The sequence below is a fragment of the Chiloscyllium plagiosum genome, chromosome 14 (assembly GCF_004010195.1).
Source record: "Chiloscyllium plagiosum isolate BGI_BamShark_2017 chromosome 14, ASM401019v2, whole genome shotgun sequence".
Lineage (NCBI taxonomy): Eukaryota > Metazoa > Chordata > Chondrichthyes > Orectolobiformes > Hemiscylliidae > Chiloscyllium > Chiloscyllium plagiosum.
This window is the reverse complement of record NC_057723.1, coordinates 29,583,067-29,655,155: the sequence shown is the minus strand read 5'-3', so window position 1 is coordinate 29,655,155 and position 72,089 is coordinate 29,583,067. Positions and strand designations below refer to the sequence as shown.

Below are 72,089 nucleotides of genomic sequence, written 5' to 3'. Positions count from 1 at the left end.
ACCAAAAGAAATTAGAGGATTGACCTTCCTAGAAATGTTAGAAAGAAAAGAGATTTCCACAATAAGTGGGTTAACACACACCACCACTTGCCAAACTATTTCACAAAAATAACATGCCTGCTCCAAGAAATTATTGGAGATCCTCAAAGAGAAACAGCTCATTTTTAGATGTTATTTTTTGTTCAAAGAAACTTCGTGAAACATAATTAAAAATCACACAACACCAGGTTATAGTCCAACAGGTTTAATTGGAAGCACACTAGCTTTTGGAGCACCGCTCCTTCATCAGGTGATTGTCACAATGACCTGATGAAGGAGCGGTGCTCCGAAAGCTCGTGTGCTTCCAATTAAACCTGTTGGACTATAACCTGGTGTTGTGTGATTTTTAACTTTCCACACCACAGTCCAACACCAGCATCTCCAAATCATGACTATTAGTGAAACATGGAAGGTTAATTGTATTACCTGAAAAAAAAAAGTATATTGTAACTGGTTGTATAATGAGACCCAGAGCATTGGTTTTGTTCAAGGATTGTTTTTAGATATTTTCTAATTAACCTGTTCAGACATGTTATTACGTGTAGGTTGGGCTGGAACACAGCCCTCCTATCCCAGAGGTAGGGACACTGCCACCATATCACAAAAGCACATGCTGTTCAGTCTTACACCTCCATCCACACCTCAAGATAGTAGCAGAGTTTGAAAAGAAAACAGAAAAAATGAAAAAGAGTGGCTGAGCAGAGGACCTCTGGCTGGAGCTTCTTACTGTGCCTCCATCTTGGAAATTTGACATGTGACAATAAAGGCTAATTCAATTCAGTCCCACTTAATCCCCTTTATATCTACCATTCAATTAGTGAATGAACTCCAACAACTTACTTAATGACTTTGCCATATTGTCAGATTCCCTTCTGCAAATAAAAACTTTTGAAGACATACAAACAATCCTTGCTTGCATGTGTGTGGCTGTTGTGGTTTGAAAATATCTAAAAGCCATCGGTAGTGGATAAGTTGTTGGAGGGAATCCTGAGGGACAGGATTTACACATATTTGGAAAGGCAAGGACTGATTAGGGATAGGCAACATGGCTTTGTGCATGGGAAATCACATCTCACGAACTTGATTGAGTTTTTTGCAAAAGTAACAAAGAGGATTGATGAGGGCAGAGCGGTGGACGTGATCTATATGGACTACAGTAAGACATTTGACAGGGTTCCCCATGGGAGACTGGTTAGCAAGGTTAGCTCTCATGGACTACAGGAAGAACTAGACATTTGGATACAGGACTGACTCAAAGATAGAAGACAGAGGGAGGTAGTGGAGGATGGTTTTCAGATTGGAGGCCTGTGAGCAGTTGAGTGCCACGAAGATCAGTGCTGGGTCCACTACTTTTTGTCATTTATATAAATGATTTGGATATGAACAGAGGAGATATGGTTAGTAAATTTGCAGATGACACCAAATTGGAGGTGCAGTGGACAGCAAAGAAGGTTACATCAGATTACAATGGGATTTTGATCTGATGGGCCAATGGGCTGAGGAGTAGCAGATGGATTTATTTTAGATAAATGTGAGGTGCTGCATTTTGGGAGAGCAAATTTTAGCTGGCTTTATACACTTAAACAAAGAGACCTTGGAGTGCAGGTTCATAGCTCCTTGGAAGTAGAGTCACAGGTAGACAGGATAGTGAAGAAGGCATTTAGTATGCTTTCCTTTATTGGTCAGAGCATTGAGTACAGGAGTTAGGAGGTCATGTTGCAGCTGTACAGGACATTGGTTAGGCCACTATTGGAATATTGCGTACAATTCTGGTTTCCTTCCTATCGGAAGGATGTTGTGAAACTAGAAAGGGTTCAGAAAAGATTTACAAAATGTTGTCAGCATTGGAGGATTTGAGCTATAGGGGGAGAGTGAATAGGCTGGGGCTGTTTTTCACTGGAGAATCAGAGGCTGAGGGGTGACCTTATAGAGGTTTATAAAATCATAAGGGGCATGGATAGGATAAATAGACAAAGTCTTTCCCTGGGGTGGGGAGTCCAGAACTCGATGGCATAGGTCTAGGGTGAGAGGGGAAAAATATAAAAGGGATCTAAGGGGCAACTTTTTCACACAGAGGGTGGTACGTTTATGGAATGTCTTGCCAGAGGACGTGGTGGAGACTGGTACAATTGCAACATTTAAAAGGCATCTGGATGAGTATATGAATAGGAAGGGTTTAGAGGGATATGGGCCAAGTGCTGGCAAATGGGACCTGATTAAGTTGGGATATCTAGTTGGCATGGACGAGTTGGACCAAAGGGTCAGTTTCCGAACTGCACATCTCTGTGACTCTATGACTCCATAAGAGATTCAAGATGCTGGCGATCTGTTAGGTCTGCTGTGCTCGGGCTCCACATCAGACCCCAAGTAAGGTAGATTTTGATCCCCCCCCCATACTAGTCATACAAAAGAAAAGTCTGTTAAAATAACATAAGAGATGCCTAGAACCCTTTAAATTTGGAAGATGAAGTCTAATAAAGGAAAAGGAACCAAAGAATCACAGCCGGCAGGGCACACTCCTACAGTGCGGGAGGCCCAGGCTCCCCACGGTGGCACCTTTGAACCTGTTGGATAAAAAGAATTTAACAAACTTCGAGAAAGAATCGACTCGGTGCTGGAACCTATCTCTGCCATTGCTAAAAAGACATGAGCAGGTGATCCAACCGTTGGATCAATGCATCGAGGCAGTCGAACAAAAGACCGCAGTAGCAGAGATCATGGCGGAGAATTCAGAGGGATGTATATGACCACTGGAAGACCAGGTTTGGACCCTGTTGGATCAGGTTGGCAACCTCAGGAATTGAGGTCGGAGGAAAAACTTGCAAATTGTTGGGCTCCCGGAGCGCGAGGAAGCTGAGAACCAGGTTAATTTCCTGGAACAGTGGCTCCCTCAGCTCCTGGGGCTGAAGGTCGAATCGGGCCAGGTGTGTGTAAAACAGGCCCACTGGATCACAATGCACTGGTCTGGGTTGGAGCAGCACCCCTGCCCAATCCAAGGACAACTCCAGGACTATAAAGAGAAGCATCTGATAATGGAAACCTCCAGAAGACTGGGAAGAGATTCACAGGCCCTGGTGTACAAAGGGCCGAAAATTATGTTTTTTCAGGACTTTTCTGGAGCCATAATCAAGAAGAGTCAAGATTAGAGTGGTGCGAGAAAAGCACAGCAGGTCAGGCAGCATTCGAGAAGCATGAAAATCGACATTTCGGGCAAACACCCTTCATCAAGAATGAGGCTGGGAGCCTCGGGGGTGGAGAGATAAATGGGAGGGAGCGAAACTGGGCAGAAGATAGCTGAGAGTGAATTAGGTGGATGGAGGCGGGGGTGAAGGTGTAGGTTGGAGAGGAGGGTGGACTGGATAGTTGTGAAGGAAGATTGACAGGTGGGACAGGTCATGAGGAAGGTGCTGAGCTGGAAGGTTGGAACTGGGGTAAGGTGGGGGGAGGGGAAATGAGGAAACTGGTGAAGTCCATATTGATGCCCTGGATTTGAAGGGTCCCGAGGCAGAAGATGAGGCATTCTTCCTCGAGGCGTCGGGTGGTGAGGGAGTGGCAGTGGAGGAGGAGGAGGCAATCCTTTGATGCGGTCAAGAAGAAGTAGAGACACTTGAATATCCAATATTCTTTGAGGTACCCGGCAGTTCTGCGCATTAATCATGGAGGGTCTGTTTATAATTTTGACTCAGCAGAAAAAGCATAGAACCTTTTGGACTGTTTGAAATAAGTGATCAGATCAGGGAAAGAAACAAAGACAATTATGGACAATGGTGAGAGGTAGTTATTTCTTTTATGGAAGATGAATGACGTCAATATATGGAGGAAATGGGGTGGGCACCCACTGTTAACTCCAATGTGTATAAATAATAAGTTTTCTTTGCACTAGTATTGCTTGGGTCTGGGGCGAGGCCTTAGCTGGAAGGAACCAGGATGGTTGTAAGGTTTGGGTTGAATGCCCCTGTGGGCGAGGGTGTGAGGGGGTGCGGTGGTAAGACCTCAGCAGTTTGTTGTTTTGTGTTTGTTTGATTAAGTTAGGTGGAGTGGTTAGTTTTTTAGTTCTAGTAATATTTGTAGGGATAGTTTTTAGAGCTTATAAATTCTGTGATTTTTCCAATTGGCGCGCGATGAATAAGCTTCTTCTTCTTGGGGGATGGGGGGCTGCTGTGGGTGGTCATGGCAAGAGGTTTGTTTAGATGGTGCACCTGGAATATAAAAGGGAGCCACTGTTCGATTAAAAGAAAGAAGGTGCTCTCAAATCTCAGAAGGGAAAGGGTTGACATCGCTCTGTTTCAAGGAACACACTTAACTGACAGGGAACATGTGAAGTTTCAGCAGGGAGGATTTGGTAGGGTATTCTTCTTCTCTTTCAACTCCGAAAGTACAGGCATGGCCATACTAATACAAAGGAATCTCCCATTCCAGATGGTAAAACAAATCAAGGATGAATAAGGGTGGTTCGTCATTCTCAAGGCCTTAATACATGGGGAAAATTATGGCATCCATAAATCTATTATTCCCCGGTGCACCTCCTTAAATTCTTAATTGATGCAATTTATAAATTAAAGGCTCTTGGGGTGCGACGTACGATCATAGGAGGAGACTTTAACCATCTCATGGACCCCAAGGTAGACAGGATGCCAAGGGATCTCATGGGTATCTCCATGCAACCTAAACAGCAAGTGGACTTGTGTGGAGAGTTGGGGGTGGTGGATGTGTGGTAATGTCTCCACCCTAATGGTAGAGTGGGTGGAGACATTTTACTCCAACCCGCACAAATGCCACATGAGAATTGATATGTTCTTTGCTCCACTGGCCTGTTTGGATTCAGTGTTGTCCTGCAGGATTGGGAGCATAGCTGTCTCGGACCATGTGACAATGTACTTGGATGTCAAGATTAAGCATAATGGAATAGATCGCGACACCAGCACATAGCCCCATTTCTTTTGAAGGATAGTAAATTTATAGAGTACCTCAAAAAGGAGTTTGGGGTCTTCTGGGACATCAATTTGCATACGGCTAGTAATTCATTTGAGTTTTGAGAGACCTCCTAAGCATACTAAAGGGGGTTTGATTATCTAATATTCAGCAACCAAGAAAAGGCAGCGAGGGGAGCAGCAACGGATGCTCAAGGCCTGGCCAAAAGCAACCGAGTCGGCATATTAGGACAGACCATCTGTGGTCAAGCCACAGCTTTCAGCAAAGACTGTTCCCTCTGCGACTACCTGGTCAGGTCCATGCCCCCTTACAGCCCACCCTCCCCACCTGGCACCTTCCCGTGCCACCACAGGAATTTCAAAACCTGCACCCAAACGCCCCTCACCTCCATACAAGGCCCCAAAGGAGCCTCCCAAGTCCATCAAAGTTTCAGCTGCACTTCCACGCGTCATTTACTGTATCCGTTGTTCCCGATGCGGTCTCCTCTACATTGGGGAGACTGGACGCCTACTCGCAGAGTGCTTCAGAGAACATCTCTGGGACACCCGCACCAATCAACCTCACCGCCCCATGGCTGAACATTTCAACTCCCCCTCCCACTCTGCCAAGGACGTGCAGGTCCTGGGCCTTGTCCATTGCCACTCCCTTATCATCCGATGCCTGGAGGAAGAACGCCTCATTTTCCACCTCGGGACCCTTCAACCCCAAGGCATCAATGTGGACTTCACCAGTTTCCTCATTTCCCCTCCCCCACCTTAACACAGTTCCAACCTTCCAGCTCAGTACTGTACTCATGACCTGTCCCATCTGTCAATCTTCCTTTTCACCCATCCACTCCACCCTTCTCTCCAACCTATCACCTTCACCCCCACCTCCATCCAGGAATCGCATTGTCAGCTACCTTCCCCCCAGCCTCACACCCCTCCCATTTATTTCTCCACTCCTGTGGCTCCCAGCCTCATTCCTGACAAAGGGCTTTTGCCCGAAATGTTGATTTTCCTGCTTCTCGGATGCTGCCTGACCTGCTGTGCTTTCAAGCGCCACACTTGATCTTCACTCTAATCTCCAGCATCTGCAATCGTCACTTTCTCCCTGCAGAGAGACACAGCTCTTCAGGCTGCTGTGAATTCAATGTTTATGCAGGTGGCGAAGAGAGAGGTCTCCTTTGCGAAGTAAAGGTTATTTGAATACGGAGAGAAGCCAGGTAGATATCTGGCTCATCTGACCAGGAAGAAAAATGCTTTGAAGTCCATTATGTCTATTAGAGAGAGAACTGTTACTATCACTCATGATTCAAAAAAGTGATGTCATATTTCAGAACTTTTATGTGGAGTTATACCAATCAGAGCACTGGGAGGATGGAGTGGCAAGAATGGAATACTTTTTCAAGAACCTGGACCTCCCTGGCATAACGGCAGAGCAAGCCTCCCTTTTAAATGCACCCCTAACAACACAGGAGGTGCAAGAGGTGGTAAGACAACTCCAAAATGGCAAAGCACCCAGCCCAGAAGAGTTCCCGAGTGAGGTCAACAAGAAGTTCATAAACATGTTGGCTGAGCCAATCTGGGAATGTATAATCACTCATATAACATAGAATTAAGGAGAATCCAAAGGATTTTTATAAATACATTAAGGACAAAGGGATAACGAGGGAGAGAATAGGGCCCCTCAAAGATCAGCAAGGCGGCCTTTGTGTGGAGCCGCAGGAGATGGGGGAAATACTAAGCAAGTATTTTGCATCAGTGTTTACTGTAGAAAAGGATATGGAAGATATAGAAAGTAGCAAAATAGATGATGACACCTTGCAAAATGTCCATATTACAGAGGAGGAAGTGCTGGATGTCTTGAAATGCATAAAGGTGGGTAAATCCCCAGGACCTGATCAGGTGTACCCGAGAACTCTATGGGAAGTTAGAGAAGTGATTGCTGGGCCTCTTGCTGAGATTTTTGTATCATTGATAGTCACAGGTGAGGTGCCGGAAGACTGGAGGTTGGCAAACGTGGTGCCACTGTTTAAGAAGGGCAGTAAAGACAAGCCAGGGAACTATAGACCGGTGAGCCTGACCTCGGTGGTGGGCAAGTTGTTGGAGGGAATCCTGAGGGACAGGATGTACATGTATTTGGAAAGGCAAGGACTGATCAGGGATAGTCAACATGTCTTTGTGCATGGGAAATCATGTCTCACAAACTTGAAGTAACAAAGAGGATTGATGAGGGCAGAGTGGTAGATGTGATCTTTATGGACTTCAGTAAGACATTCGACAAGGTTCCCCATGGGAGCCTGGTTAGCAAGGTTAGGTCTCATGGAATAAAGGGAGAACTAGCCATTTGGCTACAGAACTGGCTCAAAGGTAGAAGACAGAGGGAGATGGTGGGGGGTTGTTTTTCAGACTGGAGCCTGTGACCAGTGGAGTGCCACAAGGATCAGTGCTGGGTCCTCTACTTTTGTCATTTACATAAATGATTTGTATTGGAGCATAAGAGGTACAGTTAGTAAGTTTGCAGATGACACCAAAATTGGAGGTGTAGTGGACAGTGACGACGGTTACCTCAGATTACAACAGGATCTGGACTAGATCGGCCAATGGGCTGAGAAGCGGCAGATGGAGTCTAATTCAGATAAATGCGAGGTGCTGCATTTTGGGAAAACAAGTCTTAGTAGGACTTGTACTCTTAATGGTAAGGTCCTAGGGAGTGTTGCTGAACAAAGAGACCTTAGAGTGCACGTTCATAGCTCCTTGAAAGTGGAGTCGCAGGTAGATGGGATAATGAAGAAGGCGTTTGGTATGCTTTCCTTTATTGGTCAGAGTATTGAGAACAGGAGTTGGGAGGTCATGTTGCGGCTTTACAGGACATTGGTTAGGCCACTATTGGAATATTGCGTGCAATTCTGGTCTCCTTCCTATCGGAAAGATGTTGTGAAACTTGAAAGGGTTCAGAAAAGATTTACAAGGATGTTGCCAGGGTTGGAGGATTTGAGCTACAGGGAGAGGCTGAACAGGCTGGTGCTGTTTTCCCTGAGCGTCGGAGGTGGAGGGATGACCTTATAGAGGTTTACAAAATTATGAGGGGCATACATAGGATAAATAGACAAAGTCTTTTCCATGGGGTCGGGGAGTCCAGAACTAGAGGGCATAGGTTTAGGGTGAGAGGGGAAAGATATAAAAGAGGCCTAAGGGGCAACCTTTTCACGCAGAGGGTGGTACGTGTATGGAATGAGCTGCCAGAGGATGTGGTGGAGGCTGGTACAATTGCAACATTTAAGGGGCATTTGGATGGGTATATGAATAGGAAGAGTTTGGAGGGATATGGGCGGGGTGCTGGCAGGTGAGACTAAATTGGGTTGGGATATCTGGTCGGCATGGACAGATTAGACTGAAGAGTCTGTTTCCATGCTGTACGTCTCTATGACTCTATAAGATGTACAGTTAGTAAGTTTGCAGATGACACCAAAATTGGAGGTGTAGTGGACAGCGAAGAAGGTTACCTCAGATTACAACAGGATCTTGACCAGATGGGCCACTGGGCTGAGGAGTGGCAGATGGAGTTTAATTCAGATCAATGCGAGGTGCTGCATTTTGGGAAAGCAAATCTTAGCAGGACTTAGACACTTAATGGTAAGGTCTTAGAGAGTACATCTCTATGACTGCTTTCCATCCTCTCTTAGGGAGGCCAATACCTTCCTCATTTTAAAGAAAGGAAAAGACTCTGAGGACTGTGCCTTGTATCATCTCTTTCATTTCTGAATGTAGATTTTTCAATCCTGTCAAAATGCTGGCCCTGAGATTGGAAATGGGAGTACCCATTATTAAAAAAAAGATGAGACTGGTGTCATTAAAGGTCGTAGCTCTTCCAATAACATTAGGAGGGTGTTGAATATATGGTATGTCAGCAGTGGCTAATTTCGGGTTTGGTGGTTTCATTGGATGCGGAAAAGGCATTTGATTGGGTAGAGTGACCATATCTTTTTGGTGTCCTCGATCGCTTTGATCTTAGGTTGGGGCTTTCACTGGGTGGGTGCAAGTGCTATATAGTGAACCCAAGGTGACAATTCTTACGAGCAGCATTAAGTTGGACAATTTTAGCGTTGGGAGAAGCAGCCGAAAAGGGTGTCCTCTCTCGCCGCTGTTATTTACCTTAATAATTGAACTGTTGGCAGAGGCCATTCGGAAGGACCCTTGTTATGAAGATGTGGGTGAACTATACATTTTAAGAGAGTAAAAGCTAGCAGTGACAGCACCAAGCGTTCTCAATAAGACACAATATAACATGTGCTCCAGCTACTGGAGTAGCTGGTTGCCTGGAAATGACAAAAAAAAAGATTCAAATTAGGCCAATCGGGTTAAATTATACCCTGAAAAATACCAAATTCCAATTCAAAATCTTAAAAGCCAATGACACAATCCAATGCTTTGGTGATATAAGACTGGGGAAAATTGAACAGTGAAAGGAAAACTGCCAAGCCCTAGCATGTAAATAGGCTACTTAAAAAATATCTCTCTTATAAGGTACCTTTTTTGATCAGTAACCCGTGAAGCAGAATTCCTAAGAAGAAGAAAAGAAAACATAGGAAGATCCAAATAGAAGAACCAAAAGCTGCCTGGTTTTGAGATAAGAAGTTTTGTTTTGTAAGTCTTAAGTGAGCGTTTTATCAGTTTAGTATTATAGAAGGGAAGGTAACAGACAGTTTAGTGTAAGGAATTGTAAATATTTGTTAGCTAATTATTCTCTGCTATACTTTAAGAAATAAAGTTGTTAATTTTTACTTTAAAATGTTCTTGGCCACTTGGATTTTACAGATTACTGCATGGGATAAATCTTTTCTGCGTTGCTCGTTTTAAATTAAGCAGGAGGGTTTAGCCTGTGTTTTAACACCCTGAAGTAGTGGCTCCAAAAGTAAGAATGGAGGAGCACAAAATTACTCTCAACGCTGATGATGTTCCCCTATTTTTGGCTAGACTGGAAAAGTCTGTACCCCAATCAATACAAAAAATTAAACTATTCAACATCTTCTCAGGATATAGAATGAACTTTACAAAGTCAGAAGCTATGCCCATGGAGGGCTTGGTGGGAATGCCTCACCTGGAGGATGAAACACAGTTTCCTTTTCGATGGTCACAAAAAGGTTTTCTTGAACTGGATATTTTTATTACCCACCGTTTTCCATTAGATGTACAGAGCTAACTTTGTGCAATTGTTTGATAGGATAAGACAGGTTCTGCAGCAGTGGGGTGGGTTACCAATATCTTGGTTAGGCTGAATTGCCTTGATTAAAATGAATGTTCTTCCTCGGCCACTAAATCCTATGAGAATGCTCCTGCTATTGCTGCCCAGACAGATGCTGCGGGGGCTAAATGGCTGGCTCGGGTCCTTCATCTGGTGTCATAAATGCACTCTCATTAAATTTACTACATTGCAGCTCCCACAGGGTATGGGGGATATGGATCTCTCACTACATCAAATAGGTGCCCTATTGTCGTATGTGGGTGACTGGGTGTGCAAGGATCAAAGGTTGCTATGGCTTGACATCGAGGCTTCTCAGGTAAGGTGTCCCCTCATTAATTTTTTGTTTATGGATAGGATGAAATCCATGGCTGAGCATTGTAAAAGCCTGATTATTTTATACTTGGTCAAAGCGTGGAGAATAATACGGCATCAGACCTCATTGTTCACCCCTTTAATTGGAGCCCTAGGATTTAGGCCGGGGTCAATGGACTCTGGCTTTAAGGCATGGGAAGTCACGGGAATCTCCTGTTTGGGAGATTTATTTGTGGGAGAGGTCCTGATATCTTGTGACCAATTAAGTCACAAATGTGGGCTACCTGGTAGGGATCTTTTCTGTTATTCCCAGATTAGGGACTACATACAGAGAAAGACCACACTATTGGCTCAGCTATATATGTCTGATATAAAGAGAAGAGTGCTCCGGTGTGCGGGTACTCTCGTTCAATACTCTATACCACTTACAGAGAGGGGTGCCCTGGAAGATATGGAAAGACTCTATGGAGTCTGGAGTCAGGAATTAGGAGAAGAAATTTCGTTTGAGACCTGGGAGCACATATGGGAGAATGTGGGGCAAATTTTGATATGCAATAAAGGGCAGGCTATACAGTTGAAGATTCTTCACAGGGCCCATATGGCTCCAGAACAGTTACCAATTTGAAGAAAGAAGCATCTCCAGGATGCCCTGAATATAGTCTTACGCATTGTTGATCTCGTGTTACAGGATCTGTGAATATTGGGGTGCCATAGTTAGTGAGTTGGAGGGGATTCTGGGAATCGAGGTTCAGGTGGATCTGGCATTCCTTCTTTTGGGATTGCTGAATTTGCCCTCATTGGATGAACACAGAAATTCTCACACACTGTGCAAGGAAGAACATTCTAATGAACTGGATCTCAGAAAAACCCATGGGGTGGTGTAAATTGATGATGGAGCATGTCCCCAGAAAACAGAACCATTCCATAAGATGTGACGACCATTTTTAAATTACATCGATACGGACATATCGGCAATACGGACCAGGGCCTTTATTTGGGGGCCAGATTTGGCAGTCTGGGGGCCCCGGGGGGAGGACTCTTGATAAATATGGGTTTTATAACTGATGCTGCTGTGGATCAGTGAGGGCGTGACGAGTGGTGGTATTGAATTGAATTCAACTGAATTGAATTTAATTTAGTCTAGTTTAATTTTTAGTTAATTTGAGATAAATTAAGCTCATTCAAGACAATTTTGTCTAATCTGATTTATTCCACGTTGGATTAGGTTGATCTAGTGCATTCTGGGTCAACCTAATCTAATTCACTAAGTACAGTTACTTATTGAATCTCAATGTGGAGAGATTGTTTTGTCATTTTTCTTTTCTCTTTTTTTTGTGATAGTTTTGGTGTGTTCTATCGAGTAGTAGATAGTTTTTTGTTAATGTTTTTGTAATATAAGATTGTTATATTGTTTTTCTTTTTGTATTTTTATAATTTTGTAAAAGTATAAAAACTCCTTCTAATAAAAAGAAATATATACAAAAAAAGAAAATATCTAAGATTGACACGTATCCAGAAAGAAAGGTGTCTCAGTGAATGCCTTGAAATGGAATTGATAGCCTATGTCATGGCCTCTAATGCTTCTTTATTCTCTGTATGAGACACTTGTCTGATAGGACTCTGCCCTACCCAAATGCCTATGGCCATAATCAGCATCAATGGTACAGAGGGTTAAAAGAAGAGTATACATTTCCAGAGGAACATATAATCACTGTACTTGAATAGACTATTTGGCTGAACAAGTCTGCACTACTATTTATGCTCTACATGAACTTCCAACTCACTCATCTAAACTTACCCACATACCTCCTTCTTTCTATTTTTCTCTGGAGCATTTATACAGCTTCCCCTGAAAGGCATCTACATTATTTGACTCTAATATACTGTCGTGGTAAATAATCCAAATTCCAACCACTTTCTGGATGAAGAATTTCCATCCTAACTCCATATTTGATTTATAAGTAGATATTTTATATTTAAGGCTTTTGTTTACTTCATTCTTGGGACATATATGCTGATTGCTAGGCCATCATTTAGCATCCATCTCTAATTGTGCTTAAGAGGATGACAATGAGCTACCATCTTAAACCACAGCAAGTCCAGGTGTTGTAAGTACAATCACAGCACTTGTTGGGAAAGAGTTCCAAGATTTTGACCAAGGAACAGTGAAAGCATGCCAATTATAATTAGGACAGTGTATTACTTTGAACTTGCAGGTAAGAATATTCCCATACACCTGCGACACTTGTTCTGGTAGGTGGTAGAGATTGGGCTGTGGTTTTGCAAGCTGTTATCAGAGGAGATTTGGTGAGTTGCTGCAGTGTGGTTTGTTTGGCATAGATGAGAGGATGAATTTTGAGTCTCTTGGATGTTTACAGATTACAGATTACATTAGATTACAGATTACATTACAGTGTGGAAACAGGCCCTTCAGCCCAACAAGTCCACACCGACCCGCCGAAGTGAACCCACCCATACCCCTACATTTACCCCTTACCGAACACTACGGGCAATTTAGTATGGCCAATTCACCTGACCCTGCACATCTTTGGACTGTGGGAGGAAACCGGAGCACCCGGAGGAAACCCACGCAGACACGGGGAGAACGTGCAAACTCCACACAGTCAGTCGCCTGAGGTGGGAATTGAACCCGGGTCTCTGGCGCTGTGAGGCAACAGTGCTAACCACTGTGCCACCGTGCCACCCACCGTTGCTGGGACTGCACTCATCTAGCCGAGCAGAGAGTATTCCATCAGATTGCTGATTAGTGCCATGCTAGAATGTGGGTTCTGTAGTACAGAATACTCAGCCTTTGACTTGCTCTTGCATCCACGATATTTATATGGCTAGTCCAGTTTAGTTTCTAGTTAACATCAACCTCCAGGATGATGATGGTTGGGGAATCCATGATGATCACACCATTGAATATCATGGGAGGTGGATTGTTTCTGTCTTATTGGAAATGGTTATGGTCAGGCAGTTGTGTAGTGCAAATGTTACATCCACATTGGACTGGATGTTGTCCAGGCCTTGATGTATACAGAGGAATTCGATTATTCAAATGTTGGATTATCCGAACAAGGTCTCGATGCTTGGCTAAACTGTTATCCTGCATTCAATTATCCAAACATTCAATTATCTCAACAAAGTACTCCCCGCCTAAGTCATTCGGATAATCGAGGTTCCTCTGTATAGGTATAGGCTGTTTTGGTATCTGAGGAGTTATAAACTACACTAAACATTGCAATCATCAGCTAAATCCCCATTTCTGCCCTTATGATGGAGGGACGATTATTCATCTTCCTTCCATCATAAGGGCAAATGGGGATTTTGCTGATGATTGCAATGTTTAGTGTAATTTGTAACTGGTAGTTATGTCTAACATCTATGAGGAATTGCAATTTTATAATGGCTTTCAATATCTACAATGTTTTTCTTGTGTTGGGTATGATTCTAACCATTGGGAAGTGTTAGCTCAATTCCTATTTGCTTCAATTTTGTTCAGCTTCCTTGTTCTAATACTGCTTGATGTCAAGAGAAGTCACTCTCTCATCAATTCTTGCTTTTACTTGCTTTATCGAGGTTTGAATATGGATCAGTCTTGTAATTGTAATACACCAAGGAGTAAATCATAAATTGAAATCTATAATGTATGGGTTCACAGTTCTGTTAAATCTAACCTTACAAAGAACAATAAAATTAACAATTTTGAAGAAATTACATTGTTGTTGGTGACTATGTTTAGTTTTGAGTTATTATTCTGTGTTAATAGTTCATATGAACAATTATATCACTTTTTTCATTTTTCATTTCATTTAATTCTGCTTACTAATGAAAATAGATTACAGCTAAATTTGATCTGACATTATATCTGGCTAAATATGGAATTATGGATGAGTGGAATGAGTAATGGGGCTGTACTGTACACCTGGAGGGGGTTCAGGTGACATCATTGGCAATGAAAGCACAGTTCAAGAGGCTTATGGATGTCATATTAACCCGAAGATTAAATTACAGCCGTGTATTCATGCTGCCTTTTTTTAAATATTAACTGATCTTCAATATCATTCTGCACAGAATGGATCTACATTTTATCCCATGTACATTACTTCATTTTATAATGATTGAATAAATGTAATTTGTTTTTAAATTACATAGAATTGAGAATATTTTTCTGATATTACTGACATTGAGTGTCATGATTGTTTCATATAGATATGACATCTACAAATCATTTGCTTTCTTATTGTTGATATGTCTATATAAATGTGTTCATTTTTGTGTATTTTTTTGAAAGGCCATAATACTGAATAAGATCACCGGGGCACAATGATGTCTGGACAATAACATTATTAAGTTTTTAAAGTCTTTATTTAAGATTAAGAAGATACGGGTGGTGATTATTAATTGTCTGTTACCTTGGTGTGGAATGAAAAGGGTAAAACTGAGGAAGTCTGTAAGCTCTCTCTGCAACAGAAAAGATGTGTGTCTTGGTTTCAATCTCCCCAGATAGCTTAGCTTACATTAACAGAGCATATGTAAAGGGTTGTATTGGGAAGTGATTCTGGAATCTGGGGAACTGGAACAGGAATGATTACATCTGGCAGGATCTGAGGGATATATGGATGCTTTAGTTGCTTGGAAGTGGAATGGTGAGAGGGAATTTCAGAATTTGGATATTGGAGAGTGGCAGTGGTGGGATGGGACATCAATGATTTAGATAGAATTTGTTGTGTATCAAGTGTTATTTATATACTACTGAATGGGAAATATTGGAATTCGTTTATAAGATTATGTTTTTATTGTAAATCAACCTGAACAGATGTTTCTTTTTGTTAAATGGTGTGAAACCAAATAAGATAATTTTTAAAAATCATTTGTTGATGTGTGGAATCTCACAGATTATACTATTCATTAGACTTTCCTTGCATCCAGCAATTAGAGGGTAATGGTGCAGGTCAATAATTGCATAAGAAGGTCAAAAGACATGGGTTTCTGCTTGATCAGTGGATGCAATAAGGTCCTTCACTGATAAAGTTTAGGATTCAGAAATAAACAGAAGAATGACTTTGCTAGAAGGTCAATAATAACCAAATCAGGAACAAAGCAAAATAAAAGTGCCAGAAAGATAGGATAAAAAATTAAGTACTTGTATTCTGATAGCACCATCCATGACCTTATTACATTTCAAAATGCTTCACGGACAATGCAGAGCTGTTTAAGGGTAATCACTGATATAATGTAGAAAACGCAGCATCCAACAGAGAGGGTGGGTTTGGGGGAATGATAGTGCTTGATCATCTCAATTTACAGTTGTCTTGAGTGTGGTGTAGAATGATATTAACAGCACAGGTTCAATCCCCATATGGACTTTGGTAGTGCAAAGAGCTTGCCTTCTGTCTTGCCCTATGGTTGATGTAGAGTGGTGTGCAAAAGCTATATAAACACTTAATTCTCCCTCAAGTTGACTGAAGCAAATAGTTCCTCATGGACGTTGACTAATTACCTATGAAATTATTACGGCAGCTAATTTATGCATAACAAAGTCACACAAAAACCAATGTAATGATAACCACATACACTGATTTGGGTTGAAGGATAAATGTTGGCCAGGACACTGGAGAGAACCTCACTACACTTCTTTGAATAGGGCCATTGGATCATTAAAGTCCATCTGAAAGGGTAGATTGGGCATTGGTTTAAAGTTCCATCCAAAAATTGGTATGGCCAACAGTGTGCCAGAGCCTCAATGCAGCATTGGGTTGTCAGCCTGAATTTGGTGCTCAAGTCTGTGACTGCAGTATGAATATGCAATCAGTTGAAAGGAGAACAGAAAATACAGCAACTACTAGGTAGGTCAGGCAGTCTCTGGAGCAACCAAGTTAACATTTCAGGTAAATGATCCTTCAGCAGAATTGGAAAAAGTTAGCACTGTAATAGGTTTTACAGTATATTAAACTCAGAGACAGGGACAATGCAGAAGAAGGAAAGAAAAATGGGAAGACTTAAGATAGAGTGGAAGACAGGCAGGGTTAAGTGACAAAGGGAGTAATTGTGCAAAGTGGACAAGTCAAGAAACAAAGGCACAAAGTATTGCCATGACAGAGTGTTGCCACCATGGTGAAAATCTTTGAAGAAAACAAGATGTTCAAATATCAAAGAATTCCTACAGTGCAGATAAGGCCATTTGACCCATCAAGTCTACATTAACATTCCAAACAGCATCCTACCCTATCTCTGTAATCACACAATTACCATGGCTAATCCACCTAGCCTACACGTCCCTGGACACTAAGAAACAATTTAGTATGGCCAATTCACCTAACCTGCACATCTTTGGAATGTGGGAGGAAATTGGAACAACTAGAGGAAACCCTCGCAGCCAAGGGGAGACATGCAAACAGACAGTCACCAAGGCTGGAATCAAACCTGGGTCCCTGGTGCTGTGAGGCAGCAGTGCTAATCATTGTGTCACCGTACCTCATTTCGCCTCACATCTGAAGTTCAGCTTTTTTGAACTTGTTTGAATCAAGGCCGTAATGGAGCTGAGTAGCCCTAGCAGGCCCAAACTGAATTTCAGTGAACAGGTTACTGATGAGCAAATGCTGCTTGGTAACACTGTTAACAAGATCCCTGCTAATGGCTGAGATGACAATTGGATTACGGCAACTGTTGAAGAACTGTCCAAAACCATGTGTGGGGTTCACTAAAAGTGCGAGGTGTATCAGCAATAGGATTTCTAGTGCATGACAGATTTTTCCAAACTAGCGTTTCACAATTTTATAATTTCACAATATTACTGAGATTTTGATGGACTGCTCAAATCTTATTGAATTGAATTGTTTGTTTATGTGCAGGATTAGTTGATGGAATTTAAATATATTTAATGTTTTTTAATCAGTGTATTTCTTTATCAATAGTAAAATCATAAAAAGCTCCATTTTCTATATGTTTGTCATGTGAACTATGTCCATGGTACAGAGTGAGTTGGCATGGAGAGGGAAGGGCAAAAGTTGACAGCTTGAGTTAGCACTGAGCAAGAAGGAAACATGGGGATGATTGGTACATGGGTGAAGAGGGGGTCATGGGGTTTTGACAGATGGGCATAGGGATATATGAGCGACCAGATGCTAAAAGTCAAAATGAAAAAATGGTTTTGTGATTTAAAGTAAAAATTATCTGCAAAGATAATTGTTGCCTGTCTCTGAGAGATAACAGTACATATATAGACGAAGATACTGTGGAGACAGTTAAAGTTCTATAAAATGCAATTAATTTATGAAGTACTTAAACAAATAACACACACTTTTAATTACCAGAGATATGTCAATCACTGTCTTTCACTACCCTGACTTCTGTAACGACACCCAAAACTCAAACCCAGGAGAGTTGGCAGCTGGCCTCCTGATATAGGGTACCTTCTTCTAATGTGAATCTTCGAAGTGTTGTCAAACAAAAGGATTTCTTCAGGCTCTTTATACACAGGTCTCTGTGCCAAATGTGTGCCTTATTTGGAATTATTCGTGCACGTGACCAATCTTGAATGTTTTGACCAAATGTATGCCTTATTTAGTAGAGGCAGAAGTTCATGATTTCTTGCAGTTTTAACTTGCAACAGACCTGCATGACTCAGTGTAATTCCAATCATGCAACAGCTCATTGTAAAGCCTCTTATCAGTTCCTGTTATCTTCAGTCTTATCCTACAAAATGTTCAGTCATAGTGTTTAAGCTTCTTGTTCAGTGAACATTTTAAAATATGAAATCTTATTATGTAATCCTGTCAGTTATTAACTGGATGTTAGCTTTTCAAATTAAATTTGATCAGTCTCTGAGGGGATAATGTAATTCAGTTGTGCAATTAATTACTCAACTTCATTTTCTGAGGAAAATTTTAACGAGTAAATAATGTTCATGTTCTTTAGCTGTGAGATTAAGAGAGAAATCCAGTTGTCACCAAATTAATGGTGGAGGGGTACATGGCGTTGTTTAGCAGTTTATGGAAATTCTTAAGGTGGCAATGCCATCCTTCAATGTTGTAAAGAACACATCCAACAATCTTTCAACCATAAATGTACAGTAGGAATTGATGCTCACTAAGCAATTACTAGTACCGTGTGGTAGAATTTTTGTGTGAACAATCATTGATGGGAAAGCTGCAGCAAGCAATCAAAAGGATGATAAAGCACAAAGCCTGTAGCTCTGATGGTATTCCAATTGAAATCTTCAAAGTGGCTCATTGCTCACATCAAGACTCTGCAGACACTTACCAACAGGAAGAATTCCCCATGACTTCAGCTACACAACACTCTGTAGCTAGCTTTAAGAAAGGAGACTATATTGTGTTGTGGAAACTATCTAAGTGTTTCCCTGTTGTTCAGAGCAGTGAAAATCTTGTCATGCATTCTCCTGAATCACCTGCTTCCTGTTGCTGAGAATATTTTCTCAGAGATACAGTGTGGCTTTATATCCTTTAAGTAGTGGTTTAGGTAGATAAAGTGTTTAAGGAAAAATATACAACACTTGCCTTTTATTAGCTGGAAGCAGCATAGAGTTGAAGGGCAAGGAGGTGATGCTGTAACTGGTTAAAAGGTTGGTTAGGCCACAGCTAGAATATTGTGTGCGGTTGTGGAATCCACATCATAGGATGGATGTGACTGCATCAGGGAGGATATTTACCAAGATTTTGCCTGGGCGAGAGAATTTTAGTTATGAAGAGAGATTGGATAGTTTGGGTTTTCTTTGGAACATGGAAATCAAGCAAAAGGAGCCTGATAGAGATATATAGAATTGAGGGGAACAGATAGGGTCGACGTAAAAGGAACATTTTCCCCTTGGTGGAGGGATCAATGACCCGGGACATAGAATTAAGCCAAGGAGCAGGAGGTTTAGTGAGAATGTGAGGAAAAATATTTTTTCCACCCAGAGGTTGGTGGGAATCCAGAATCCCTTGACTGTAAGGATGGTAAGGCAGAAACCCTCATAGCATTTAAGAAGTATTTAGATGTCCAATTGTAACGTCAAGGCATACAGAGAAAGTGCTACAAAATCGGGTTAGATGGTTGTTTTTGACCAATGCAGACTTAATGGTGGAAGAGCCTTTCTCTTTGCTGTAAACCTATGACTCTATGATAGCTTCCAGAGGAACATCTGACATGGCCTTTGTTGCTAGACAGATTGAAAATAAATTTGAAAACAACACCAGGAATTCTTCTTTACATTTGTTAACCTGACCAAAGTATTTGATTCAGTAAATCACACAGTTCTGCAAATTGTTCTTCAGAGATTTGGATATCCAAGAAACTTCACTGTAATCCAGTTACTATTTCATAATGCTTTCTGCAACTATCTTGTGTGAGAGATCTGAAATAGAGGCTTTTAAAATCTGAACTGATGTTAAATAGGTCAGTAATGGCTCCTATACAATCAACTCCTCCTTATTTTGAGTATTAAGTACTTCCAGGATGGAAAACGCTTTAACCTCAGTCACCCAGTGCAAAAAATGAACTGACCACCATGGACTTACATGATCTACAGGAGGCAGATGAATACATATCTTTGCTCACATAGCACCAGATTTGCAAGCTGTTCTCGATCTCTTCAATCCTGTATTTAAAAGACTCAGCCTGTCTTTAAATTTTTCCAAAACAAATTGTAGGTCACCACAGATTCAGTCAGTCAAATATTCCATGTCCCAGATATGTTAAAGAAAAGACGGTGGAATATGTTGAGCACTTCCTGTAGTGATTGTATTGAGGTCAGCCAGGTGGAACGCATCAAATATGAGTTCCATGATTGGGGCTGTTAATCTGATCCAATCAGGGAGCCCTGTAAACATGGGTGAAACCTTCTCCTCTGTTTTTGGCTGCATTTCAGTCCCACGCTCCTGATCTTTGGGCACCCGGTACGGAGGAAGGAGGGCAGGTCTGAAGACCTCCTCGTGGGTCTGCTCCTGGTCCTGGCCAAACTGGCCATCAACAGGTCAAGGCAGCGGGCCATGGAGGGGGTCGTTAGGGCCGACTGCCTGCCCCTCTTCCGCGGTTACGTTAGAGCCCGGGTGTCCTTGGAGAAGGAGCACGCGGTGTCGACTAACACCCTGGACTTGTTCAGGGAGAGGTGGGCGCCGCAGGGAGTGGAGTGCATCATTTCTTCCTCCAACTGTATTTTGATTTAGTCCCTACCCTCCCCCTCACTGTTTTGATCACACAGCACTGTCCTTTGATGTGAAGGGCAGTGTTTGTCACTGGCCACCCGGGTGTTTTCCTGTCTTCCTGGTGGTGGAAATTGAATAAAGATTCATGCACTTTGTGTCTTTCACTGTGTCTCACACCTGCATACACACACCATGGGTGCTGGGGAAAAAATAAGCACTACCGCACTTAGGTGGTAGTGTGGGGGTTAAATTTTCAAAAAAAAAAATAATCAGGAGATCCAGGGAGTGGAGTGCATCATTTCTCCCTCCAACTCTAAAAAAAAAGTAAACATGGGTGTCGGGATTTGAGGTTTGTCCTCATTTCACTGAAAACTGGTTGAACGGTAGGGTTTGGGGCCTAGCGTTGCCATTCCGCTCCCTTGTAAAATTATTGTTTCTCTGTATGCAGCTGTAAATGTTAATTGTTTTGTAAACTGTGAATTGTTTAATAAAATATTATAAACATGGGTGTCAGAAGTTCTGTTCACTCTGAGAGCTGGCTCTGAGGAAGCCGGATTAGTGTCAAGGACTCTCCATGTGTAAATAAAGGGTGACTTAGTGATGGGATACCAGTCCCTGTGGAGTTAATTCACATCCCATCCTTTGGCAGCCAATTGTCTCAAAAGGCAATTATTGTTGAGGGCTCTAACATTGGATCATCTGTCCTAGCTTAGCCTTTTATAAACTATGGCAGATGAGCGTTTGACAATAAAAGCCTCCATAATAAAGCAACAAATGTCCCAGTGTACAGAAAATATTGCTTCATCACACTCTGTTATACAGTCATAACATCTGAACTGGTGATAAATAAGAGTGCTGGAGAAATTTCAATTTTGCTGGACTCCCTCAATAGAGTAAAGCCTCTGCCATAACTTTAAAGGAGATGTGAGAGGCAGGTTTTTTACAGATGGGCTACGTGTCTGGAATGCGCTGCCAGAGGAGGTGGTGAAATTGGATATAATAGCAACATTTCAGAGGCATTTTGACAGGTATATGAAACAGCAACGTAGAAAATAGGTGCAGGAGTAGGCCATTTGATCTTTCAAGCCTCCTGAAGAAGGGCTTATGCCCGAAATGTCGATTCTCCTGTTCCCTGGATGCTGCCTGACCTGCTGCGTTTTTCCAGCAACACATTTTCAGCTCTGATCTCCAGCATCTGCAGATCTCACTTTCTCCTGCACTACTATTCAAAACAATCATAGCTGAACATGCAATCTCAGTATCCCTTTCCTGCCCTCTCCCCATACTTCTTGATCGCTTTATCCACAAGGGCCACATCCAGCTCCCTCATGAATACATCTAGTGAACTGTCCCCAACAGCTTCCTATTGGAGAGAATTCCACAAGTTCATAACTGTGAGTGAAGAAATTCTTCCGCATCTCAGTCCTCAAAGGCTTACCCCTTATTCTTAGATTGTGATCCCTCATTCTGGACTTCCCCAACATTGGGAATATTCTTCCTGCATCTATCCTGTCCAGTCCCATAAGGATTTTATATGTTTCTATGCGATACCCGCCTCATTCTTCTAAATTCCAGTGAATACATGCCAATTGATCCAGTCCATCCTCATATATCAGTCCTGTCATCCCAGGAATCAGTCTGGTGAACCTTTGCTGGACTCCCTCAATAGCAAGAGTGTCCTTCCTCAGACGAGGAGATCAAAACTGCACACAGTACTCAAGGTGTGGCCTCACCAAGGCCCTGTATAACTGCAGTACAACATCCTTACTCTGATATTCAAATCCTCTCACTTTGAAAACCAGCATGCCATTAACTTCCCTAACTGCCTGTTGCACCTGCATGCCAAACTTCAGTGACTTTTCCACCATGGCACCCAGGTCTTGTTGCACCTCACCTTTTCCTAAACTGCCACCATTCAGATAATAATCTGCCTTCTGTTTTTGCGACCAAAGTAGGTAACCTCACATTTATCCACATTATCTTGCATTTGCCAAGTATTTGCCCACTCAGCCAGCCTGTCTAAGTCACCCTGCAGCCTCTTAACATCCTCCTCACAGCATACACTACCACCCAGCTTAGTGTCATCTGCAAATTAAGAGATATTGCATTCAATTCCTTTATCCAAATTGTTAATGTATATTGTGAACAGCTGGGGTCTCAGCATTGAACCCTGTGGTACCTTACCTGTCACTGTCTGCCACTCTGAAAAGGGCCCATTTATTTCAAATCTCTGCTTCCTGTCTGCCAACTAGTTCTCTATCCATGTCAATACATTGGCTCTGATACCATGAGCTATAATTTTTCTTACTAATCTCTTGTGTGGACCCTTGTCAAAAGCCTGTTGAAAGTCCAGATACACAGCATCTACTGATTCACCCTTGTCCAGTCTACTGGTCACAAGCATGATTTTCCTTTAGTGAATTCATGCTGACTAGGACCAGTTCTGTGACCGCTTTCCAAATGATCAGTAATTGCATCTTTAATGATTGACTCCAGCATTTTTCCCCATCACCGATGTCAGGCTAACCAGCCCATGATTCCCCATTCTCTCTCTCCCTCCTTTTTTTGAAGAGTGGGGTTACATTAGCTACGCTCCAGTCCATTGGAATTCTTCCAGAGTCAGATAGACAGGGAATAGAGGAATACGCACAATGTAGAGGCAAAAGGTTTTCAGTCTAGAAAGGCATCATATGTCAGTGCTGAGGTGGAAGTGGTCAAAAGCTTCAAGTTCCTGGGAGTAAATGTCACCAAAAATCTGTCCTGGTCCATCCACCGTCAAGAAAGCACTCCAGTACCTCTACTTCCTCAGAAGGCTAAGGAAATTCAGCATGTCCACAATTTTTACCAATTTTTATCGATGCACCATAGAAAGCATCTATCCGGATACATCATAGTTTGGTATGGCAACTGCTTTACTCAAGACTGCAAGAAATTACAGAGAGTTGTGAATGCAGTCCAGTCCATCATGCAAACCAGCCTTCCATCCATTGACTCTGTCTACACTTCCCACTGCCTCAGGAAAGCAGCTGGCATAATCAGGACCCCTCCCATCCTGGTTATACACTCTTCTACCTTCTTCCATCGGGCAGAAGATACAAAAGTTTGAAAACACGTATCAACTGTTTTAAGAACAGCTTATTTCCTGCTGTTATCAGATTTATGAACAGACGTCTCCGAGATTGATCTTTCTCTGCACCTTCTCTGTAGTTGTTACACTATATTCTGTGTTCTGTTCTATTACCCTCTGATGTATTTAGTATAAGGTATGATTTGTCTGGATGGCACGCAAAACAATGTGTTTCACTGTATCTCAGCATGTGACAATAACAAATCAAATAAAATTGAATTTAAAAATTGGTGAAAGCAGAGTTGAAATTGTAAGCAAAATTGATAAATCATTCCAATTCCGAAAGAGAGAGGAAGCAGCACCAATTATATAATCGAGGTACGGGACAAAGAGCTGTGGGGAGGGACCCAAGTGAGACTGGAACAAGGAATCTTCCACATACCCCATACAGGGACAGGCTCAACTCAAACCTGTGCGAGTACCCATGGCTACACCTTTGACCTGCAGAGACTGAGAGGAGTTAAAGGAGAAGTTGTTCCAAGTGAGTATGAGCTTGGCCAGGTGGAGGAGGGTGATGGTAAATGGGGACAGTTCAGGTCTTCCTTTCAGGAAGAAGGGGAGATGCCTGACCCCATCTGATGGGGGATGAACATGTAAAGGGATTGTATTTCCATGGGTGAAGTAGAAATGGTTGGTGCCCATGAACAGTAAATTTTGACTTAAAAGTCAGAAGACTCATGGTGGTAAGTGGAAAAGGTCTGGACGAAGGGAGAAAACATTGAATCAACATAGGAAGAAATAAATTTCACAGGACAATAACAGTCAGAAACAATGGATCTGCCTTGGCCATCCAGTTTGTGAATTTTAGGGAGAAGGTAGAACCGAGCTGTATGAGTTTGAGGGAGAATGAGCTGGGAGACTGTTGGGAGAGATCTCCAGATGAGGTGTGGTTGGTGACAGTTATAGACACAAAGGCCTGATGCTCGATGAGGGTTTCATTGTCCAGGGAAGGATACAAAGAGGTGTCCAAGAGTTGGCACTGAGCCTTCACAATGTAGAGGTTAGTACGCCAGCTATCAACAGCATCACACTTGTCAGGTTTAGAGAAGATGTTGGTTAAAGTCACAACTGTTTTCCATCAAAATTGCTAATTGAATTCTGCTATATAAAATACTGTAAAGTTTATTGAAGTAATTGGGGATATTGGTTTTGTCTAAGGAAAACAGGTTTTGACTAAACCTTCCGTACTGCCTGAATCATTGTTAACAGTATTTATGGTGAGGATTGGTATATCTGCTTTTACAAAGTACAGTAATTCTTTCCACCATGCTTCGGTTTTCAAACAATCCTGTTGTCATTTCAGTCCACAATCAAAAATACAAAAACAAGTTTTAAAATAGTCTTTACATTGAATTTTGTGCTGTTGTTTTAATGAGTAATAAAGACCTCAAGAGATTCCAAACTATTTTACAGCTAAATACATCTGAAGTATTCTCAAACTTGCAAGGTACAGAAATACAGATGCCAATTTACACATGTCACAGAACCAAAAACAGCAATGAGATATTGTCCAGCTCTATCAAGTCCAATTTAGTCTACTTTTATTCACTGCTCACAATACAGTACCCTCTACATTGGTGAGACAAAATGCAGACTGGCTGGCTGCTTTGAGAACACCTCTGCTCTTCCATGAGAATGAACCCAATTTTCTAGTCTCTTAACAATTTCAAAACACCATCTTGCTCTTATGCCAAACTTTCTGTCCTTGACCTGTTCCTGTGTTCCAGCAAAGCTCAAATCAAGCAGGAGGAACACCACGTTATGTTTCCCTTAGACATTTCAATGCCTTCTGGACTCAATATTGAGTCCAAATAGCTTCAAGCCATGAACTCCTCCAATTTGATTACCTCTTCCCTCTACCCTCACCTTCACCAGTGTCTTGTTTGTTTATGTTTACTCTCAATACTACTGACCTATTTTCTGCTATCAACACGTAACAATAGCACCTACTCTTCATCTATATTACCTCTCTGCTACCTTTTGCCTTTTTATAGAGGATACCTTCACCATCTCGCTTCCATTCTATCCTAAGCATCACGATTTCCTATGGCAACTGCGCTGCCCAGGACCGTATGCAAGCCAATCTTCCATCCATTGACTCCATCTACACTTTTCACTGCCTAACATAATCAAAGACTCTTTACACCCAGGTTATAATCTCTTCTAACCTCTTCTAACCTCTTCCATCAGATAGAAGATACAAAAACTTAAACATACGTACCAACAGATTCAAGAGCAGCTTCTTCTTCATTGTTATTAGACTTCTGAATGGACCTCTCAAATTTTAAATTCAATGTTCATCTTGCTCCCTATACACCTTCTCTGAAGCCATAACATTGTATTCTTTGCTCTGTTCTATTACCCCCATACTTTGTATGGTTTGATCTGCCTGTACTGCATGCAAAACAAAACTTTTCACTGTATCTAGGTATACGTGACAATAATAAATCAAATCAAATAAAACACTTGCTCCTTCTCCTCCTCTTGTACAGCATGAAGCCGATCACTTTTCCATCACCCCCCCCCCCCCTTTAATTCTGAAGAACAGTCATATTGGAGTTGAAACATTAACTCTGCTTCTTTTTCTCTTGATATGGAGGTGCTGGTGTTGGTCTAGGGTGGACAAAGTTAAAAATCACACAACAGCAGGTTATCATCTAACAAATTTATTTGGAAGTATAAGCTTTTGGAATGCTGCTCCTTTGTCAGATAGCTATGATCCTGCTCCACTAGTTTCCTGATGAAGGAGTAGTGCTCCGAAAGCTTGTATTTCCAAATAAACCTGTTGGACTATAACCTGGCGTTGTGTGATTTCTAACTATCTCTTTCTCTCCACGGTTGGCTCCAGATCTGATTTTCTCCAGCACTTCCTAATTTTATTTTTCTGGCATCTACAGCACTTAGCTTTTGTTCTATTGTCCACATTCACTATTTTAGTGATAATTAAAGGTTGGATCATTCAAAGAGCTCCTCTGTTCTACCTTCAATTGTGCCATGGGATCAATTGCATCAAGCTGGTGCACTTGCTTAATGCCTCATCGAAAAATTGACATCTGCAATAGCCCTCCCTCAGTCTTGCACTCAAAGGACAGTCTAGATTATAGGCTGATGATAATGAAATGTCAATGTGAACCCAGGATATTTTTTACTGAGAGGTGATGATAATAAAAGCATTACTAAATTTTAAAATCATTAAGACTACTATTTCTTCAATAAATATCGTTGGAAAGAGGTGGATTTGGTAACATTCAGACTAGTTGTTGAAGCATAACTAAATTGAAATTCCAATTCTCCTGTCAGAATTCTATGTATATTACAGGAATGTAGAGTCCAATTACTAACATTACTAATTAAAATATTTGGAAAGCAGAAGTCACAATGTTCCCTGTATGTAATAATTAGGTACAGTTTGCTGTGAAGTGCGCAGGGTTCTGAGGGAAGCCTTGGAGCACACTGCCAACGTCAACCTCTGAGAGTGTGATCAAAGCTCCTTCCCTCACACCAAGTATTTCAAAATAAATGTTGCTGAACAGTGCAAACGAGTGCAGTACTAACTTTAAGAAATTAGTTAAGTAAGCAATAAAATCTCTTCAATTGGTTAATAAAGTGTGGCATTCAGATGGAAAGAAACAAACAATGCTGCACATTGATAAATGTCCCCAAAAGTCTAAATGATGAACATAAACTGAGTGAATGAGGAGATGAAAGAGACCTTGGAGTACAGGCTCATAGTTCTTTGAAAGTGGAGTCTTAAATAAATAGGATAGCGACGAACGTGTTTATTATGCTTTCCTTTATTGGTCAGAGCACTGAGTATAGGAGTTGGGAGATCATGTTGTGGCTGGACAAGACATTGGTTAGAAAAATTTTGAATATTGTGTGCAATTCTGGTCTCCCTCCCATTGGAAGGATGTTGTGAAACTTGAAAGGGTTCAAGGGTTGGAGGATTTGAGCTACAGGGAGAGGCTGAATAGGCTAGGGCTGTTTTCCCTGGAATGTTGAAGGCTGAGGGATGGCATTATAGAATCATGAGGGACATGGAAAGGGTAAATAGACAAGACCTTTTCCCTGCTTTGGAATAATCCAGAACTAGAAGGCATAGGCTTAGGGTGAGAGGAGAAAAAGTTAAAAGGGACCTAAGGGGCAACATTTTCACGCAGAGTGGTGCATATATGAAATGAGTTGCCAGAGGAAGTGGTGGAGACTGATAGAATTACAACATTTAAAAGCATCCAAATGGGTATATGAATCAGAAGGGTTTAGAGGGATATGGGTTAAGTGCTGGCAAATGGGACTAGATTAATTTAGGATATCTGGTCTGCATGGCCAAGTTGTAGCCAAGGGTGTGTATGCGTGCTGTACATCTCTTTGACTCTATGATGCCCAGGCATAAAGAAATTTGCATTTACTAAATAAACAGACATCGTAAACTAAAAATGCACAACAGTCATCTTAGTGTTACATTAGTTGGATACGGGGAGAAATGGGTTGAGTGACTATGGACAGTGATGTTGGACAGCGGCTATAGACATAAGACCATAAGAAGTAGGAGCTGAAGCCTGCCATTCAATGCATTGAGTCTACACGCTGCCGTACAATGAGATTCTGGCTGGTCTGATAATCCTCAACTCTGCTTTCCTACCTTTTCCCTTTTGCCCTTGATTCCCTTACTGATTAAAAATCTGCCTACCACATCCTTAACATACTTAACAACCCAGTCTCCACAGCACTCTGCAGTAGAGAATTCACAAATTCACTCCTGTCTCAAGAGAAATTCTTCCTTGTGCCTGTGTTAAATGGACAAGCCCTTATTCTGAGATTATGGGTTCTGGTTCTAGTCTCTCCCACAAGAGGAAATAAACATTTTGCATCTACCCTGTCAAGCCCCTTAAGATTCTTATATGTTTCAATGGCATTGCCTCTAGTTCTTGTAAACTTTAATGATGACAAGACCAACTAATTCCACCTCCCCTCACAAGACAGTCTCTTCGTAGAAACACAGAGGAAAGGAGCAGACCAAGCCATTTGGCTCTTGCAGCCTGCTCCACCATTCAATATGACTATGGTTGATCATCCAACTCAAGACCCAGTTCTCACAACCTCCCCATATCCTTTGATCCCTTTAGGCCGAAGAACTACATTTAACTCCTTCTTAAGAACATTTTATGTTTTGACACCAACCATTTTCTGAGGCAGAGAAACCACAGGCTCGCCACACTCTGAGAAGAAATATTTTCTCATCTCAGTCCTAAAATGCTTACCCTGTAACCCAATACCTTCTCTGGAATCTCTCCAATGTCAGTATTTCTTTCCTTAGATAAGTAGCCAAACCTGTTCACTTTGTTCCAGCTGTGGTCTGATGAGTGCTTCTCCTGCTGCTCGGATGCTGCTTGACCTGCTGTGCTTTTCCAGTGCTACACTTTTTGGCTTGTATACTTTTAGCAAGATTTTTCTAGGTTTAGACACCATACCATTTGAAATAAATGCCAACATTCCAATTGCTATATACTGAACTTGTATGCTGGCATTTCGTGATTTATGGATGAAGGCTCCCAAATCCCTGTGTCCTCTAGTTATCTGTAGACTTTCTCCATTTAAGTAATATTCAACTCCTCTAATTTTGTACCACAGTACATAGACTCACATTTTCCTGCATTATATTCCATCTGCCAAGTTTTTGCCTATGTAATTAATCTGTTTATTTCCCTCTGCAGACTCTTCGCGTCATCCTCATCACTTGCCTTCTGATCTTTTTTTTATGATGTGCAAACTTGGCAACAGTACAATCACAGTGGTACTCTATCAGTTACAGGTTGCCATTCTGAAACTATCACTCCCCCCACCCCAACTCTGTCTTCAATTACTTAAGGTTAAAAGTCACACAACACCAGGTTATAGCCCAATAGGTTTATTTGAAATCACAAGTTTTCAAAGCACTGCTCCTTCATTGGTTGGAGCGAAGAGAAGCACACAGGCACATAATGTATAGGCGAAAAGATTAAAAGATTGTACAAATGGTGTGAGTGAAGTGTTGACAGGCTGCATAATAAGTCTCTGCGGGTGATCAAAAGTGTCAGATGGTGTAAATAAAGTGTCAACTGTTGAATAGCAAGCAATGGCAGAGAGATAATTGCAAAAAAAATAAAATTAAGGTGGTGCTGGAAACAAACTAAATGGCTGGAATAACATGATAGGAGTAAAAGTCGCATGCCAAGGGTCTAACCAAAGTAACAAGTCATCAAAAACTATACAAACTAATTAAGGTGGAGAGATCGTAACAAGTTATCATAGTGATGGTGTCAAAACAGGATAGTAAGGAAGATATTACAAATACAGAATAATATGTTGGGGTTACATGTAGCGCAACAATGAACCTATGATCACAGTTGAGGATGTCTTCATGGGTATGGAACGTGGCTATCAGTTTCTGCTTGGTGATTCTGGTTGTGTATCTCGAAGACGTCCTTGGAGGATGCTTACCAGAAGATTGGGGGTCGAATGTCCTTAACCGTTGAAATGTTTCCTGACTGGGAGGGAACATTGCAGCCTTCCATTATAGCCTTCCAAGGCAGCCTTTGAGATACACAACAGTGCAGAATCACTGAGCAGAAACTGACAGCCAAGTTCTGTACCCATGAAGACAGCCTCACCCATGATAACCTGGCGTCATGTGACTTCAACACCAGCACCTCCACATCAGTTCTATTAGTAAGCCAATCTTCTATCTATGCTAATATACCACATCCAAAACCATTGATTTTGTCTTATTTATTTGCCCAATTTATTTATTTGTCTACTGAAAATCCAAATATATTACATCCACTACTTACCCTTTATCTATCCTGCTTGTTGCTTCCTCAAAGAATTCTAATAAATTTGTTGGTCATAGTTTCCCTTTCTGAACTAATGCTGACTTTGTTTGATAACGTTATGGTTTTATAAATGCTTGACTATTACATTCTTGATAATAAACACTAACATTTTCACAATAACAGATATGGAGCTAACTGGATCTCCCTTTTTAAATAAAGATATTGCATTAGCAATTTTCCAATTCTCTGGGATTTTTCCAGAATCTAAGGAATCTTGGAAGATTATGACAAGTGCATCCACTAGCTCTGCAACTACTTCCTTTAAAATTCTGGGATGCATCCCATCCTTGGGACGAATTGATACTTAACTCCATTAGATTCCGTGGCAGCTTTTCTCTAGTGATAGATATTGTACTTATTTCCTTTCCTCCTTTTGCCCCTTGCTTATTTAGTAATTATAGAATGCTATTAGTGATTTCTACTATGAAGGCTGATAAAAAAATTCATTGACAACACTCAAACTAGGAGTAGGACTAGTTAATTTTGACCCTCGAGCCTGCTCCACCATTTATTATGGTTGTGGTTGATCTGGTCTCGCTTCAACTCAAATTTCCTTCCTGCTCTCCATAACCCTTCAACTCATTGCTAATTAAGAATCTGTCTCTCTCCTTAAATTTATTTAGTGGCCATGCATACACTGCACTATGGTGTAGGAAATTTCACAGATTCACAAATCTTTGAGAGAAGTTATTCCTCCTCATTGTACTAAACTGTGACCTCTCGTTCCAGATTGCCTCATGTGAGGAAACATCTTTTCTGTGTCTACTTTTTCAATCCCCTGCAGCATCTTCTCCACTTGAATTAGATCTCCTCTCTTCTAAACTTTAGAGAGTATGGGCCGACACTGTTCAATCTCTCTTCATGACACAAGCTGCTCATCTCTGGAATCAATCTAGTGAACGTCCTCTGAACTGCCTCCAAAGCAACTACATTTCTCTGCAGGGGAACTAAAACTGAGTGCAATACTCCAGGTGCAGCCTCACTATACCTTTCACAGTTTCCACAATATCTCCCTACCTTTATACCCTACTCCTTTATCAATAAATGCCAAAATTCCATTTACCTGTTATACCTACATACTAATGGTCTGCAATTCATCCATGTGAACACCCAGATCTCTCTGTTCTGAAGCACTCTGAAGTTTCTTTCTGTTTAGTTAATAAGTTGCTTTTGTATTATTCTGACCAAAATGCACATCTCACACTGATCCATGTTAAAATTAATTTGCCTAATTTTAGCCCATTCACCTAACTTCAGCAGTATTTCTGTGTTCTTATATTTTAACCCTCTTGAAATGAATGTTAACATTGCATTTGTCTTTCCAACTGCCAGTTGAATCTGCAAGTTAACCTTAAAAGAATCTTGAACTAGAACTCTTAAGAATTCTGAAGCCTTTCCCTGTTTAGAAAATAGTATGTGGCTCTGTTCTTCCTACCAAAGTGCATAACCTCACACTTTCCCAAACTGTGTTCCATTTGCCATGTCTTATCCCACTGTCCTAGCCTCTCCAAGGCCTTCCACAGCTTCCCACTTCCTCAACTCTACCTGTCCTCCACTTATCTTCGTGTCATCTGCAAACTTAGCAACATTGCCCTCAGTTCCTTCATCCCGATTGTCAATATATAACAGGAATAGTCATAGCTACAAACTGAACTTTGTGGAACTCTACTAGTCACCAAAAGCAATCCTGAAAAAGACCCCTTCAACTATATTCTCTGCCTTCTGACAGTCAGCCATTCCTCTTTCCAGTGATTCTTGAAAGTCCGCCAGCAATGCCTCCATAATTTCCTCAGCCATCTCCTTGAGAAGTCTATGGTGTAAACCATTTGGTCTGGAAGTTTTATGCCCTTGTATTCCACCTTTCAAACTTTCAGCTTCCCCAGCAATTTCTCCTTAATGATGGCTACTCCACTCAACTCTGTCCCGACTGTCTTGAAGTTTGGGTATGTTACTGGTGTCATCCACTGTGAAGACTGATGCAAAGTATTATTTATTCAGTTTCTCCACCATTTTTTTGTTTCTCTTTACGACTTCTCCAGCCTCATTTTCCAGAAGTCCAATGCCCCTTTCCTCTCTCTTACCTTTTTATATAACTAAAAAACCTTCTGCAAAATTATATATTACTAGCTAGCTTATCCTTATCTTTCTTCTTCTTTCCCCTTTTTTGCTTTCTTAGTTGTCTTCTGCTGGTTTTGAAAGGCTTCTCAACCCTCATGCTTCCCACTAATCTTAACCACATTGATTGCTTTTTCTTTTGCTTTTCTGCTGTCTCTGACTTCCCTTGTCACCCTTGGTTGCCCTGCCCTCCTCCTTAGTATGGTTCTTCTTCCTTAGGCTGAATTTCTGTTATGACTCCTGAATTACTCTCAGAAACGCCTGTCATTGCCGCTCCACTGTCTTCCCTGCTAGGCTCCTCTTCCAATCAACTCTGGCCAGCTCTTCTGTCATGTCTTTGTAGTTACCTTTCTTCGATTGTAATACCATTATATCTGATTCAAGCTTCTCTCTCTCAAACTGCAGGGTGAATTCTATCATATTATGGTCACTGCCCTCTAGGGGGTTCATTAGCTTGTTAATCAAGTCTGTCTCATTACACATCATCAAATCCAGAACTAGCTGGTGGGTCCAACACAAGCTGCTCCAAAAGTAAACATATCTTGACATTCATGAATTCCTTCTGATGGGATCCACCACCAACCTGATATTCTCATTCCTCCTGCTTATTGAAGTCCCACATGATTATTGTAATAGCCCCATTCTTACATGACTTTTCCAACTCCTGTTTATTTTCTGCCCCACATCATGACTATTGCTAGGAGGCCTGCACATCAGTGTCTTTCCTTCTTTGCAATTCCTCAACTCTACCCACACAGATTCTACACCTTTCTGACTCTATCACATAGAGTCATAGAGTTATAGAATTGTACAGCACTGAAACCGACTCTTCAGTCCAACTTGTCCATGCTGACCAGATATCCTAAATTAATCTAGTCCCACTTGGCAGCATTTGGTCCATTTCCCTCTAAACCCTTCCTATTCATGTGCCCATCCAGATGCCTTTTAAATGTTGTAATTGTACCAGTCTCGACCACTTCTTCTGGCAACTCATTCCATGCACACACCATCCTCTGCTTGAAAACTTTGCCCCCTATGTCCCTTTTAAATCTTTCCCCTCTCACCTTAAATCTATGCCCACTAATTATGAACTCCTCTACCCTGAGAAAATGACCTTGGTTATTCACTCTATCCATGTTCCTCACGATTATATAAACCTCTGTAAGGTCACCCCTCAGCCTTCAACTCTTCAGGGAAAATAGCCCAAACCTATTCAGCGTTGTCCTATAGCTCAAAACCTCCAACCCTGGCAACATCTTTGTAAATCTTTTCTGAACCTTTCAAGTTTTGGGGTAGAAGTGACCTGTACAAGAAGGACGGATTGCACCTAAATTGGAAGGGGACTAATATACTGGCAGGGAAATTTGCTAGAACTGGTTGGGAGGATTTAAACTAGTAAGGTGGGGGTGGGGGTGAGATCCAAGGAGATAGTGAGGAAAGAGATCAATCTGAGACGGGTACAGCTGAGAACAGAAGTGAGTCAAACAATCAGGGCAGGCAGGGACAAGGTAGGACTAATAAATTAAACTGCATTTATTTCAATGCAAGGGGCCTTACAGGGAAGGCAGATGAACTCAAGGCATGGTTAGGAACATGGGACTGGAATATCATAGCAATTACAGAAACATAGCTCAGGGATGGGCAGGACTGGCAGCTTAATGTTCCAGGATACAAATGCTACAGGAAGGATAGAAAGGGAGGCAAGAGAGGAGAGGGAGTGGCATTTTTAATAAGGGATAGCATTTCAGCAGTGCTGAGGAAGGATATTCCCAGAAATACATCCAGGGAAGTTATTTGGGTGGAACTGAGAAATAAGAAAGGGATGATCACCTTATTGGGATTGTATTATAGACCCCCTAATAGTCAGCGGGAAATTGGGAAACAAACTTGTAAGGAGATCTCAGCTATCAGTAAGAACAACAGGGTAGTTATGGTAGGGGATTTTAACTTTCCAAATGTCGACTGGGACTGCCATAGTGTTAAGGGTTTAGATGGAGAGGAATTTCTTAAGTGTGTACAAGACAACTTCTGATTCAGTATGTGGATGTACCTATTAGAGAAAGTGCAAAACCTGACCTACTCTTGGGAAATAAGGCAGGGCAGGAAACTGAGGTGTCAGTGGGGGAGCACTTTGGGGCCAGCGACTATAATTCTATTCATTTTAAAATAGTGATGGAAAAGGATAGACCAGATATAAAAGTTTAAGTTCTAAACTGGAGCAAGGGCAATTTTGACGGTATTAGGCAAGAACTTTCGAAAGCTGATTGGAGGCAGATGTCCGCAGGTAAAGGGACGGCTGGAAAATGGAAGCCTTCAGAAATGAGATAACAAGAATCCAGAGAAAGTATATTTCTGTCAGGGTGAAAGCGAAGGTTGGTAATAATAGGGAATGCTGGATGACTAAAGAAATTGAGGGTTTGGTTAAGAAAAAGAAGGAAGCATATGTCAGGTATAGACAGGATAGATTGAGTGAATTCTTAGAAGAGTATAAAGGAAGTAGGAGTATACTTAAGAGAGAAATCAGGAGGGCAAAACAGGGACATGAGATAGCTTTGGCAAATAGAATTAAGGAGAATCCAAAGGGTTTTTACAAATATATTAAGGACAAAAGGGTATCTCGGGAGATCAGCAAGGCGGCCTTTGTGTGGAGCCACAGAAAATGGAGGAGATACTAAATTAATATTTTGCATCAGTATTTACTATGGAAAAGGATGTGGAAGATATAGACTGTAGGGAAATAGATGGTGACATCTTGCAAAATGTCTATATTACAGATGAGGAAGTGCTGGATGTCTTGAAATGGTTAAAGGTGGATAAATCCCCAGGACCTGTGATCAGGTGTACCCAAGAACTCTGTGGGAAGCTAGAGAAGTGATTGCTGGGCCTCTTGCTGAGTAATTTGTATCATTGATTGTCACAGATGAGGTGCCGGAAGACTGGAGGTTGGCAAACGTGGTGCCACTGTTTAAGAAGGCGGTAAAGACAAGCCAAGGAACTATAGACCGGTGAGCCTGACCTCAGTGGTGGGCAAGTTGTTGGAGGGAGTCCTGAGGAACAGGATGTTCATGTATTTGGAAAGGCAATGACTGATTAGGCATAGTCAACATGGCTTTCTGTGTGGGAAATCATGTCTCACAAATTTGATTGAGTTTTTTGAAGAGATAACAAAGAAGATTGATGAGGGCAGAGCAGTAGATATGATCTATATAGACTTCAGTAAGGCATTCGACAAGGTTTCCCATGGGAAACTGATTAGCAAGGTTAGATATTATGGAATACAGGAAGAACTAGCCATTTGGATACAGAACTGGCTCAAAGGTAGAAGACAGAGGGTGGTGGTGGAGGGTTGTTTTTCAGACTGGAGGCCTGTGACCAGTGGAGCGCCACAAGGATTGGTGCTGGGTCCCCTACTTACATAAATGATTTAGATGCGAGCATAAGAGGTACACTTAGTAAGTTTGCAGATGACACCAAAATTGGAGGTGTAGTGGACAGCGAAGAGGGTTACCTCAGATTACAACAGGATCTGGACCAGATGGGCCAATGGGCTGAGAAGCGGCAGATGGAGTTTAATTCAGATAAATGCGAGGTGCTGCATTTTGGGAAAGCAGATCTTAGCAGGACTTAGACACTTAATAGTTAGGTCCAAGGGAGTGTTGCTGAACAAAGAGACCTTGGAATGCAGGTTCATAGCTCCTTGAAAGTGGAGTTGCAGGTAGATAGGATAGTGAAGAAGGCATTTGGTATGCTTTCCTTTATTGGTCAGAGTATTGAGTACAGGAGTTGGGTGGTCATGTTGCGGCTTTACACGACATTGGTTAGGCCACTGTTTGAATATTGCGTGCAATTCTGGTCTCCTTTCTACTGGAAAGAGGTTGTGAAACTTGAAAGGGTTCAGAAAAGATTTACAAGGATGTTGCCAGGGTTGGAGAATCTGAGCTATAGGGAGAGGCTGAACAGGCTGGGGCTGTTTTCCCTGGAGCATCAGAGGCTGAGGGGTGACCTTATAGAGGTTTACAAAATTATGAAGGACATGGATAGGATAAATAGACAAAGTCTTTTCCCTGGGGTCAGGGAGTCCAGAATTAGAGGGCATAGGTTTATGGTGAGAGGGGAAAGATATAAAAGAGACCTTAGGGGCAACGTTTCATGCAGAGGGTGGTGTGTATAAGAAATGAGCTGCCAGAGGATGTGGTGGAGGCTGGTACAATTGCAACATTTAAGATGCATTTGGATGAGTATATGAATAGGAAGGGTTTGGAGGGATATGGGCCAGGTGCTGGCAGGTGGGACTAGATTGGGTTGGGATATCTGGTCGGCATGGACAGGTTGGACCGAAGGGTCTGTTTCCATGCTGTACATCTCTATGAATCTATAGCACCTTTCCTATAGCAAGGAGACCAGAACTGAATGCAGTATTGAAGAAGTGGCCTCACTAATGTCCTGTACAGCCACAACATGACATCCTAACTCCTATATTCAAAGACTTTTTATGATCAATTTAATTTCAATTCTTATGAACAGGGCAACCCCACACCCTCTGTCAATCTGCCTGGCCTTTCATTAGAATGTACACCCTTGGATATTTAGTTCCCAGCTCTTTACCCCTTGCAGCCATGCATCTCTGATACTAACATCATATCCAACAATTTCCTTCTGCATTACAAACTCATTTACCTTGTTTCATGTACTGCATGCATTTAAATATAACATCCTCAGTCCTGCATCGACTGCCCACTTTCTCATAATTATCCCCTTGTCTGCAGTGCCTGAAGTTAGATTTCTGACCCTTTCCATACTGTCCTTTTACTTGGTTCTGGAAACTTTAGTAGCTTCTGTAACTTTAATGAACCCCATCTCTTAACATTTTCCATAAATTTCCCTGAAACTAAACCCACTCCCCCCCCCCCCCCCCCAATGTGTTACTTTGATCATTTCTGAGCTGGTTTCAGGAAACTGCATATCTGATCCAAGCATATAATCACATTACTATTCACTCATATTTTATATTGTGCTCTGATACACTAACTCTCTTTTGTTTAGCACCATTTTATACTCCTTCAGTAGATCAGTTTACTTCAAATGATTTTATACTGTATTCGATTGTAATGGGCAAAATTCTTTTTGGACCATATAGTGATGAATGACATGTTGGTCTATACATAACAATGGACAGTGATGTTGGACTCTACAGTGACTGCAGACAATGATGTTATACCATATAGTGATCATTGATATGTTGGTCTATATAGAAACAATAGACAGTGATGTTGGACCATACAGTAACTGTAGATGGTGATACCAGACCATACAGTAACCTAGACAGAGATAATGGACAATACAGTGACCACAGACAATGCTGTTGCAACATCCAGTGACCATTCAGAGTGATTTTGGACTGTACATAGACATGAGATTGGACCACTCAGTGACCATGGACATGTTGGTCTGTGCAGTGACCATGAATATTGCCACTGGACTATACAGTGATCAAGGACAGTGACAGTGAACTGTACAGTGATCATAGACAGTGACACTGGACCATAACAGTGACCAAGGTCAATGACACGGAATTGTACAGTGACAGTGTACTCATGGACAGTGACACCGGACCATACCGTGACCATGGACAGTGACAGTCAACTGTACAGTGACCATGGACAGTGACACTGGATCGCACATTGATACTCTGTCACGCTGAGCAGAGATGTTGCCGTCTGCGCGCATGCGCTGTGCTTCACGCTCCTCTTTCCCCTGAAGGGGGCGGTGGTATTCACGCGCATGCGCAAAACTGATTGCAGCGGGGTGGCGGCCATTTTGTGGGACAGGGATCGAGAGCCGGAGGGAGGCGAGGGTTGTGATCAGCTCCCTACGGCACACTGCCGCACCGGCTCATTCAACAACGTCTTTCTCCTGTTCGACAGTTTTCTTTGAAAAAAATAACAAAAAGAAACGTGCACACAGTTTCCAAATACAGGGTGGTAAAACTGCTCCTTTGACATAAGATCCGTCCTGTTGCTCCAGCGGGTACTTGGCTAAAAGGGAGCGATGGATGAGAAGGCGTTTACCAAGGAGCTGGACCAGTGGATCGAGCAGCTCAACGACTGTAAACAGCTGACCGAGAGCCAAGTGAAGACGCTATGTGAAAAGGTGAGGCCGCGAAACCGGGGGCTTTATCTCGACCTTGTTTGGCGAGTGGCTCGGTGACTGGTCACCGTCCCCAGTGGGCGGCCTATAGTGCCCGAGCCTCGGCGGAAAATGTCGGCCGCCTCTGATTGGAGCTTAACGCGGCTTCCTCACCGGGGAGTTCCTTAACCTCGGCTCTGGGAAGTAAAAAAAAGGAATGCTCCACCGAAGGCTTGAGAAACGTGGGTTTATTTGCCGAGGTTCTGAGGGTAGGGGGGAGCCGGCTTGTATTTGCTGCGGAAAGTCGGCTTTTACGGCAGAGGAACCTAAAATGGCGCCTTCCGGGGCTGCGCTTCCAGTGGCTGGAGCCCAGCAAAATAAATCCATTATTGTTAGAGATAATAACATCAAATACAGCTCACACTCTGTCTCCACCTCATCCCCAAATAGAACATTAACCATTTTCCATATTTCACACCTCAGAGTAGGACATTTCGAAATTTGGTGTTTTATCTCTTCATTTTTAAGTTCTGTGTGATCTTGAAAATTGTAATATATGTTAGAATAGTTCGTAAATTCGATATTGGAGGCTGTCACTCTGAGTACTTAATCCTTTTGTGTATAATGTTATGGAAAATGTACGGTTATTTGAATACGTAACAGGGGAGAGCAGGAAGAAGCGTCTTGAATAGATTGAACTAGTAACAGGAAAGAAAATGGTTTTATGTACTGTAAATTGCAGTGTAGCACAGTATTGAAGTATCACTGCTGATGCCAGGTGTTGCCTTGAGAGATTTCAGTCATTTTGGTATGATTAATGTCTTTGTAAATCAACTGTGTTCATAACGCTCGCTGGAATTTGGGAGTAAATAATTCTTTTAACATCGAATGCTTTTCCTTGATTTGTCAATGGTGTGTCATAGCCTTTATTAATTACACCATTGAGCAACAGTGGTTGGTATACAGGAAGGTGTGTGCTTTAAAAACAAATTGACGTCATTGAATGGAATGCACATGCCTACATTTTTTGTTAAAAATCACACAACACCAGGTTATAGTCCAACAGGCTTAATTGGAAGCGCACTAGCTTTCGGAGCGTCGCTCCTTCAGGTGATAGTGGAGGGCTCAATCCTAACAAACAGAATTTATAGCAAAAAGTTTAGTTTGGTGTAACTGAAATTATACGTTGAAAAATTGATTAAGTCTTTCATCTGTTTGAATACCATGATAGTTTCATTTCTTTCATGTGTAAATCACAAAACCTTTTTTTAAGAAATTGCATTCTCAGGTTAACTGTTAACAATGGGTGATAGCTACACAATATGTTGACGGTGTTAGCCCCCTGTGTTCTCTGTCTATGCCATGATGTTTAGATTGATTCTAATCTAAACAGTGAGATAACGGAGTTTTACGTGAATGCATGCAGTTTCTGAGCTCAGAGTTTTACATGAATGCATGCTCAAAAACTGCATGCATTCACGTAAAACTCTGTTATCTCACTTTTTAGATTAGAATTAATCTAAACGTCATGGCATAGACAGAGAACACAGGGGGCGAACACCTTCAACATATTGTCTAGCTATCACCCACTGTTAGCAGTTAACCTGAGAATGCAACTTCTTAAAAAAAGGTTTTGTGATTTACACATGAAAGAAGTGAAACTATCATGGTATTCAAACAGATGAAAGACTTGACAATCAATTTTTCAATGTATAATTTCAGTTACATCACACTAAACTTTTGCTATAAATTCTGTTTGTTAGGATTGAGCCCTCCACTATCACTTGATGAAGGAGCGACACTCAAAGCTAGTGTGCTTCCAATTAAATCTGTTGGACAATAACCTGGTGTTGTGATTTTTAACTTTGTACACCCCAGTCCAACACCGGCATCACCAAATCATTACATTTTTAGTGCTTTGTTGATTTCATTGGTTTTCAAAGTTACTAAGAAAACAGCTTTTTTGACATTGCTGACATGCTGCAATATGTGTTGTACTTTTGAAAGAAAAAGCCCTTTGCCTTTTTATTTTATAAATCAAATGACAGATATTTCCTAACATTGAACCTAAAAATATTATCAAATTTCTGCCACCAACCCCTGTTTGTGTTGAATTCCAAATTCAGAATGTGATTGGCAGCCTTAAGAATTCAAATATTGATCATATGAATTGTTGGATTGTATCATGATTTTTGTTGGATCATTATATATAACTGATCATTTTATTTGATTGGCTGATAATGCCTTGTGGAGTGGCTTTGCCATTTTGACTTGGAGATTTTTTTCTGTGTACCTGTAAATGGCAGTGCATTCAAAAATTGTGCTTGAATTACTTGCCTATTTAACTTTGGCAATCAAGGCCAGAAGTTTGACCATTTAATGTTAACCAGTTATTTTTTCCCTACAAGTGTGTTTTTAAGTCTTTTGGATTGGCACATAGTTACTGTTATGGTAAAATGTCTGTTAGTTGCTTAGCTGGCAGAAAATGTCATTACTAATAACTTCAAATCTGAACTTCCTCAGTGACCAAAATGGTGAAATTCCTAATCTTTTTGTTGTTTAACCACGAAAACAGGCCCAAACAAAAACAAATTGCTGGAAAAGTTCAGCAGGCCTAGCACCATCTGTGCACAGACTCAGAGTTAAAGTTTTGGATCGAGTGACCCTTCCTCAGAACGGAGACAGACCCTTTGGTCCAACTCATCCATGCCGACCAAGTTTCCCGAACTAAACTAAACTAAATTTTCCTACTTTCCTTCATTTGGCCCATGTCCCTCTAAATCTTCCCTATTCATTTACCTGTCCAAATGCCTTTTAAATGTTTTAACTGTACCTGCATCTACCACCTCTGGTAGTTCATTCCACATACATCCCTCTGTGAAAAGCATGCTTCTCGGGTCCCTTTCCAGTCTTTTTCCTCTCACCTTAAAAATATGTCCCCTAGTTTGAACTCCCCACCCTAGGGTAAAGACCTCTGAAAAAGGCATCAAGATGGGTATAGGAGTAGGAAGACATTAGAGGGATTTGGGCCAAATGTTGTCAGACAGGGCTAGGTTAGATTGGTGTGTCTGGTGAACACTGACAAGTTGGACTGAAGGGTCTGTTTCCTTGCTGTATGACTCTGTTCGCCTTATCTATGCTGATATAAGCTGAAAATGTGTTGCTGGAAAAGCGCAGCAGGTCAGGCAGCATCCAGGGAACAGGAGAATCGACATTTCGGGCATAAGCCCTTCTTATTTCCTGAAGAAGGGCTTATGCCCGAAACGTCGATTCTCCTGTTCCCTGGATGCTGACTGACCTGCTGTGCTTTTCCAGCAACATATTATCAGCTCTGATCTCCAGCATCTGCAGCCCTCACTTTCTCCTATGCTGATATAAGGTTACTCCTCAGCCTCTTGTGCTCCGATGGGGAAAAAAATGTCCCGGCCTATCCAGCCTCTCCTTCTAACTCAAATGCTGTAGTCCTGGCAACATTCTGGTAATTCTTTTCTGAGCTGTCTCCAATTTTATAATATTTTTCCTACAGCAAGGCAACTAGAACTATACACGGTACTCCAGAAGAGGCTTCACTAAGTCCTGTGCAACTTTAACATGACTTCCCAATTCGTGTACTCAAGTCTGAGCAATGAAGGCAAGCTATGTATCTGAACCCTTAGGTGTCTCTGTTCAACAACACTACTCAGGGCCCTGCTGTTAACTGTGTAAATCCTGTCCTTGTTTTCATGTCAGAGGGATTAGATTAGATTAGATTCCCTACAGTGTGGAAACAGGCCCTTCAGCCCAACAAGTCCACACCGACCCTCCGAAGTGTAACCCACCCATTCCCCGACATTTACCCATGACTAATCCACCTAACACTATGGACAATTTAGCATGCCCAATTCACCTGAATTGGCCATGCTAAATTCACCTGACCTGCACATCTTTGGACTGTGGGAGCAAACCGGAGCACCCAGAGGAAACCCACACAGACACGGGGAGAATGTGCAATCTCCACACAGACAGTTGCCCGAGCCAGGAATCGAACCCGGCTCCCTGGCGTTGTGAGACAGCAGTGGCTGCCCATGAATATAAGGTCATTAAACACCCTGCTACCTGTGTTAACTTACATGGTTACACTCCCTTAACCACTCCCTGGCTAACCACTGAGCCACTGTGCCGCTCCAGTTACCAGAATACAATACAGGTAGCCCCTGCTATCCAAACGTGAAGCGTTCCCAGGAAACCTTTTGTTGGCGAAAATGGCATGAAGTGAAGATGCGTGATTTATATGGGAAAAGGTATTGCCGTTTTTCAGAAACACGAAAGTCCTCTTTGGATTCGCAAAAGCAGTTACTAATGTCGGTCTTTCATAAAAGTGAAATTGCGTAATGTGTACATTGAAAAGTGGGGGATACATGTACCTTAAATTTATCCAAATTACACTCCATTAGCTGTTCCTCGGCCCATTGGCCCATTTGAATAAGATTCCTTTAATCTTAGCCACCTTCACTGTCAACTACATCACCAATTTGGTGTCATCTGCAAACTTACTAACCATACCTTCGATATTCTCATCTAAATTGTTTATATAAATGACATACAAAAGTGGGCCCAGCACTGATTCCTGTGGAACAATGGTGCTGACAGGCATCTAATTTGAAAAATAACAACAATCTACTGCTGTGCCCTCATCAATCTTTTTGGTTACTTCCTGTTTAAAAAAAAAATCAAGGTTGTGAAACCCTATTTACCACGTATAAAGCCATACTTCTAGTCAGTCCCTGCCTTTCCAAATGTGTTTAAATCCTATCTCTCAGAATCCCCTTCAACAACTTGCCCACCACTAATGTCAGACTCACTGGTCTATTTTGAAAGTTTTAAAACCTTAAACAGAACAAACTCCCAGGGCACTTCACTAAGAGCATTATAAAAGAAAATATTACCTTTACCTGCAGAAGACATATTTTGTGAGGTGATAAAAGACTTGGCCGGTGTAGTTTTTGAGAAGTGTCTTCAAGGTGGAAAATAAGGTAGAGGTTTATGGATGAAATACCAGATCTTAGGTCTAAGGCCACTAAGGATGTAGCCACCAATGGTGGAATAATGAAAATCAGGGATGCTCAAGAGACCAAAATTAGAATGCTGCGAATATCTCAAGGTTATACTGAAGGGGATTCCAGAGGACCAAGACCATTAAGGGATTTGGAAACAAGAATGGGGACTAGGATCATTCCAGATATTTTTAATCAAGCTGATCAGGTGGGACTTGAATCTGTGGCTTAGAGGTAGGGACATTATCACTGTGCCACAAGATTTATGCTGGGAGCATTGTATTGTAAATCAGTAAGCATACATTAATAATGGAGTGTAACCATGTAAGTTAACACAGGTAGCAGGGTGTTTAATGACCTTATATTCATGGAGAGTAGAACTTGGGAGATCAGAAATGTGTTGGAATGTCAAAGGCATGAAAGAGGGTGCAGCGGTAAATGCTGAGGATGATTTTGGATTATGTTTAAGATGGGAATAGTAATTAGTGATTACACAAATAATGTCAGAAGCTCACCTAGGGAGTCAGCTATATCCCAGTGTTTAGTACCATGCATTGCTAGTTTTCAATGTTTTCTATAACACAAAAACAAGGTACAGTAGATGCTGCGGGCAGTCTGAAACCAATGTAGAAATGGCTGGAAATACTGAGGTTGGGCAGTATCTATGGAATGAAACAAATTAGTGTTTCTGGGAAAGATTTTCTTTCTAAGAACAGAATTTTATTTATTATAAATTTAGTTTTACTCTTGCAGAATGCTAAATTTATATGGCCATCTGGATGATCATGCAGGATATTGGTGGTGATAGTTTCAATTTTTGTTTTCTATTCACTGCTTTTGGTTGTTTGAGGGCTGACCATTTGATATCCTTTACTGACATCATGTATTTTTTTGAGACACTAAAATGAATAACCTGCTTTGTCATCAAACAGGAATAATTATTTTTCCAAGTTAGATTCTAAAACATGGAGCTGTGGTTGTTTTAATTCAAGGTATGGTCGGAATCACACAACACCAAGTTATAGTCCAACAGGTTTATTTGGAAGCACTAGCTTCTGGAGTGCTGCTCCATCAGGTGGTTGTGGAGTATAAGATCGTAAAACACAGAACTGAGATTTTTAACTTTGTATACCCCAGTCCAGCACCTTCAAATCATAGTATTCTAGGAGTAGATATCAAGACCAAATTTGTCATATGCTGGAGACGTAAAGAACTCTTCATGGAAGGATTCAGAGATTAACATGTATTGAAAGGGATGGAAGATTCATAGACTGAGCATTTAATGTGAAGAGAATTAATAAATTAGAGGGAAGTTGCCAGTAAAACAAGGTTGGATTGATAGAGGCAATTATTAAAATGAAGATTTATCAAAGGGATACTGAGAGGAATGTGGGATGGATAATAGGTACGTGTTCATGTTTAAATGTTCAGTCACTGAAGTGCAGTAAGCAAAAAACCATGCTTGGACGTTTGAATCTGAGTCTACAGAGGTTATACTGCTTAAATATTACAGTGTGAAGAAACATAGCTTTTTAATCAGTCCATAATTAAAACAGATGGTAACAAAATGTTTTGCATTCTCTATAGGTAAGGTGAATGTAGAGTATCAAAGTAATCCAAAAGATTGTAATTTAATCACACAAATCATGAAATGAACAATAGCATTAAAGTTTAGTGTTTCAAGAAGAACTTCCTACCAAGTGTACTGAATTTTTAGGAAATCTGTTTGTCAAGGTAGAAAATGTATGTAGGGATTTTTGAGGAATTTTTTTTAGATGCTAAATATGGAAAGCGTCCAGGAACCTTAAGTAATGGCTGTAAGACCCTGTAGCTTCAAAGATCAATGTGCCAAATGCTGTTAACTTTTCAAACAAACTGTCATACATTTTTTTAAAAACTCAATTTTGCTCCCAATGTAATTTCAATATAGTGAGATGTCATACCTTTTACAATGGATTAAGATTTGAATTGACATGGTGTTACCTTTCCTGTAGCATAGGAAATGTGTGAACCTTAATTTGGCTGGCACTGTTTATTCTGATGAGAACTGAAGTTGAGATATGACAATTCCCATCAGTTATTTTGATTACTAAAGATGTGATCATTATCAGAAATGGGGCTTTTATTGAGGTTATTAGTCCAATAGTCAGGGCTTTGTGCCTTTTGTAGGACTTAAATGGAATATTTCAATTATAGAGGGGGTGAGGAGGTTGGGAATACGCATTGTTTGCCTCTTATTTAAAATTCTGAGGGTTTCACTGAGTCAGCAATTTTCTCTCTAGAGATATAAAAGCTCAAATTATAGAGGAATCAGATACTTTTCCAAAAGTGTCAAGATTATTTGACGTTTGGGGAATGGTAATATCATAGATATGGTCTGGACTAGTAATTGAAACAAACTCAGTTACGGACATTTGAGAATTAGATTGTTTTAAAAGCTGGTTTTTAATAAAAAGCAGATTGTCTTAATAACCTGACTTGTTTGCTATTAATTTTTGGGGAAATAACTCTTATTTTTATGTGGTCTGGTCATTCCATGATTTTAGTCCTCAACCACATGGGTGACAAAAACAAATTGCTGGAAAAACTCAGGTCTGGCAGCACCTGTGCAGAGAATGTAGAATCAAGTTTTGAGTCCAGTGACCCTTCAGAATCACTGGTGAAATGGTCTAACAAATCACCTTTATTTACATGTTTCAGGTCTTTGAGGAAAGGCTCATGAAAATTATAGATAATGTCTATATTATTGGCACTTAACTATCTTTGTAATTCTAATTGTTTTAATTTTCTATTCAGTACTTCTCTGAATTTTTGTCTGTTGTGTTGCTTCATGATTATTACATGTTCACATATTTTTAACCTGACTATTTAGTCATCAGTGTTTCAATGCAGTTTGTACAGCAGCTTATACTGCATTTAACAGATGCAGTTTGCTTTGTGGTGTGCTGAGACACTTGATGAATTTCAGCTTGCATATTGTCTATCCATTCTCTCCTAAAGAAGGACTAAATGGAGTTGAGTCTTTGAATGCATATCATCAAGTTACCTCCAGTTTTAAGTAATGTGTCAGAGCAAACCTTTAATTGGTTGCTTATCTGTCATGGGGCTGCAATAATAAACTGCTTGATTAGATGCAAGTGTGATAGAAAGGGAACCAAAAGTGGTTGAGGAGCTGTGATATGTGTGATTTTAAAAAGTTTTTCATGGTATTCAAAGATAATGTGTCTGCTATATTAAAAATAATAATGATTGCAGTTGTAAAATCACCTCCATGAACCAAACATCTGTAGCCATGGTACAACGAGATGACTCAAATGGGTTTAGTTGGAGAACATTAAAATGATTTAAAGTCATAAAGTGCAGCATAACAATTCACCTTTTATCCTCATACTAAAAATCCAGCTGCTCTTTTGGCTTAATTATTTTAGACTTTTTCATATTAATGCAATCCAAGTAGAAATGAGATACAATTTGGATATTAGCAGGCTGCATACTGAATACCCTGCACAACTGGATGCTTACTTGGGAAGCAAGAGTAAATGTTTTTATTTTGGTTGGAGGAAAAGAGTAGGGATTGTATTTGATGTGGCTTGACTACCGCAAAGAAATTTTTTTGTTGAAAGACAGGAAAGCAACCCAACAGAGGGCAGTGAGGTAGTGCTAGTGTTATAAGTCACTAATGCAGAAGGTGTCAGTCGACCCACTGGTACCACCTTCAAAACACTGGAACCACCCTTAAGAATGAATCTCGTAAACTGGTAGAAACCATCTGCATTAGCAGAATTTAGATACTACATACTTCAGTATGACCTGTCTACTCAACAGCAGGATTCTGCTGCTACTCCTGGTCTGGGAGCATTCACACAAATATGACAGATTTCCATCTCTGGGAAGTTTGGGTTATTTTTGGAATATTGAGCCCACTCATTTTGACTTGCTCTGACAACCTTTTATAAATATACTTATTGATGAGGTCTAGTGGCTGATGCTGCATTAGTATTAGTAAAAACCCAACCGATTCTGATCTGCATGTGACATCAGTTCTCATCAGTTGATTGTGTGCTTTACCAGTGCCACATGTTTCGACTCAGAATTCCAGCATCTGCAGCCTTCACTTTCACCTGATTGTTAATGCTGTCCGTGATGGTACTTGAAGAGTTGACAAATAATGTGACTTTATTTACCTATTGACTATTATTTTTAATCAATATAACTGAGCTTTGAGCTGCATGGAATACTTAGGGTAGTAGCAATTTTGTTGTAACGACTTGAAGCTGTTAGGTTCTTGACTCAATTAGGTTCTCAGTTGTCTAATTATTTTGATTTGGCATAACCGATTCTGATCAACTGCAGGAAACAGATAAATTACATGTTTTGTGGCTGGATAATGCTTTGCCACATTCGATCTTTTGACCACAATTCAGAATCTTAATGTGATTGCAGTTGAATTTTAACTGGTGGGTATGGAGTTCTTCAAATCTAAGTGATATGACCCCAACTATTCCTTATGCAATGGCACGCTACGTAAACATCTAAAATCATGTATATGTTAATTTGTATATATATCAGCAAATGCAGCCCTTCTAATTTAAGCATTGATGTGGTAGCAGTTCTTTTCAAATCTCTAAGTCCATCACATGTTTAACAGGATAAATATAAATACAGCTAATGGAGAAAAAGGAATAGAATATGTTCACCAATGTCATAACTAGATTAGAACACTCAAATCTTAACCAAAGCTACATTCTGCCCTTTAATGTGATTTCTTGGAAATTTAGCGATTAAATTTATGGCGCTTCAGAATCTGTAAATGTTTTATACTAAGTAAATGGATCCTTTTATTAACATTTAGAGCAACTAATTGAAATGTATTTGAAGCTATAACTTCCAATAATGGGAAAATTGTAAAATATTGAATAATTACACCACGAGTCTTTAAAGTTAGTCAATGCCAATTAGAAATATAATTTTAACTATTTTGTTCTGGGCAACTCACATGGAGTATTTTGATGCCTAGTAAGGTGGGGCTGATCTGGTTTATTTTTCTATTGAGAAATGTACTAATGTAATTTTGTCATTCATCTAAAAGCTGGTAAAACATGGCTGATGAGTGCATGTGAATAAGCATAGTTTAGCAATATTTTCCTACTTTTTGTTTGAAAATTTAGATTTTCAACTGTTACTAAGTATCAACTGATGTCTTTAATTTAGTTATATCAGTTATGCCATTGAAAAATGCATACAGCTGTTACTTTACAGGTGGTTGATTTTTATAGCCCCATGGACTGGCTTATGGACTTATTCAAAGCATAGCAACTGGTATTATTTTCTTGCCAGAATGGAACACTGCCTTTATCTACTTTCTCAATTTCTAAACTGCTTCAGATTTGCTCAATAATTTGTATCTGTGATACATAGTTGACTTTTCTGAGGAATGGTATTGTTTTTGTGTTGGTTCTGGGATTAACATTGAGGAGTTGAGAGGCAATAATATAGTTGAGCTGTTTCAGATTTAGATTGGAAAGTTTATCAGGGTTTCTTCGCATGAAAATATAGAAAGACCCTAGTTTGGTGATTTTGTTCAAGCGTTTATTTGGAAATGTCAATTCGTCTTGGTATTTTAGGATGAATTGAAACCTTTTTGAGGTAGTTTATTCTGGCATCTTCTAATAGTAGATTTCCTGAGAATTAGTCCAGGATTTGTACCAAGAGGGAAGAAAGCTGTTACTTCACAGTTCTTTAGATGTGCTGATTTCCATAGGCGCTTTTATAGCTTTTAGTGATCAAGATGTAGAAGCTCCTTGGAAAACAGGCATGTGTATGTGGCGAGGTGACTTAAAAGACGACAAAAAAAGTGAAAAAGCAAAGAATGGATTTACAAAATGCTTTTTCAGAATCATTTAGTTTATGCTTTCCTTTATTGGTCAGAGCATGGAGTATAGGAGTTGGGAGGTCAAGTTGCGGCCTTCAAGACATTGGCTAGGCCACTTTCATGTGCAATTCTGATCTCCCTCCTAGAGGAAGGTTGCTGTGAAACGTGAAAGGGTTCAGGAAAGATTTACAAGAATGTTGCCAGGGTTAGAGGATTTGAGCTATAGGGAGAGGCTGAATAGGCTGGGGCAGTTTTCCTTGGACCGCTGGAGGTTGAGGGGTGACCTTATAGGGGTTTATGAAATCATGAAGGGCCTGGATAGGATAAATAGATAAGGTCTCTTCCCTACGGTGAGGGAGTCCAGAACTTGAGGGCATAGGTGTAGGGTGAGGGGGGTGAAAGATCGAAAAGGACCTAAGGGGCAACTTTTTCACGGCAGAAAGTGGTGTGTGTATGGAATGAACTGTCAGAGGAAGTGGTGGAAGCTGGTACAATTACAACATTTAAAAGGCATCTTGATGGGTATATGAATAGAAACTGTTTAGAGGGTTATGGGCTAAGTGCTGGCCAATGGGACTAGATTAATTTAGGATATCTAGTCAGCGTGGACTAGTTGGACAGAAGGGTCTGTTTCTGTGCAGTACATCTCTGACTCTGTGACTCTAGCTAAAGTGTGTAACAGACAACAAAGTCATCTTTAAAGTGTAGTTATTGCTGTAGCTTAAAAGTCCACTCAACTTCCACAACAGCAATGTCACAACCCAACCAGAAAGTAATTTCCTGTGGTTCAGAGATGAATATTGCCCTTGACACTATGCATAACTCCCCTTTTACTTTCTTTTTCTCATTGAAAGGTAGCATCTTCAACAGTACAGTATTCCTCCAACTTTGATTTCTGTAGTCAAGCTTTCGAATGGACATGAATCCTGAACTTTGTGATTCACATACAAGTATGTTACCAACTGAGCCATGGCTGAAAATGAGCTGATTCCTAAAGTATTAAATCAGTTATCCAACATGAATCTTCATATTGAATTACTTAAGCTGACTTGAAAGACTAAAAATATTCGTGAGTTGGCAATCTTTGTGCTGTATCTCTGACTAATTTTAGAATTCTAAAAATATTCATACTGGTTAGCATCTCCTTGAACCATCAAATATTTGAAGGTCATGAGATACACAATGTCTTTAGAAGTGGTTGGGCTGAAGGGTCTGTTTCTGTGCTGAATGACTCGATGCAGGAATCCTCAAATTGGAGTAAAATCGGTGAGGAATGGGGAACCTGGCACTTGCTACTTTCAAATGTACATAATATTGGCAATCAGCATCCATATTTTACTTTAAAGAAACTAGTAATTGATTGCTGGGTGGATTGAATTTATTTATATCATTCTGCAGTTGCTGGAAGGGTAACATTTTTACCTTCTATCTGTGTCTGTGGAAAAAATACATAAACGAATATGGGAATTTATCATATGCATGATGTAGTGGAAGAGCACCAATGTTGGGGCATAAGTTTTAAAATGAAATTGATGGTATTCACTAGTTGAGAGTAAATGGTAATAGTAACCATCAGAGCTTAAAAATGTGTTGCTGGAAAAGCGCAGCAGGTTAGGCAGCATCAAAGGAGAAGGAGAATCAACACTTCGGGCATAAGCCCTTCTTCATAGTAACCATCGGTTGACTATTCAGAATGAAAGATCAAAATGTAAATCCTCTGTATCTGCGATATTATGACTCATCCATGCCAAAAAATAAGTAACATCAAAAATCAGCGTTGACAGGCAAAAATCTTGTATCTGTGATTTTTATCCTATTTTTAATGTTTTAAACAAACTTCACATTTGTGAATTTCCTCTTTCATGGGGGTTCTCTGATGGAACCCTTGCAGATACGGAGAAATGACTATGATTTTGTAAAGTCATGACGTTTTTGAAGTTCAGAGTAAAAACTTGAAATGTAAAAAGTTGTATCTTTGATTCTTGTGCTTGAAATTAATATTGGTCATGTCTATTTTTGGAAATGCTGAGCATTGATGCTAAAGTCAGCAACTGCAATGCTTTATTTAGTTGTGCAAATACCTTTTAAACTAATTTCTTCAATTTTTCTTTTTCTTTTAGGCTAAAGAAATTTTGACAAAGGAGTCAAATGTTCAAGATGTGCGATGTCCTGTCACAGTCTGTGGAGATGTTCACGGACAATTTCATGACCTTATGGAACTTTTTAGAATCGGAGGGAAATCACCAGACACAAATTATCTTTTTATGGGAGATTATGTTGACAGAGGTTATTATTCAGTTGAAACAGTTACACTCCTTGTAGCTCTTAAGGTATCTGTAACTTCTGTTTATGAAGTGTTAAAATTCTAACATGTTCTGATAGAGTCTATGAAGTTAGCTTTGCTATATAATGTAGCAGATTTGATACTGCTGATTAAGTTGCTGAATGACTCTTTGAAGTATACAGGAGGTTCTCGATGTATGAATGCAAGCCCTTATAGGGGTGTAATTTTAAAAGACCTGACATACGAATGTTTCCTGTACTTGCGATTGGTTGCATTGCATTGTCCTGCATTGATGTTATAGAATGGAATTTTACACTACAGGTTGTTCTGCCATAACACACATTTCGTTAACGCAATTGATGAATTGGGGACACTGTTTCTAACGTGCAAACTTTTAAAACGTTAATGTAATTACACTGTCAATACCTTAAGCGCTGTTTCTAAAGTATGGTTTTTCTCTAACATGAGGTTGCACAAGAATGCAGCATCATGTTATAGAAGTATGCCACTTGGCTGGACTGGCTCCCATTTACAGATAAAAATCAAGGTATAGTAAGTAAAACCGCCAAAATAATGCTTTGAGGATCTGATGACTGGAAATCATAGGCCTAGTGTTCTGATTTGTGGACAAATTGACTTATGCATGGACTCCAGAATGGAATCTGCTCACAGCCTGGGGACTCATTGTACAATATTTTTGATAATGGTTTGTGGTTTCCCTATTTAATTTTCTGTCATAATATTATGGTACGTTTAGAGCACTGTTTCCTTATATTGAGTTTCTGAAGTATAGTTCTTCGGTATGTGGTGATGAGGGCAACTTTCTGTGTTCCCATTTCAAAATAGCAGGGAGGAGTGGAACCTTAGATGCAGGTCATTTTACCCAAAGGTTCCACATTATATTTATGTTCTACAGTTGTGTGCACTGAATTTTTTAAAGTGACTGTACATTGATAAGACTGTTTCAAAAAGTACACAAACTCACTGTTTGCCCATATTTATTAACTCAAGGAATTACAGCACTTGTTTTTACTGACACATTAGATGTTAATGTCTGTGGTTTTACTGATATAAAGGTGATTTTGTTTTAGGTACGTTATCGTGAACGTATCACAATACTTAGAGGGAATCATGAAAGCAGACAAATTACACAAGTATATGGTTTCTACGATGAATGTCTAAGGAAATATGGAAATGCCAATGTGTGGAAATATTTTACAGATCTCTTTGATTATCTTCCGCTCACTGCCTTGGTTGATGGCCAGGTGAATAGCTTTTCAATATGTGGATTTAAGGCCAGACACTGAAATCTATTTGTGTAATCTAATCTAATCTAATAGTGGTATTTTATGCAGCCTGAACATTTAAAATTGGTGGTTTAGTTAGTTGTGCGGTAAAGGAAAAATATATCAAATCAGCTTATTTAATATGATTCACATGTCAACATTGTACATTTATTTACACTAATTGCTAAAAGATTGCTTGCAACAGTGCACTGGTCCCATCCTTATCTGCTATTAACAAAATGTAACAATCTTTTGCTATGATTTTGAAAGCATGCAAAGTTATTTATATAAGTTCAGGCTGTTGCATGTCTTAAAAATAAATGCTGCTCCTTTTCATCCCTGATAGATTTTCTGTCTCCATGGAGGCCTTTCGCCTTCTATAGATACACTGGATCACATTCGAGCACTTGATCGCCTTCAGGAAGTTCCACATGAGGTATGCTTTCAGAATTGTTAGTATTTGCTGTCAGGGTGGCTCATGAAAATTCTGGTTCTAATTTTTTTACCTCTTGTTTTCAGGGTCCAATGTGTGACTTGTTATGGTCGGATCCAGATGATCGTGGAGGTTGGGGTATTTCTCCCAGAGGTGCTGGCTACACCTTTGGTCAGGATATTTCTGAGACATTTAACCATGCTAATGGCCTTACATTGGTCTCGCGAGCTCATCAGCTAGTAATGGAGGTACAAGGCACACGTTAATATTTTATATGTACGAAGAATAAATCTTGCACAAAGACATACAGCATTATGTTATACCTATCATCTAAGGAAATGAAACCAGATTCTTCAGTGCTAACAAATGATCCATCAAGTCTTTATCGCCCCTTTTTGGGGGTTGGAGTCTTTTCTGTTGTGGGCTTGCAGGACCAGGGCCTCAAATAGTAGTGTAAAGTGTATGTAGGAAAAGAAGGAGCAGGATCTATTTAGGCGACTGAATTACTGCTGGTCAAAACTAATAACCACAGATGAATGAAGACAGTCTAGATAGCACAGAATCCCCCTGAGATTGAGGATCGCTGATATGTTGAAGATGCCATGCATGGCTTGGACAGCAATGTGATTTATGGAAATGGTTCTATCCTTGTTATGACTCATGAGGGTAGTGCACTGGAAATCAAGTCCTGCCATTCTTGGAGTTATCACAGAAGTGAAAAAAAATTTAAAAGTATCCAAGATTTTCAAAATTACCTGACTTTCAAACCCAGACTACTGCAAAGCACAGAGCAGGTTTCTGGACTACACAGCAATCAGTACATATTACAAGTAAATAGACTAGCTTACAAGTAAGCTGTTGGTTTGTAATACTAGCAGTTAAACTGTAACAACCTTATTTCTGCCAATTCCACATATATGTGTGCACAGGCAAACAAATGGGGTAAATAGTTTGCAGGCAGAGGGGAAAAACTGGAAAGGTATTTCAGTGATCTTTGTTCCCACACACTGTTATTGAGTTGATCCTTATAAGTCTCTTGTTTGCCAGTGGGTTGCCTCAGTTGTCTGTCTTTGGATGCTTCCACTGGTTGTTAAGAGACACAAGGTTAGAGTGGTGCTGGAAAAGCACAGCAGGTCAGGCAGCATCCAAGGAGTAGGAAAATCGAAGTTTCGGGCAAAAGCCCTTCATAAGTATTAGAGGCAGGGTGCCTGCAGAGTGGAGAGATAAATGAGAAGGGGTGAGGGTTGGGGAGAAAGTAGCATAGCGAACAATAGGTGGGTGGGGATGGAGGTGATAAGTCAGAGAGAAGGGTGGGGGAAGGTAGCAAAGAGTGCAGTGGGTGAATGGGGGTGAGGTTGAAGGTGATAGGTCAGAGAGGAGGGTGGAATGGATAGGTAGAGAGGAATACAGGCAGGAAGGACAGGTCGTGAGAGCGGTGCTGAGCTGGAAGGTTGGAGTTGGGGTGAGGTGGGGGATGGGGAAAGGAGGAAACTGGTGAAATCCACATTGATTCCATGGGGTTGAAGTGTTCCGAGGCAGAAGATGAGGCGTTCTTCTTCCAGGCTTTGGGTGGTGAGGGAGCGGCGGTGGAGGCGGCTCAGGACATGCATGTCCTCAGCAGAGTGGGAGGGGGAGTTGAAATGTTGGGCCACAGTGCGGTGGGGTTGATTGGTGCGGGTGTCCCGGAGATGTTCCCTTCAGCGCTCTGCTAGGAGGCATCCAGTCTCCCCAATGTAGAGGAGACTGCATCGGGAGCAACGGATGCAATAAATGATATTGGTGGATGTGCAGGTAAAACCTTGATGGATGTGGAAGGCTCCTTTGGGCCCTTGGGTGGAGGTGAGTGAGGTGGTGTGGGCGCAAGTTTTGCAATTTCCCTGCCACTGCAGGAATTGCAAGACCTGCGCCCACACCACTTCCCTCACCTCCATCCAAGGGCCCAAAGGAGCCTTCCACATCCATCAAGGTTTTACCTGCACATCCACCAATATCATTTATTGCATCCGTTGCTCCCGATGCAGTCTCCTCTACATTGGGGAGACTGGACGCCTCCTAGCAGAGCGCTGAAGGGAACATCTCCGGGACATGCGCACCAATCAACCCCACCGCCCTGTGGCCCAACATTTCAACTCCCCCTCCTACTCTGCCGAGGACATGCATGTCCTGGGCCGCCTCCACCGCCGCTCCCTCACCACCCGAAGCCTAGAGGAAGAACGCCTCATCTTCCGCCTCGGAACACTTCAACCCCATGGCATCAATGTGGATTTCACCAGTTTCCTCGTTTTCCCCATCCCCCACCTCACCCCAGCTCCAACCTTCCAGCTCAGCACCGCCCTCACGACCTGTCTTACCTGCCTGTCTTCCTTTTCTACCTATCCACTCCACCCTCCTCTCTGACCAATCACCTTCATCCCCACCCCTATTCACTATTGTATTCTATGCTACTTTCTCCCCACCCCACCCCCCTCATATATATCTCCACTCTGCAGGCACCCTGCCTCTATTCCTGATTAAGGGCTTTTGCCCGAAACATCGCTTTTCCTGCTCCTGGGATGCTGCCTGATCTGTGCTTTTCCAGCACCACTCTAATCTAGACTCTGGTTTCCAGCATCTGCAGCCCCTGTTTTTACCTAAGAGACACCAAGGTGACTAGTTTACATGGAAAGTTTTTCGCTTATCGGTTAAAAGTCACAGCTTACAACAGCTGTTGCAGGAAAGATAAACTTGTTTTAACCAGATTTAGTGAGTTTTCTCTGCAGAGAGCAGAGACATCATTCCCAACTGGGGAAGAACTAAACACCTCTCTCCAAGTTTGCCGTTCCAATCTGTTCAGTTACAGCTTGCTAAAACAGTTATATTTGATGCTTGGCATTGGTGTCAGGTTACTTTTCAAAATTGCAGACACCCTTTCAAACGCTGGCTTCAAAATAACTTTCTCATTTATTTTCAGGTTTTAAACATGTAAAATAAAAGGGCATGGTCCTTACTCCACAAATGCATCCAATCTAACAACAAGAGTGCTATAACCACGTTGGCTGTTGATGTTTATTTGGAGTGTGAAACAGTGGTCCTCCACTGAGGAGTTTGGTTCTTTGTTATGTGTATGCTTAGACTTGGTGCCGGGGAAATAAAGAATCATTGAATAGGAATGTCTGTGTTCAATGTGTTTTTTCTTGCATTGCAGTAGATTCTCTGAATCAATGTTAATAACAGAATGTTTGTTAATAGGGTTATAACTGGTGTCACGATCGTAATGTAGTAACCATCTTCAGTGCTCCAAACTACTGTTATCGTTGTGGCAATCAAGCTGCAATAATGGAACTTGATGATACCCTTAAATACTCTTTGTAAGTATATGAAAGATTAAATATTGTACATTGTTCTTTGTCAGAGTTGTATAAAGACTAATTCATCAGTAAATTTTTTAATCTTATCAATTTTTGGAATTTAGTTGTAAACTAAGGCTTCATTGTAAGTTGTGTAAGAGAATTGCTGATTCTGGGTGAGAGCTGAGCGGATTTTGAATTGAGAAACTTGCTGATCTGCCAACAGTTGTAATACTGTTAATTTAGTTCCATGATTTTTTTCGTGTTCCCCAAATCACTGCAAGGCACATGTGATTCTTACATTGTGAAATACTTCAATGTATTTTTTTCCTGAGAGTTGTGACGTGCGCTTGTTCCTAATTTGCTCATTGGTGGGGAAATAAAATTGCCATTTGTTCACATTAAAGATAAAGATTTCAGTTTTGCCTCAACCTTTACTGGCTGCTCCTTTTTTAGGCACTGCACCCACTACCCATTTGGTGTGCGCACCTCCATGTCCATCCAATTCTTTTCCCCCTCATTTCCCAAAGTTTCCTTCTCTTTCTTGGCCCAAGTCAATTGAATTAAGTGGTGCTTTTTTCAGGCTTTGGATCAGTGGAACTTGCGCCTAACCATCTATATGGCTTCACATTGCTTGTTAGTTTAAAGAGTACATCTGTTTCCATGTATATTTAGGTCTTGCTTTTAGGATGGAAGGAGTAAAGTTGCTTTTTTCCTGTTTGCTTGTTTCTCAATCTAATGTCATAATGCTACATGGTCAGATTTGTGGCTTGTACTGTGACCAGTCACGATAATATTTGCATTAGTCTCCTTGAGCAATATTTGAGGCAACTAGTTTTACGTTTTTACTTATGGACTGTATGTTTAAATGATAAAATGTTTGTTTTTCCCATTTCGATAGCCTGCAGTTTGATCCAGCGCCTCGCAGAGGTGAACCACATGTTACCCGTCGCACCCCAGATTACTTCCTGTAAAATCTTATGTACAGTATTGCCATGAATTAAAAGTATGCCTGACAAAATTGGAAGAGCAACAGTAACTTCAGATTACAAGAAAGAGTCTCAAACATTCAGAAACCTGTCTTCACGGACCAAAAGACGTGCCATAATAAGTACAAACTCTGCAAATATCACATTGTTCCTTTTGAGCACCAATTCATCAATGCATGCTGATGTGTGAAAGTTATGGGTTAAGAGCCATGGTTTGAGCCTAGACCTGTTTGTAGACAAGTTACTTTTGCTTTTTTTCCCCCCAGAGATTGCAGAGATAAAGATGTAAACATTAAAAACTGCACCTCGTGATAATTTTTCTTTTAGCTATAGCGTTACTAAGCATGACTTGTAGATAAATAAAAATAGCAGTAAACAATCAATGGAGCTTAAAAGAACATTCGAAAGTATAAAGGCCTCTTTATTTGTGAGAGTACTGAAATCTTGTTTCAGGGAATACTGTTTAATTTAATTTCTGTCTCTACTATTTTTCCCTTATTTTGTCATAATATCCATATCTGTTTAGTTGTACGAATCAAATCATTCATTCTTTCCTCTTTATGGAATCATGACAGAGGTCTGCTACTTGTTGTTTTTCATAATAAACTTGTGACCTAAGAATTGAAATATTTCAAATTTTAATTGTATTTGAGATTGAAGAGCAAATGCCTTTATGTAAAATGCTACACCAACACATTTGAGTTTATACATTTATATGTATTAAAGGCTCCATGTTAAAATAATAAAGGCTGAAAATACAGGTTATGTTTGTGCATTTGAGAGCAGGCCTATGAGGCTTATTCACATCTCTCCAATATCTTGATGGAACCTTATTGAAATCTGAGGAAAATACATAACATATCCATAAATAACCAAAGTTATGAGTAAAATCCATTGACTGTTGTAATTGCTTTTGGCATGTGTTGCAATTAGTTTTGAATCACCAAGACCATAGTCAGTATTATAGTTTCTCATACTTTTCTTAAGCCAACCCTCCTTAAAGTTTTCTCTGGTAATTGATGCCCTGAGTTCCAAAGACAGAATATTCATTTGTTACTTTTGATTAGTCCAGCGCAATCCAATCTGAACAAAAATAGCCAATTTGAATAAAATATTTGCCTCCGGCTTTTTGGTAGTTGTGCTAATTCTTTTAGGCTCTGTTCATGGCTATTAAAGCAAGGCTTTTTTATTTGCTTGCTTTAACACTTAATTCATTCATTCATGGGACCATGGAAATTTGGTTGAGGTGCCATGTTCTCCAGTGCCCTCTTAAAGACTCTTTGTGGCTGGCACAATATTTGGTTTTATTTATCGTGTAGCCTCTCATTCTCTGTGAGCACCCACTCTTGTATCGCAATGTGTGTTTCTTTTCCTATGGGAAATGGAGTAACGATGTCAGGGAAAGCTAGAACACATCAGAAAGCTATAAAAGGGTATGCTAATAGAGGAGTAGCAGGAAGATTATGTGCAGCATGGGCCAATATTTTGTAGATGCTGTGTAAATTACTGTTTTGCTGAATTGCAGGATCATAATCGATAGCAGCTTTGTGCTGTTAACATTCAACTAGAACAATAGGCACTGAAGATGACATCTGGCTTCTGTGGGCCAGCATACAGCACTGGAATTGCATTTTTGTTGCCAGATGTTACTGCTAATTTCTAATTGAGTATCAATTCTATATTAATACATAAACAATGATTTATTTATTGACACTTGCTAATTAATTTTCTAAATGTTATGAGAAGAAAATTCATGTGTGAGGTCTTCATTACATGATTGAATAGTGAAGCTAGTTAACAGCAAGTTGAAAGAAGCTTGTTTTGATGCATTTGCCAGTTTGTGTAACTGAATGGTGTGTCTTTGATCTACTCTAGACGTCTGAATATTTTGAGCAGTTGTTATTGGAAGCTTGACTTGTGCTAGTATCCTTCAGAGATAAGATCTTTTTGGCTTGTTATTTACTGAACTGTCATGGCTTGTTTCATATAACAGCAACAGAAGTTTCCCATGTAATTGGGATTTAATTATTAATGCCACTCTGTTCCTCCAGGATAAACATGTAAATAAACCCCCCCCCCCCAAAAAAAAAGAAAGTAATGGCGGTGGATATTGTACGGTCGACCAGCTGAGGAAATAGCATTTGAACAGTCTGCCAGTACAAGGTTTTTGAATCCAGACCAACTTTGACCTGAATGTCTGTAAGGGATGGAAGAGTGTTATGAGTTTTCATATGCTCAGTGGGAACAAAGTAGTTTGTACTAAATTATTAGGCACAAAGGCCAGAACATCATTTGAGTTTGAATGCTGAAAATAAAGTGATATTCCCAGGTTAGACTAGGAGATTAATTTTTAATAGTCATGTGAGCTGTATTCTCTAATTATGTGAACTTTATTTACATTAGCTATCTTAGAATTCTGGACTTGGCTTATTTTTCTCTCAAGTTTGAACATAAGCTGAAACTGACCTGATCTGGTCTGTGATCAGGCTATGTCATTCATACAATCTTCTTGTAACCGAATAGTGTGCCTACAAAACTCTTTTCTGGAAGCTTAGCCAACTCCATAACATTCCAGTTACAATGTAGTTGTGTATTAAAACGAGGTGAACTCCTCTATGTACTTTCATTAAACAATTCAATTCACTTAATCATTTTAGTGGAGTTGTCATTACAGAAAATTTTCATTACAAAGTTTGACCAGATTTCAAGGTGTATGTTAGTTGCTTTTCAACATTCTAGCCATCCCTTTTACAGCATTTCATCAGTGATAATTTGCGTTTTTCATTTTCATGGAACCTTATAACTGAAATTTGTTGAACAAATAAAAAAGTAGACAAAGATCATGTGTGTGTATTGTAATCTGGTAGGTTAAATATCACTTGAGTGCTACTGAGCTGATGAGAAAATACCTCGAATGAATATCTTTGACCTTGCATATTACCCAAGTATGAATGCAACTTCAGGTGAATTGAAAGGTGGAGGAACATTACAAAATCCACTTTTATTTGTCGAGATGAATTGAGCAGAAAAGATGCAACCTGAAAGGTTTCTCACCAGTCACCATTTTCATTACAACAAAATCTGGTTTCACTGAGAATGGAAACTAGAAACTTTGATCAATCTGTTCAGACATGCTATGTCACAACTCTGCTGTTGGTGGGACTTGAATCTGGATCTTCTGGGTCAGAGAACTACCATTGCGCCACAAGATCCCATCAAGACATCATCTATGTTGGTATTTAGGAGTGGTAATTAAGGACAAAAGCAGGTCACTTGGACAAGTGTGGAATATTAGAGGAAAGCCAGCAATGCTAAAGTCAAATTGAATTTAAGTAACTTGACTGAGTATATTTGGTGAGGTAACAAGTATTGATGATGTAGTTGATGTGATGTCAATGGATTTTAATAAAGTTCTATGTAAAGTTGTGAAAGCCTTGGAATGAAAGAGAGAGGCAATTTGGATGTGAAGTTGGTTGAGTGACCGAGCAGTGTGGATGAGCAATTTTCAGAGTAGAGCAAAGTATAAAATAAGATGCCCAGGGTTAGTGCTGGCTCACTGCTTTTTGTGATATGTTAATGACCTACACTTGGTGGTAATAGTCATTTTAATTTTAGAATTGCAGGAATACATTCTCTTGTGAACTGGGAAGGATAATGATGGACTTCCTGGGAATAATCTGGAATGATCAGATATACGGCAGGTGAAATTTCTTGTAGCGAAGAGTGAACTGACCACATTTTGGTAGAAAGAATGAGGATTAATGCATAATTGTAAAAGCTGCAGGAGCAGCAAGATTTGTGAGAGTTTAGACGGAAACTCAAGGTGGCATAGCAGTTGCGATCATTGTTAAAGCATATGGGATCCTGGACTATATAAATAGTGACTTTTTAAGTACAGAGGCCAATAATTCATGATGGGCCTTTTACTTATAGAACGTTGGTTAGGCCGTCCCTGAAATATTGTCCAATTCTGGTCATTGCATTCTCAGGACCACGTAAAGGCTTTAGAGAAGATAACAACAAATGATATGAAATTTGGCTTCATGGATGATGGATTTCAGTTATGTGGATCAATTGAGAAACTGGGCTTTCTTAAGGAGATTTGATGCTCAATATCTTGGAGGGATCTCTATGCAAAGTAGATTGGGAGAAATTTCCAATTAAGAAAAGAGTTGAGAACCTGGGGTTACCATTCCATGCTAGCTGTCGTAAGGAAGAAATTATTTCATGTAGCAAAATATCAGGATCTGGTAGATGGAATATAAAGTGGGAAAATGTTAAGTTATCCACTTTAGGAAGAATAGGGAAAAAAGAAGAGATTGATTCTGTGGTTCAAAGGGTTCTGGTTGTCTTAACATGAATCTAAATGCAATATGGAGTACGGGAAGTAATTGACAAGGTAACTTGCATGTGCCTTTATTACAAGAAGGTTGAGTATAAAAAGTTGGGGTTTGGCTGTGGAGGTCTTAGTACAAATATTGAGGGTCAGATCACATCTTGAGGACTGAGACGTTTTGGACTGAAACAATGAAATCAGCTGGGGGATGTAGTAGAAAATGCTTTTAATCATGACTGAAAAGGGGGCTGAACAAGCACATGAAGGCAAAAGAAATGTTGCAGGACTAAAGGGAAGGGGAGGAGTGGAATTAGCTGAGTTGCTTTGCTGGAAGTCAGCAGAGGCAAATTCCTGTTCCATAATGATTATATGAATCTTGAATAAAAATCATAAATGTTATGTTTACATACTGTTGAGATGTGCGTGTGCCAGTTGTATTTAGAAATGTAACCGCTCAACCAATGGTAAAAAGTTTGATCAATCTATCAAGAACTCACTATATCCTTGGAGTAGGTAACCTAACTTTTGGTTAGGTTCTCTTCCTCTTTCTCCATATCTGATCTAAAGGTAAGACACAAGAATAAGTCAACTGTTTGGCTCTATGTGAATACATTCCTGACAAGATAATTTAACAGCAATACTAACAAAATAAAATCAGTTGAGCAAATGTTTCTTTAAAGATCTTTAGCATATTATTGGCATTTCAACGAAGTATTTAAATAAGATTCAAGATTCTGACATTGATGCTTCCAGGTTACTGCAAGCTATTGTAGTCTCATTTCCAATTAGCTGCCAAGACTGTGGATTTCAGATGGTTAATATGTACAAATTTAAAGTATTGATCTTTGTGGTTTTATTAAGGAGTGAGGACCTAATGTAGTTCTTGGGTGAAGGGAATTAGAAGATGAATAATAGGATGTGTATATAACTTTATGTTCACATTTAAAATAGAAACCCTATGTAAACTCCTGCTGTAATCATATGCTTATGTCAGTTTTTTTTTCATGGAACATAAGTGTCACTGGCAAGGCCAGCATTTGTGCTCCATCCTTAAATGTCCATGGTGTAATTAGACTCTTCTGTCAACTATTTTTATTTCATGGGATGTGGGCATCACTGGCAACATGAGCATTTGCGTTGCATGCCTAAATGTCCACAAAGTGAGGGTTGGCACTTCAAAATCATCAACATTTCTGTGGGTCTAAAGTCATCCGTGTGCCAGATGAGGTAAGGACAGCAGATTTCCTTCCTATAGGGCATTAATGAACCAGATGGGTTTGTACAACCATCAAATGAGTTGTCATTAAAGAGACTAGCTTTCAATTTCAGATTTATTGAATTAAATTCCACCAGTTGCCACGGTGGGATTTGAACCCACTTCCCAGAGTGTTAGCCTGGAGTCTCTGGATTACTTGTCCAGTGTCATTACCCTGTGGTAGGTTGATTAGTTCAGTCTGCTGGATGGATATTTTGCAATGCAGAGTGATGCCAACAGTACAGATTGAATTTCTGTACCAGCTGAGGTTACTGTGAAGCTCCCACCTTAATCTCACCCATCGAATGAGACATGGTGACCTTCAGGTTAAGTCACCACCAGAGAGCAGCCCAATGATCTTCAGGAACATTGCCAACTGATTCTGTGGTGGGACTGCAGAATTACCAAGAGTATAATTGAAGTAAGCTGTCGCATTATAAACATACATGGGAACCTGTACTGAATGACATTTTTCTGTGTGGATATAATTTTTGGTTGAGCCTGTTAGCCTCAAATTGTAATCTATGGATGATGCCATGATATTGTTAACTGCTAAAATTATAACCTTTGAGAAATCAGAAGTAACTTGTATCAGTCAAATAATATATTCAGATCCTCTTATCCCCAGAATTGATTGGAGATGAAGTTAGGTGTTTTGTCTAGTTTTGATTTAATGGCTGCCTTTTCGAGTCAGAGTACTAAAGGAGTTGAAATAACTGTGACTCAGCCTCTGAAAATGGGACTCTGAGTCAAAGCAGTTGTAGCTTGTGAAAAGACATGCTCACATAAACAACCAATCATGGATATAACTGAAAACCAGGGACCCGGAAAACGTGTTTCACCATTTAACGAAATACCTTTTGGAAAAACAAATTCAAATTATGAAAAGGCAAGGTACATTGGGCCAGAGTTCCAATACAGAATTGGAAATCTGATACTTGGATGATTTGACTTTTCTCCAAAGCTGCACTGCACACTCAATGAAATTTCAATGTGTAAGTAGTCTAACTTGCTGGGTGGTGAGCTTGATACTCCATTAAATGCACCCAGAGCAACAAGGCAGTGTGGACTGCTTGTGATTCATCAGTGGTAAAGCTAGCAGCCAGGTTGGGGCTGCCTTGCCACTTTGAGCAAGCAATAACTTGGCCATAATATTAACTATTGAGTTAACTGAACAAGACCTTTTAAGCTTGCCTTCTAGCCTTATTTAAAGAAAAGTTGCAACAGAGAAGAAGGCTATTTAACTGGTGTCAGTGTTGGCATTCTGCAAAATTCAACGCAACTAGTCTCACTCCCTTTTTGACATAGTGCAGTGTTCTCTTCCTCTTCAGATAAATTCTTCAATTATTTTGATTGCCATTTAACAGAAAGTGAGCTTGGTCCTGATTTATTTATAAATAAGTACCAGCACACTTTACTCTTTTTTTTTTCTGTAATATAACAATCTACTTAAGTTAATCTTTGACTTGTCAATAAACATTTTAGATCCATGTAAACAGTTCACAACTATTTATTTTGCATTAGTACCATCCAAGTACAAAATCCTGAACTCCAAATAAACAGTTGAGGGTACAATCATTCATCAGAAAACCATGCCTTCAGGTGCAGGAGGAACATGAGCTGCCAAAAATATTTTAGTTCCTCTATTCTTGACTTGAAATGCAGATAAGTTTGGTTCTTCAAATTTTGTGACCTGTTGTGTAATATTATCATCATAGAAAATAACCTCAAACCTTTGATCAATTGATACTGTTCATTCTGTAGCAAGGTGGCATGCAGGGCTGCTTTTTTTTATTCTGATGTGGAATCTGTAATTTGTCCAGCATTCTCATTGGGCAATCATTAATTGCTTAAATTTGAGGAAAGCTGCTGGAAAATAGTGTCCCAAAAGTCATGGCAATTGCATAGGTAGACTAACTGTTTGTAAACATTTCTATTCACTTTGTGACAATAATATTGACCGCATTTCTTGTATCAAAGAATATATTTGTATTTGCAGCTACAAGTATGCAATCGGACATTGCTCAAGGACAAAATAAATATTTAAAATGAATTCAATGTATAAATAAAATATCAATGTTCCTTATCCAATTCCATCATATAATTAAAGACATCAATGCCCTTCATCTGACTCTTGCATTAATCAATAAAGAAAGAAATCTGTACTGACTATGGCTCAAAATTACTTGTATCCTGTGTCAGATAGTGTTACAGATAGTGAGTTTAGAGGGGTGCACTGATTCCCTTCTCGTCCCACTCTACTGATCAAAATTTATAAATTTAGCTACAGCGGTGACACTGCAAATTGTGTAAGTTTTGGACTGTTGTTTAGTATAAGAAATAATTTAGCCTTTTTTATTCAAAGAATATGAACAATATGCAAATGACATGAAATTGTGGAATGGTAAGTAGTGAAGAGGAAAGCCTTAGACTGCAGAGTGATAACAAAGGCTGGTCAGATGGGTTGAACAGTGACAAATGGAATTTAATCCTGAAAAGTGAGGTGATGCACTTTGGGAGGGCTAATGAACAAAGGGAGTACACATTGAATGTAGGACTAATGTAGAGAGGATTAGGGGGACCTTACAGTGCATGTCCATAGATCCTGGAGGGTGATAGGACAGATAGTCAAGACTATTGATGTAAGAGCAAGAAGATTATGATGCATATAACATTAGTTAGCTTACAGGCAACCACACTGTGGAAATGTCTACAGAAGAGATCCACCAGAATATTGTGTCGGCTTGATAGGTTGATGTGCTTTTCCTCAGTAGAGAAGGCTGTGTGTGTGTGGGTGGGTGGGTGGTGGTGGTGGGGGATCTGATTGACAAAGTTATGATGGGTAGGTAGGAAAGCATTTCCGTTTAATAAAGGGAGTTTATAACCAGGGCCACAGTTTTATGACAAGAATGGTAGGGGGTTTGAGGTGACTGGTACCTATAACTCATTGTTCTCACTAAACTGTTGTGAAACTTGAAAGGGTTTAGAAAAGATTTGCAAGGGTGTGGCCAGGGTTGGAGGATTTGAGTTACAGGGAGAAGTTGAATAGGCTGGGCTGTTTTCTCTGGAGTGTCAAAGGCTTGAGGGGTGACCTCAGAGGTTTATAAAATCATGAGGGGCATGGATAGGATAAATAGACTGTCTTTCCCCTGGAGTGGGGGTGTCCAGAACTCGAGGGCATAGGTTTCGGGTGAGGGGGGAAAGATATAAAAGAGACTTATGGGGCAACTTTTTCACACAAGGTGGTACGTGTATGGAATGAGCTGCCAGAGGAAGTGGTGGAGGCAGGTACAATTGCAACATTTAAATGGGTATATGAATAGGAAGGGTTTGGAGGGATATGGCCCAGTGCTGGCAAGTGGGACTAGATTAGGTTGGGATATCTGGTCGGCATAGATGAGTTGACTGAAGGGTCTGTTTCCATGCTGTGCATCTCTATGACTCTACATAAGGGTAATAGAAGCAGATATCGTCAAGATATTTAAGATCTTGAAACACCATAGCATATCAGTGTTATGACCCACTGGGGTATTGTGCCATAAATAGTGCCCCATTATTTCTGGAGTCATACCAAATGTTATAGATTTTTTTTCAAAGGTATGCACAATACCTCAATTTTACCTCCTTTTTGGAACAAAGAGATAGATTGATAGCATGAATAAGGTTTCTGTGTTAAACAAGTTATTTTGAGAGAATTACTAAACTTGTTAAAACAAATGGGGAAATGGATTATTGGCAAAGATAGGAAAAATAAACTAGAAAATCAGTTCAGTGGTGTTTGTTTTCTGATTCCAATGTTATGATCCCACTTCAGCTAGTCATCCCTTGGTATTCATTTGTCTTTTTCTGGAAACTTCCACTGGTTTGTAAGAAATATACAGGGACTGATTTACTTGGAAAATGTATATGATTTATCAATTCGAAAGTCACAGCAACTGTTATAGAAATGGTTTTCTTCAAGATTAAAGCTTTTTTTAAACTACAGAGAACAGTCAGCTTCTGCTGGAGAGAACAATAGTATGTCCTCTAAAATGAGTTTCCACTACAACCAGTTCAGTTAGCAGGAAACCAATCAGTTTCACTTGTAAGCAACTTCTAGTATCCTGATTGTTTCACATAGCCTCCAAAACAGTTCACAACAGGTATCAAATTCATTACTGTGAAATTATGTAGCCATCATGGTAAATCCATGTTTTTTTAAAAAATTGTTTTGTCATTGTTCTCCACATTTTATAGGGATACAAAAATAAAAACATAAACTGCTAATGATATCCTGGAAAACTTGAGACATTTATTTAAAACCCTGATCTGACTTTATTCTCAATTGGTAGTTCAAACTATTTTACTTTCCTACTACTTTCCGAACTATACTTGTCCTGGAAGGAATAGATTCTGAGTATCGGGTTGTCAGATCCATCATCATGAGGGTACACTGATGCCTTGCTTTTGTGTTTGTTAATGGTCCTACACAATCCACTTACATGGGACTAAAATGATTCTTTAAAACTTAGGATAGGTATCAAAGGTGCTGATCTGATTACATGTTGAGATATTTCTACCAACTGACATATGATATTTTACAGAGCTACACTACATCTTTAGGAATCTACTGTCATGTAAAGTATCTACTTATTGATGCCTGTGTTGTCTATATTCCTGTGTACCCACTTGTAAACAACTCCTCAGCTCCAGACTATCTGCATATTGCAGAAACTCATAGTTGCAAAGTTCACAGTAGCTATCAAATTCCTGGCTCTGAAATTATGTAGCCACATTTGTAAACCACTTTATAAAAATGACTCTTTCCCATTGCAGACAATGGTGCAATGGTTTAATGGTGCAAAAATAATAAAACTCTTTACTCAAGGCTATGGGTCAAGAGCTGGAAAATGGGATTAGAATGGATAGGTGTTTGATGATTATTGTGCACATGATGAGACTTCTTTCTCTTATGTAAAAGCTCTAATAACAAATTTGTTACAATTAAATTTAAAACTGCATAGATTATAGTGTAAAAAGGGTTGGACTGTGCAAAGACAAATAACACTTTCTAATGTGTCAAATTTAATATAAGGCAAACATAGATAAGTGAAACATGAATTCTTAACACAACACATCAAATAGCAAATGCAATGAAGTCAGATCTAGTGGAGTTCTCAGAAATTCATACCCACAGAAAAAAAAAATCTCATTGATACTCTGGACCTTTCAATGTCATTAAAACTTCAAAAAGCATTACAATGCTTCATTTCTAGACAACCTGGCCTAAAAACTCTCTCAAAAGGCTTATTGGACTGTCTCAACGACTGCTCATATTCTGGTGGAATATCTTCCTTTTGCTGGGACTATGCCAGTCTGTTCCTTGGAAACTGAGCTCCAGCACTTAAAAGACATGATGTCAGCTTTTTACAAACAGCAAAGTTCACCAGGCCATACTCTCTGGGTTTGTTTCTTGAGCACTACCCTAGCTCAGTTGTTCAAAGAAAATATTACTTGTGATTTTCCTTAACTGTTCCTCAAATCTGCACTGAATTATTAGTGGGCATTTGACGTCTTTAGATCTCTTTTCCCTGCCCTCAAAATGAACAGCTCCCAGGACTTCTTCACAGCCCTCATTCTAACACTTTGCTACCTACTAAGTTGTACAACTTTTGTTCAAGTTCTAAATGTGCAGAGCGATCCAACTGCTCTTGATTTCTCTGAGTCTCCAACTGCATAAACTCAATGTAGTTCAGCTGTCTGTTCACCAGAACAGCTTTTTTTTATCCTGCATGGAACATCTGTCTCCCATCTCTTCACCCACTAACCGTAACCTGGGAACTAATCTCAATGTGACGCTTCAACTTTTTATTGACCTATCTAAGATTTTGCAACAAGCCCTGTCCTTTATAGGAGGCTGTATTGAATGTAATTAATATTTTGGAACAGTCAAATGTAGCCACTGCTTTAAACTGTCCCATGAAAATTACTATTGCATTATGGTGTTGGTTTCCGCAACACAGTGATGCAACAAAAGGGCATTGTTACTTTTGAGTCCAAAGATGAGCTGCCTCTCTTCATTTTGGTTTTTGTAAATTATACTTATATTCATGATTGCAGTTATATTTGCATAAATGTATTTTTATGTATGTGTATCAATCTAAATACACACCCTGTACTTGAGGTTACATGTTGATTACATATACAATAGACTTTAATTCCTTTCAAGACCCACATGGGACATTTAGAAACAGGGTCCTCTTGTGATGCAGTGGAAATGTCCCTATCCCTGGACAGAAGACCCAGGTTAAAGTCCTACCTGTTTCAGAGGTGTGTAATAACATTGAACAGGTTGGTTAGGAAAACTAAAAATGTTCTGTCAGGGCAGTGCTGCATTCAGTTAAATGTGGCCTTGATCACAAAAGCAGTCACTCCTCATCTCTGACAATTTGTCATACAACTTCATGGCACAAGAAATATTCTATTCCGGTTTCAAGGACAAAAGTGTGCCTGCATTTCAGCATAATGGAAGAGAGATAACCATCACTCTGTGCACCATTCCCAATCACCATTATCCTTTATTAGGCGGAGAAACTTGGATGGCTTGGAATATTTTTTGCTATTGCTGCAGAATTCCAAGTTGATGCAATATGTTGTGAATTAGACTTCATTGAAGTAATTTCACCCCAGGACCATTGTAGATCTTTCTTTTTTTTTTCTAGCCTTTACTCAAAAAGACCCTAATTTGTTCCCCAATTGTTGGTAGAGCATGATCATTAAAATGCTACATGTTGATGATTTGAGGAAGAAATTTTGAGCTTGCCTTTAAAGACAACGTAGACTAGCCTTTGCTGAGAGGGATTAGCATAGTTTCACAAAGATGACAAAGTAGTCATTTCATTATGCTGAAGACATATGGTGTATAACAACAATTTGATGCAACTTTTCCACATAAAGTACGAAAACTGTTAAATGCTGGGCGATCTAAATTGATTTTGATCTTTCACGGAATTAAGGGATATGAGGTGTGGATGGGCATAGAATTGGAACTGAAGATCAGCTCATATTGAATGAGCTCAAAAGGCTGCATGGTCTGTTCCTGCGACAACTATATTCTTCACCCTTTAGAGTCATACAGCAAAGAAACAGACCCTTTGGCCCAACTCCTCCATGCCGCCCCAGATTTCCTAAAGTGAACTAGTGCCATTTTCCTGTGTTTGGCCGTATCCTTCTAAACTTTTCCTGTCCATGTTCATTAATACAAATGATGTGGAGGTGCTGGCTTTGGACAGGGGTGGACAAAGTTAAAAATCACACAACACCAGGTTTAAATGGGATGACGATTCGGGCATAAGCCCTTCATGAGGAATGGACTATACTTGGTGGTGTGTAATTTTTAACATTAATACAAAGGTTGACGGGGAACTTCGTATCGGCTGATTATAGAATGTAAAATGCAAATGGCAGATGCCAGTGGATTTATTTCCTTTGTTAAAGGAGAGGACAATGATTTTCGGTCAAAACGACAAAAGTGGCGGATCATTGAACTTTGTTCATCCTGGATCATCCGTCTCCACCAGGGCTCAGGGCGATAAGCTTCTTGAAGGCGTAGTGTCTGCAAAAACAAAATAAAAACCGGAACCATTGGGTTATTTGCATCGGTGTTAGACTCAACACAGTTGTTGTGCTGCAACGTTTCGGTGTGAGTTACATCTTCTGTGTGCTGTATCTGAAATTAAAACAATGTTTTGCCCGAGTAGACAAATGCATCTTTAACACGGTCGGCGGGGGTGAAGAGCTGTCTAGAATTTTACAGGACGGCGGTGCCACTGATTACAGAATTTTTTGGTCGCAAAGAAATGTTACCCTTGAGGGCGTAGGGGACTGGGATTTAAAAATGAATGGGGATCATTTTGGAAAGAAGGAGCTGGTTTTTTTTCCTTCCTTTTTGGCGGCGCTGAGTAGACAGCTATAGAGCGGGGTCCTGCCGTGTCCGTGTCGCTCGCGGTTCGTGTAGACTTCAGCGGCTGGAGCTGGAGGCGGCCTCTCACGGTGAGTGTGCGCGAGCCCCTGGAGCTGGAGGCGGCCTCTCACTGAGTGTGCGCGAGCCCCTGGAGCTGGAGGCGGCCTCTCTCTGTGAGTGTGCGCGAGCCCCTGCGCCTGGAGCTGGAGGCGGCCTCTCACGGTGAGTGTGCGCGAGCCCCTGGGGCAGAGCAGTGGCAGTGGTAGGGCCTCCCCTGTAGGGCGGTCGGAACTGCGCCAGGAGAGTGTTGTGAAGACCGGGAGTGGCTTGTGTACACCGGTAAAGGGTGAGGTCGGCCTTCTCGTTGTTTTAAAGTGGTTGTGGTTTTCCAACTTCGCGCTGAGTTCACAACAAGAACACCTTGTGGTCCCCT

At 40.4% G+C, this 72,089-nt stretch overlaps 2 protein-coding genes across 9 annotated transcripts in view; both read left to right on the top strand.

The window, feature by feature from the left end:
• Positions 1-38,575: 38,575 nt before the first annotated feature.
• Positions 38,576-59,248, top strand: LOC122556586 (serine/threonine-protein phosphatase 2A catalytic subunit alpha isoform). Its single transcript, XM_043703448.1, has 7 exons — positions 38,576-38,924; positions 51,926-52,135; positions 53,181-53,354; positions 53,722-53,811; positions 53,895-54,056; positions 57,037-57,155; positions 58,036-59,248. Exons 1-7 carry the CDS (start codon positions 38,823-38,825, stop codon positions 58,106-58,108), a joined length of 930 nt encoding a protein of 309 aa, XP_043559383.1. The 5' UTR covers positions 38,576-38,822; the 3' UTR covers positions 58,109-59,248.
• A 12,127-nt stretch (positions 59,249-71,375) lies between these two features.
• skp1 (S-phase kinase-associated protein 1) overlaps positions 71,376-72,089 on the top strand; it is a 26,845-nt gene continuing 26,131 nt past the window's right edge. Inside the window, exon 1 of one of the 8 annotated variants that reach the window (XM_043703447.1) lies at positions 71,376-71,395. The gene's annotated coding sequence lies outside the window, so the exon portion shown is untranslated. Of the gene's footprint in view, positions 71,396-71,665; positions 71,879-71,898; positions 72,003-72,089 lie in introns of those variants that run through there. The other 7 variants (XM_043703445.1, XM_043703444.1, XM_043703442.1 and 4 more) reach the window with 7 other exon arrangements.

Excerpts from the sequence above, each read along its gene's own strand:
- LOC122556586 (XM_043703448.1), top strand. The coding sequence starts at position 38,823 with ATGGATGAGAAGGCGTTTACCAAGGAGCTGGACCAGTGGATCGAGCAG. Across the intron at positions 54,057-57,036 it reads CTCATCAGCTAGTAATGGAG|GGTTATAACTGGTGTCACGA; the intron begins GTACAAGGCACA and ends GTTTGTTAATAG. Across the intron at positions 57,156-58,035 it reads GATACCCTTAAATACTCTTT|CCTGCAGTTTGATCCAGCGC; the intron begins GTAAGTATATGA and ends CCATTTCGATAG.